Below are 69,628 nucleotides of genomic sequence, written 5' to 3'. Positions count from 1 at the left end.
ATTCAGTTCACATCTACTAGAGGAAAATGCAGACTTCGCCAAAACTGTACTCCTAAACTTCCACCACACAAATCATGTTTACTAGACTATATTAATCATGAAAGGCAGTTACATGAAACTTAGAATGAACCCTCTTGTTTTTCACTGCCAAATATTAAACTGAAAGGAGGTCTGCGTATAATGGGTGCGATCCTATTGTATTGAGATGAAACACGGAGATGCAGTGTGGAGTACAAAGATATGAATAATCACATACCTTCCCTATAATAAGAGGGATTAGAAGTCTGGTGACCAGACTTCTAAATAACTTCTCAGTAGGCAAAGACACACCAGCTCCAGTGCCAATGTATCTTGCAAGAGAAAGAGGTACCTAATCCATGATCACAAAGAAGAATGACCTGAGTGCACAGAATAGAAATGGTTTTTGCCTTTCAAAAAGTTAGTTTACATAGAAAACTAGGCAGGCTTATAATCCACACATCCTCCGTTTGAAATTACAAGGTGCATTTTGTTTCGTTAGGACAAGCCTTTGACCAGTAATTACTTTATTAGTAGTTTAATACATAACTTTCTGGCACCAAATTGATGTTACCAGATTCCTATTAAAAAATGCTTATGATTACGTTTTTGTATCACATAAATGACATATTAATGGAGTAATTATAGGTCAAAGCCTTGTCCTAATGAAACAAGATGCCCCTTATGTTTTTAAACAGTGGATGGTCTTGGGTTCAGGCCGCAGTTAACTTATATTACTACTATTTGACTCACGCAGAAATTAGCAGGGCTAATGTGAGTAACCAGTCTAAACTCAGATGAATACACTAAACATCTGGAACAGAACATGTCCATGCCAAGCTTAAGAGAAGAGATTCATCACAGTGCATTTTTTTTTATCTATAATCCAATTCATTTACATGTCTGCAGACTGATCGATTATATTTAAGAAACTATCATGTAAGTGGATATTCACTTGACATGTAAAACAAAAAAAAACACATGATTTCAATCAAACTCAGCTTTGGAAGACATAAAAAGTAAACCTTGCTATGGATCCATCAGCATTTTATGTTCAATGACTTCGGATCAAAGCTGTGTCCTGTGTCACTGAGTGGATTTTACAACCAAGCTAAGCCTATAATTTCGTATTGAGTGGATTTGCCTAGTCACTGATGCCATTTGCACATAAATAAAAAAAAATAGAGTAAAGCCTTGCTTACAATTATAATGCCAAGTAAATTGGATGAAACTGTCATTGCAAGAGCTAGTGCAGAATTACCACCAACAAGCTGCATAGTAGAAAAGATATATTAGATTGTAATGCTAGTCTAGCCATATAAGAAACTATGTGTAGTATTAAATGTTAGTAGATACTTGGGGATAAGTAGTACCTGTGTTAGTATGACTCCACTTGATAATGTTGTTGGCATGCAGCAAAATATAGCTAATCCTGTAAGATGCAAAATATGTCAAGCATACAAGCTACAAGCAGCACAGATGTATGAGGTAACCCATGGCAATAAGAAATGACAGAATGAGAACAGAAATCCATCAGAAAAGCATACATGTGCTTGACCCATTTACCAGTGATAAATTCACGAGGGAAGAACTGAACTTGCATGATAAATTGAGAAACAAAGGGTGTAAGCAGCAAAATAGATCCCTGAAATTATACACAGTAAAATAAGATGTTAGCAAACTTATTGAGGGTGCTTGAATGACCAATAGAAGTAGGGAATTGGCATCTCCAGAAACAACCAGAAAGGCAATTATACTCCTGGTAAACAAATAAATGCTATGGAATTTCCTGAAATTATATCTTGGTTCAAAACGGGATTGAGATATTTACAGTTATGACCAAAGAGCAGTATTAGAGCATGCAAGTCCGACAGCCACAAAATAAACATAAGGTCATACTAGTCCATATAATGCAGCAGGCCAAGCTTCTAATGCTGTACCAAGCTCCTTAGTTCGCAGGGTCAGTCCTATGAAGCCATAGGAAACTATTAGCTTACAGAAGTAACAGCACAAGGATTCACACGAATAGGTTAAGTAACCGAACCTGACATAACGAATATCCCAAAAGTGCTGAACTTCGACAGGGAGTATTCGTGAGCAAGGCATCCAAGAGTAGGATCTAGGAGACCGAGTATGACCCCACTAATGAGAGCTTAACAATGGGAAAGATGCAAATCAGTCCACGTAAATTCAAAACCGGAGACATTTGCATGCTTTTGTCAACTACATAGCAATAAACTGAAAATCAAGTATAGGCATAATAATCTCTATAGAGCAACTTCAGTCATTTAACATCAGATCATCCTTGATTTACACCAAAACTTTCTGCATTTCAGAAACAAACCCATCTGTCGCTGCTCCACTATATTTCTGCTGTCTACAGTAAAATTTCAGGATGAGATACAAAGGCTATTTGGGATTTGGAGCTAATAGATGCATTGAACCATTGTCAATTGTGCCCGAATTGGGTCATGGAGTACAGAAGCCCACCAGCTGCTGCACCATTAGGGAAACGGCACTCTTTTTAAGCAGGCAAGCATCGCATTACCTACGCAAACAGCAGTAAAAACTCGCCCATGGATACGCGATTAAGAATCAGCTGGGATCGCGTAGAAACTGAACTCACCAAGCGGGAGGAAGTTGCTACGCGCGAAGTTGATGAGCAGCGCGGAAGGCGGAACAGCGCGTTTGCCTCCATTACCACCGACCTGCGGAGCAGCCGAGCAAGCAGGCATTTACAACTCGACCGAAGCATACCCCTAGGAGTAGCGAGTAGCGTGTAACTTGAGGCGAGGGGTGGTCTCGGTTTGGACGTTACCGGCGAGGCTGCTCCACCGGCGGCGGCGCGCAGCAGAGGCCGCAGGCGAAGGGGCGCCGCAGAGACGACGGGGATGGACACGAAGGCGTTGGGTGTGGAGCACCGGCCGATGACGCTGGCCCGGGCGGTGAGGACGGATGGGCGGAGCAGAGACAGGGAAGGATGGTAGGATACCATCGCGGGGAATCGGAGACGAGACACGAGACGGAGGCCGGAAGCGGAAGGAGAAGCCGGCGCGCGTGGCGTGGCCACCAAAGAGTGGTGGGGATCGGGCGAGCAGCGAGCGGCCTGCGAGGGGCCGCCGGCCAACGGTTCGTTATGAGATCCAACGATCCTCGTCGCAGGTTTGTCAGATCGAACGGCTGACAAGACGAGTGCGTGCTGCGCCAGAGATTTGGGGATAGGGATGTGTCGTTTACCAGCCGCCGCCTCGCACGTGGTCGCCGCGCCGCCACCGTATCCCCGGGCCACTGGATGTCTTGATGCCACCGCTGCGTCCCGCACGTGGCTCGCCTCGCGCACAGCCGCACAGGCGGGTTGGAGCTGGAGCTGGAGACCTCCTCGCCGTCGCAGCCTCGCACGTGCTCGCCGTGCCGCTCTGCTCGACCGACTGTGGCAGTGTTTAGCAACGACGGGAAAGGCGCAATTCAGTCCAGCTAAGTTCAAAATTGGAGACATTTGCATGCTCAAAAAGGCAATTCTGAATTGAAAAAAAGAGAGACAATTTTAGGTCTAGACCAAATTAAATTATTTAAAATTTTATTAAGATGATTAGAAGTGGTTCTATACTTTTCTTTAAAAAATATTGCTAAACACCTAATAAAGTTTTTAATAAACCGCAAAAAATGTCTCTAAGGCTTATAAATTTTTTTGAGAAAGATTTAGTGGATAGATTGGGACACGATCAACTCAAATAAAATATTTATACCTTATAAAAATATTATTTGTAAACTATTATTTAAACTAGTATTATTTAGCTCTCGAAAAATGAAAAAATATCCAAAAAAAAAATATTAAAAATTAAAAAATTGATGTCTAATTTAATTCTGAAAACTTTTGTCAACAAAAAATAATAGATGCAACCATCAAGAATGCATTCAGCATAAACGCATATTGCGTTTCTTTTTTCTTGTTGTGTTTAGGCATTAATTTAGAATTTCTTTTAGATATTTTCATTTTCCTATAGTTAAATCTATTTTTTGAAAGCTTCTAGATATATTTTCAAAACTTTAAACATTTTATTTGGATCATCGTGGTCTAACTTGTCCCTGTACTTTTTTTCTTTAAATTTTAGGATCGTAAAGATACTTTTTATGGTTTAAAAAGCCTTACCAGTTGTTTACCAATTTTTTTAATTAACAAAATATGAAATTGTCTTGAAAACCACTTCTAACAGAGACAAAGAGATAATTGAAACGGCTTTCATCGTTGATCATTGAGGCAGATAAGCTTGTTTAATTGTGAGATTTGAGAAAGAGACCAGGACCCAAATAATAGTTCAACGCCAAATGACCTTTTACGCACAAGTAAAATCCTTGTCAAGAGTCTTTTTTTTCAAACTCACATTCTAAATCATTATCTAGAGAGTCATTTGAATAAAAATCACTCTCTATAAATTTCCACCCTCCGCCTTTCTAAAAAAAGAGAGTTTCTATATATCTTATGTGTATCCTTGGGAACATGACTATATTTGAACCTCTAATTACATTGGAGGATATTTTCTACCTCAATTTCTATTCTTGCCGATTAAGAAAAGTATAAAAATATTCTTCGAGTTGCTCTTAGAAAACAACAATACTTGGGCTAAGCAAACAGTTACTCTATTCGGGTTGACCACTGGTGTGTATTTCCGGGGCTCCTGTGGGTTCCAAACTCTCCGCAGCCCCGTGCGCACATATGACCACTGAACACAATCACTCTACTTCCACTTTGAATACTCAGCAGGCAAGTGCCCGGCCCGTGGCCATTGCTGCTTCCTGGACTCTTGGTTCTTTGCTGATCGCTTACTTGTTCTCAGTTCATTAGTACTTCTATTTCATCAGCTCATTTGCTCTGTTTGTTTAATTGGTTGATCGAATCTGTATTTCGGTTGGCTAATCTAGAAAGCACGGCGAAAATATGAAACAAAACGACAAGAACGCTATCAGAACGAGATAGTTGTACATGTATTGCAATTTGACACACAATTATTTGGGCGCATTTGGTGAATCAGTGGCGGTGCACGAACGAGAGGCTTACGACAGAACGTCCAGCCCCTAACACGGTATAGGCTCCACAGTGATACTCGTCAATCAGTGATTAAGTTAAGCCATTATCGATGCTCCTACTGTCCTACTACAATGCAAACCTTGAAGAGGCCTCGAGAAGCATCCACCAATTCCATGATGCATCATGGGACCATTGGGGACGGTTGGGGGAAGTTCCGTTCCGTTCCGTTTCGCGCCGGGCGCCGTCGCCACGACTCGACCCGAAGCAGCACGAAAGGAAAGGAAAGGAAACACGAGTCGCGAGCTGACAAGAAGAAGCGAGACGAGCCAGTAGGAAAGCGCCAAGCAAGCAGCACCAGAGGCAGCAACGCAGCGCATCCACTCGACCACTCATCATCGTCCAAACACCCGCGGCCGCGGGCGGCTGGGCTCGCTCCACTCCCCTTGCCCCGCAAGCACAAGCAACAGCAGCCCAATGGCCGCCGCCGCCGCCGCCGCGTCCTCCTCTGCCGCCGCCTGCTTCCTCTCCCCGCTCCCGCCGCCACGTCGCCCGCGTCATTTCCTCAGGCACCTCGCGCGCGCCGCGGCCACCAAGCCGGCGCCCGCGCCCGCGCCCGCCTCCGCCTCCTCGCCGTGGCCGTGGGCGCGGCGGCTCGGCTCGCTGGTCCCCGGAGAGACCGCGGGCCGGCTGCTGTCGTCGGCCGCGGGCTCCCTCATCGTCGCGCTCGCCTCCGCGTCGCTCGTCCTCGGCGACGCCGGCGCGGCATCCGCGTTCGTGGTCTCCACGCCCCGGAAGCTGCAGGCGGACGAGCTCGCCACCGTGCGCCTCTTCCAAGAGAACACGCCCTCCGTCGTCTACATCACCAACCTCGCCGTCAGGTGGGCCTCCCCGTCGTTCCGTGGCTGCCCCTCCCGACCAGTCCCCTGGCCTCTGCGTCGTGTGTCTGAACTCGGGAGCCCTCAGCTCCTCCGGATTGCAACCAGAGGCTCGAGGATGCTCTAATCTCTTCCGCGTACTTCGTGTGCAGGCAGGACGCGTTCACCCTCGACGTGCTAGAGGTGCCACAGGGGTCCGGGTCGGGCTTTGTCTGGGATAAGAGTGGCCACATCGTCACCAATTTCCATGTCATTCGTGGCGCGTCAGACCTCAGGTTGGTTCGGAGGCTGGATGCTTTCCTACTACGCTTCCTTTGCTCAGATCAAACATCAAAGCTTGTCAATTCTAGTATTAAAGGTTAGGGTCGCTGGTGTTTCATTAAAATATGCTCTAGTCTTCCAATAATTTCAAGTGGACAGAGTGGGGGGAAAGGAGTTGTGGTGTTGGTAAGCTGTGGCAGCGCAATTACTGATTGACAATACCCAGCAAACTACAAACAGGACCCATTAGTAATGGTTCATTATCAATTTGGCTCCCTAGAAGACCTGGTCGGAGTACTTGTCCAAAAGGCCGATATTTTAGTGTAGCAGAAGCAACATGACACTTGTTCAACAGCTTCACTATCTGGTTGTTAGAAGTTATGCAATGCCATCTGCATTACAATTTTAGAAAAGGTACTGCTTACTCTAGAAGTTCCTTGCATCCCAATTTCAAGAAGTGAAACTTAACACTACATTTTGAGTATTTTAATGCAAAAGAACTAATTCTTCAGGCTATCAATGACATAAACTTCTGACTTTTTCTAACCACGTTTTTGTGTTAGTTGGCAATGCTCTGCAGTTGTGTCATCTCACTGCTAATGTCAAATGATCTCCACATGGTCTGATACACGAATGCAAAACATCCATATTTGTTTATATATTTTTTTCCGGTGTCTTTTAGATGTCGATGATGCCTATAGATATGTAATGGTGAAGTGAGGTTACAACTGATAGTTTTATGCAGGGTCACACTTGCTGATCAGTCAGTGTATGAAGCGCAAGTTGTTGGATTTGACCAGGACAAGGATGTTGCTGTTTTGCGTATCAAAGCACCAAAGGATAAACTAAGACCTATACCTGTTGGTGTGTCAGCAGACCTACTGGTTGGTCAGAAAGTATATGCCATTGGAAACCCAGTGAGTGCTAATAACACCTTTCTTCTTGTTGTGTTGCTTATAATACAATGAGATTATGTGTACAACATGGTTGGTTTTCTACCTTAGAAGTTAGAGATAGATGTGGTATCTTAGCTTTTGGTTGGTGCTCTAACTTTTTATGTACTTGCTACTAGTATTCCTGATTTTTTTTTCTTATTTTAACCTTGAATTCTTGATCCATGATAACATTTGCATAGACTACTGCTGTTCTTGTTTCATGAATATGTTGTTAGGTAGTGTTTAAAGGTAATAAGTAATAACATACCAGAGTTGCAGCAAACAAGAATATGATCATATAGAAAAATGATGTGTATTGTTTATGTGTCCGCGCTCCACAGACCAGAGTTTGACACAATTCCTGTGTGGAACGATATGATCTTAGCTCGGCTAGGAAAATTATTGAACTTCAATAACAAGGGCGAGTTCTTTCGATAATGATTGCAGAGTTATTACCAATTTACCTATAGTCTAAAACATTTATTACTTTTTGTGTTTGCAGTTTGGCCTTGACCACACTCTTACAACAGGTGTTATCAGGTGGAACATTGTTTGTTAAGCTGATTCATATTTGTCTGATTCATATCGGAATGCACTGAGACTCTGTTTTTCTGTTTATGCTGATGCCCCTAGTGGATTGCGTCGAGAAATCAGTTCAGCTGCCACGGGACGTCCTATACAAGATGTGATACAGACTGATGCTGCTATCAACCCTGGTAACAGTGGTGGTCCACTCCTTGATAGTTCTGGAAACTTGATAGGTGTAAACACAGCTATATACTCACCCTCAGGAGCATCATCTGGCGTTGGGTTTTCCATTCCAGTTGATACAGTATGTACATTTTCAACTCTGTTTTCTAAAAATCTGTCGACAGTAGTAGTTCACTCAAGTCAGTGCCTAAATTCACTTTAGTTTTGTTTCATTCTTCCTTGCAGTTAACTCACATGTTTTGACAACGACACAAATAATACCCTATTTTCAGGTTGGGGGCATTGTGGACCAACTTATAAAATTTGGCAAGGTGACCAGACCTATTTTGGGAATAAAGTTTGCCCCTGATCAATCTGTAGAGCAGCTTGGATTAAGTGGAGTGCTTGTCTTGGATGCTCCTCCAAACGGACCAGCTGGCAAAGCGGTGAGATTCCTTTTGTATTTCCTGATTTGGTAATGACTTAACTTGAAAGCAGGGATTTCTCGGGGCATGCTATAATTATGCTTCAGTTTCACTTTTGAGTTCTGTACTATATTATTTTTCAGATTATACATTCTCTATGCCTAGTTACAACACATCCAACCATGGGAAAACCTTGAGCTATTATTTATTAATACACTAGATTGTAGCTTCTGTTAATTTTTCATGCGTGTTTGGAACTAAGGGCAGCTCAGAAAACAAACTGGACATGAAAAGCTATTTTTTCAAAGAAATTTTCCTTCTTCTGTACTTTTGTCTAACGTAATGCATTTATAAATCACGTCTTTGCATCATACAGCTACTGTGGCTAAAAGTTCTACTTCTCATGTCGTTTTGATCAGGGTCTGCAATCAACCAAACGAGATCCCTATGGCCGGCTTATCCTGGGTGATATAATTACCTCTGTGAATGGTACAAAGGTAACAAACGGAAGCGACTTGTATCGGATATTGGATCAGTGTAAAGTTGGGGAAACGGTAAGATTTTGCTTTCTTACCTATACATGTTTATTCCTACAAAAGAAGAAATTTGACGTGCTTGACCGTTGCTAAGACACTGAGTTACATGGTGTTTAAGGTGACCGTGGAAGTCTTGCGTGGCGATCATAAAGAGAAGATCCCTGTGGTCCTGGAACCGAAGGCTGACGAATCCTAGTAAACCCAGGTTCTTCTGTACCATAGCCTCAGTTTCTCACTTAGGTGCAGAGGCGCAAATACACAAGGCGTCTTAGCATTTTCGCCTGCCACGGGATTCGTTCGTTGTACATAATTCATGCCTGTAGATCTCACTCTCTCTTTGTCTGGTGGAAAATGGGTGTCCAGGTTGCCGTAATGCCGTCGTCCGCATTTCCTGTGTGCGCTATAGCATGTACGCATCCTATAGTGCTTTAGAGTTTATAGATGGCCTACCTTATTAATACGAGATGTTCATCAGATGACCATCCAGGGAAGGGAACTGCAGGTCGATGAATGAATGAACTTGCTGATATCACAGATCACCTAAACCTTTTTGACCAAAAAAAAAATACGTGCTGGCTTTTATGCTGGAGCAGTTGGCATCGTTGCAATTGCAATCCTAGGTGCGATCCCGGAACACAACAGGGATCAATGTGATAGCTATGCCGTGACCCGTGACGTGCCATAGATCGCTGGGGTTACTATCCTACCTACATTATCTAGAGCTTGTCGTGGAAATCGGGAAAAAAACAGTTGCAGAAAAGGAGAGGACTGAAGGAGATGTCCCGTTACGCGCGACAATATATCTATCTGGAGAAAAAAAAAAAGGGGGGGGGGGGGGGGGGGGGGCTGGGAAACTAGTTTGCTACTTTGCTTTATAGTCACTTGCTAAAGTTTTGCATCAGAAAATCTCGGAAAGGAGCGACCGAAAATGATGTCCGCGGAGAGGAAATGACTAAGCAGCAAGTACATAGAACATGTCACGCGGTTTTTCTCCGATTTTCTATGCCGTGTAGTGTAGTACTCCCTATAATAAGTAAAAAAATGCAATCATCATCGTTCGAGTACTCAAGCCATGGAACAGTGTTTAAGGTAGGCCATCTCCACGGAGAGAAGATCCCTATTCACTTTATCAACACTACTTTTCAGCTATCTCACAACAAATTAGCATTAGTATCATCACCGGCCGAAAAATTCAGCTAGTCGAATCGGCAAATTATTTAAGGATGATTGAATCTAAAAACTAGTACTCCATCTATAAATCATTTCAAGAATCTTGAAAAGTTAACTATCTCAAATTTGACTTAGTATCGTTACAATGTTCATTAATTATATTTTTATATTATACCTATTTAATGTTATAAATCTTTATAATTATCTTTATATAATTTTAGTCAAAGTTGAGATGTTTTAATTCTCCAACATTCTTGGAATGACTTACAATTTGGGATGAAGGGAGTAACATCTATGATATTGATTAAAACTTATTTGATTACTTCTGTCAAAAAAATATTTGCTTAAATGTGGAATATGTTTTCATATTAAATCTATCTGAAGACATGAATCTTGATACTTTTTTTTTATAAACTTGGTCGAGACTTTTCTTTTAAAAAAAATGACTTGTTTCTAAATCCAAAATTATATTGTTTTTGGAAAATGGATGGATGATATGATTTATTTATAAACTTCCATAGAAAGCGAGATTTTTATAGACTGTGCTCGAGAAGGATACCCTTTTTTTTCTTTTTATCCAAATCCTCTAGACTAGATGGCGCTAGAGAGTGATCTCCACAGACCGCAGCTGGTACGGTACGGCGCATGTAGCGTTGGCGAACGGCGATGATTCGCATTGGTCATCGCGTCGCGTCTGCCAGAGTTCCGCAGCTCTTTTTTCTTCTTGGCTACAGATCGACCCCGTCTATCTCTCTCGCTCGGCAGGCGGTTCCTCCCGATCCAGAGCGTACGTGACGCACATGATCTGATGAATTCCTAGGTGGCGTGCCGCGACGAACAAAGCAAAAGCAAACCGGGGGGCGACGCAACTGATCGAGGACACTGCACACAGCTAGGACTAGGAGGCTAGGACAGGCGCGCTCGCGCCATCGTTTTAGGGTCGCGTGACGGGTCCGCGTCTGGGCCCTGGCATTAACGGCACGCGCCCAGCCTTCGCACCACATAACCTGCAGGCTTCCTAATCACGCCGCCGGCCCCGGGGCCACCACTAGATTAATGGATCGGCATCGCATGGGAGAGCAGCCATGCAGTCGATCGGATCGCTCTCGTCGTCAGCGCTAATGGCCGGCCGTGTGGCCTGTGAAAGGTGAGTGCAAGCTCAAGTGGTACACAGTGCTACGTACTGCTGCTTGACCGCTTCAGTCGACCTCGACTTCGACGACGACGACACTCTGCCGGCCGCCTGCGTAGCTGTGAGGGACGACGGGGACGGTCGACATTGTGATGCAGGCAGCATCATGGCAAATGTGCTCGCTGCACGTACGCAGGACTAGGGAAAACGACTCCAACTTTATTTATTTCCTTGATTCCTTTGTATATATATTGTAAGCTATGGCTGAGAGTAATATTCAGTGATTTGTTGCGAAAGAAAAATATTGTTGAATAACTGATAAATTCCGTAGATAAACTCAAGCAAACATGTTGTGAGTTTTATGAGGGTACGTGACATTCCATTTGAAGGAACAATTAATTGATCTACTCTACTTCTTTTCTACTCCCACCGTCCAAAAACGAGAACAAAAAAAAAATTCTCACTGTTGAGTAGTCAAATAACTCTCGGTCGGATCAAATTTATATAAAAAATTAGATATCGAATTAATATTACCAAATTAATTATAATATTATATATCTAATAAATCTATTTGAACGTATGAGTATATATCACTGTAGTCAAGCTTAATTAAGAAAGTTTGATTTGGTTCAAACCTAAAATTACTTCATCTCGGAGAATGTGGTTGTGCGGAGGAAACTGGAAATGGATGGTGGTTAATTTATACATACGTTGGGTATGCACCATGCATCTCTTAGTTAAGCAGTCTGCTAATCACCTCTGAGCTTCGTATTGCAGTACGTCGTCAGGCAACTAACAGTAGGTCAATAAGGACCCGTACGTACAGTAGCTGCTAGTAGGCGCCTGCTTACGTACACAAAGCACAGGCACGACGAGTAGTCATGGATCAGATAGTATAGGTAGAGCATCGCTAGCAACTCGGATTAAAAAAAAACAAAAAAGTAAGTAAAGAGGATTCTCTAACTCCACTTTTTCCCTTTTGTCACCAAGAACAAGAACAGCTGTCTCGTAACCAAATACTGAGATACATAATCCAATATATATATACCACCTGCTCTACAAGCAGAACATCACACAAAAACCTAAGAATATATGCTGAATAAAATGCACTATTGGAGTGTGCACAGTACACACACTTCACGGCTGACCGGCCGGCTACACAAGTATAAGCTGTCATCGAGCCCTGTGTGTTACACTGCAGTAAACTGATGATTACCAGCAAATAATTAAACAAGCCAGCCAAAAAGTTACCAATCGCTCACATATACGTACCAGCTAGTATATGTGAGCTGGGTGAGTGTATACGTATATGCGGCTGGGTGTGTATATCAGAACGGGAGGTAGCTCCGGCGGAACACGGCGGCGTTGGCGAACAGCCCGACGAGGTCCTGCTTGTACGGCAGGAACGACCTCCGGCGTGCGCCACCGCCGTTATTGTTCTTGACGTAGTAGCTCCAGGCGTGGGCAGCACCAGCTCCGGCGGAGCCGGCGCTGGCAGCGCCGTTGGCACCCTCCACGGCACCTCGCCCCTTCTGGTTCCGGCGCCCGAACGACCCGCCGGAGGAGGCGGCGCTGAAGAAGACGAACTTCTCCTTGCCGTCGCTCTGGCTGCGCCCGACGACGAGCCGGGGCCGCCACCGGAGCACGGACCCCGTTGAGCCGCTCTTCTTGCACCGCGCCGGGGAGGACGCCGCCGCCGCGGCCGACGCCGACCACCCGGGAGACCAGGGGCAGAACATCTCCGCCGGCACCGAGTCGAGGCCTTCGTCGTCGACGACGTCGTCCGCGGGCGCGGGCGCTGGCGCTGGCGGCGGCGAGGGCGACGGATCCCTGTCCACCAGTAGAAGCCGTCCTAGCGGAACCCGCGCGGTGGCCGTCTCCAGCTCCGGGGCCGGAGAAGCCCGCGGCGGGGACCTCGGCCGGCCGAAGATTGGGTACAGCAGCGGCGGGCCCATGCACCCGCCGCCGCCGCCGACTGCAGATAGTAGACGAGGTGGTGGCTGGGCGGCGGCGAAGGTGAAGTCGTCACCGCCGTCCGTAGTCCTGCGCATGTTGCTAGCTACTGCTGGCGTTCGGTCTCCGTGCTCGGACGACGACGACGACGACGACTCAGCAGCAGGGCACTGCCGCGTCCCATGGTCGGGAGGGGTGCGGTGGCTGGACGCTCCTCGGCGCCGGGCGGCTCGTTTTTATACGCGCGCGCCGATCATATCGCATCGAGGCATTGGATGGTGCGATCAGCTGATGGGATAATCTTGACCGCTGAATCGCCGATCGCAGCATCATCGGGCGTACGTTAACTTTCCGTGGGATGGACATGGAGTGGTTACGCGCTTTGCCTTTGGCTAGTGCGATCGAGCGTGCATCAAGGGCCTCAACGGAACGGATTATCTGGAAAAAATCGGCACGAAGTCGCTACGAGTACATATCGCACATCGCGAATTCACTGCACATGCATGTCAATGCATAAACATTAAATGCATAGGATTGTTAGGTGAATTCAGAATAAGAAATGACAAAGAAACAAAATCTCGTTGTATGGACACGTAAATCTCTTTGTATGGACACGTACGTACTATGAATTCATGACACTTGACAGTGTCTCCATGGGATGGGATATACTACACATGCCCGCCCAATTTTTCTCTTCACGGAACCAGCGTCGGTTTAATTTGGATCAGGTTTCGAAGTGAGATACCGACGTGGCCGCGGGTTAGTGTGCAGACGTGCAGTGGGAGGGTGAAGAACAGCCCACACCTCGTGGGCGGCACACAATAATATGGGCGCCGCCAGCAGCCCACCTGCAGAACGCGCGGTGATGCCCACGCACTAGCACCAGACTGAAAACGTGGTAAATACGGCGAACACTTTGTAATAAAATAAAATTATATACACAAAGAGTAGGCAAGTGCGCGCGCCAGTTTGGCCACTCTTCCCAGTTTTATTTTCAAATCACAAATTGTTTTCCATATTTCTACTGTTTCACAAAAATTATCTTGGGGAGAGTAATAACGGTCGTTAGTGAAATGGGTTGGGGTGCTTGCAGCGAGAAACACTCTTTTATTCTACTTCACTTTCCCCATTGCGACACTCATTTCGATTTTTTTCTAAGACTATAAAGCTCGCATTGACCTTTACTTTACTTTTTTTTAGTGGATCGCATTGACCTATATTACCTTAAAAGAAGGAAGATCATGACCATTTACTTTTTTTTTAGTGGAAGATGATGACCATTTACTAGACTGGTATTTTATGGAGTACCCGGCCCAACCCATTATGACCCTGCATCTTGGGCTTCAGCAATCCCGCACCCAACCGTTTTTTTTTCTTGGTCATGACCTACGTGTGTGGAAAACAGTTTGTTGTCATCGACTTATCACTTATATATGTTAGTTTTCACCATATCTATAAAAATATATATTAGCTTAAACGGAAATAATTAGTATATATTACTTCAGACAGTAACTGGTTTTCATAATGAGGTCAGAAATAAAATTTCTAATCTTGTGTTGTCGACCTATATTTAAAACTTTATATATGTTAAAAACAAAGTTAACTTCAGACAGTTTCCTAGACTGACTTATATATATTTCGAAAGGAAGGAATTATTACTTGAAAACTCATCAAGTCAATTACTCCTACATGCGTCACGTCAAATCTTTACCGAGCAACAAGAATAAAATTAAACAACTTAAAGGTAAACTAGTACAGGAGTAACAACTAACAAGACTGTAAAAACAACATGGAAGTTGTGTTTCAGAACAGGTAGCAGCTCCGCCGGCACGTGACGACGCTTGCAACCAGCTCCACAAGATCCTGCTTGCACGGGAGGAACGACGACGACGACTTGCCGCCGCCCCTGGATCCGCTCTTCCGGCAGCGCGCGGGGGACGCCCGCCGAGTCGTCGATCCTGCTGGCGGCGGCGGCGAAGCCCCGGGGGACCACAGGCAGTAGGTCTCTGCCGGCGCACCGTCGAGCTCGGCGTCGGCGTTGTCGCACCACGGCTCCTCCAGGAGGAGCCGCCCTAGCGGCGCCCGCACGGTGGCCGTGCCAGCGGCGCCGGGGCCCTCCTCGTCGTCGTCCTGTTGCCGCTGCTGCTCCTTCGGCGTCGACCACCGTGGGCGGCCAAAGACGGGGTACACGGGACTGCCGATCCGGGCATCTGCTGGGAACGCGCCATCGGCGTCCTGCAGGTGCAGGATGATGGAGTCGTCGACGGCGGCGAAGGTGAATCCGTCCTCCTCGTCCTGGTCACTGGCGGTGGCAATGGCAGTGGCAGTGGCACAGCTGCTGCTGGCCGGTGCAGCGGGAGGTGCAACGAGAGCCAGGCGGGCGACGGCAGCGTCGCCGCGGCGATGGTCGCTTTCGGTGTCGGGCATGGCGGCCAGCTTGGCTGGGCCGTCGTGATCTGGTGGAGCAGAGCTCGTCGTGCGCCCGCGCGGAAATAAAGGTCGGGCGAGGAAGAGGGTAACGGCAGATGCGCGCGCGACGCGAGCGGGGGCCATTGGCGCTTTTGCGCGTCGGGCCGTTTCCGACCGGCACAGGTGGGTCCTGTTACGAACCCCGGTCCACTTGGCAGTGAGTGGAGGAAGCTGGAGTGGCCGGTGGGTGAGCGGGCCAGGCCTGGCGAGTGGCGATGACATGTGGCGGAGGCCGGCGATGGAGTAGGACAACTGGAATGCAGCCAAGCTGGAGAGCAGCAACGCAAGGGAATGCCGCCGATCCCAAGTGGAATGGAGTGCAGCAGGCCAGCAGTCGGATGGATGCGAATGCGATGCGACTCATCATGTGCCTTTTCTTATCCTTTTGCACTGCTCGTCTGTTCCTCGTAGGCTTTTTTGTACACCTATACACATCGTTCACTCAACTACCACTGGCACTACCCACTCGGAGTGTTCGGTGCTGGGGAAGTAGGAGGTGGTCGATCGGGTCAAGTCACTCCTGCTTTGCTCTTGTTACTTGGTGCTTGGTTGATGTGATAAAATTTAATTGAGACTATAGCATTTAATTCGTCTTAGTCGTGAAAGTTCCCCAGCTCTGCCCGGTGTTAGAGTTGTATCACATAACGGGTAAAAAGAATAATGTTGCACTTGCATAGTGGCATTGCATCCTCTTTATTTGCTTGCACTTGTGTTGCTGCATTAATCAACAACTTTGTAGCACTAGTACAATTTGCAAGCTATGCCGTATTGATCACGAAAACCCAACTCAACAATGCAAGGATTGTCCATTCACTAAGGAAGTTTGGAATCTCTTCAAACAGTGGCTTGGAATGTCCATTCCGGACAACATAGACGTCTTCGGATCTTTATACAAATTCTGGTGCAAATGTAGGATGAAGATTGAGAAAACACAGAGAAAAAAATTTGATGGGATCATGATATACTTCTAGTGGAATATGTGGAAAGAAAAGAAAAGAGAAGAACCTTCCATCAACAAAACACACAACCAAGATAAATGACGTATCTTTGCAAATATGACATTTGACAACATTATTTGGCGTATGTTAATTAGTCCAGAGAGGGTTTAGTAGGCTTAGGGTGTCTGTTTTCCTGGCTTCTCAGTTAAGCTTTGGTTTGGTGTTCAGGTGTTTTCTTTTGGTTGTTGTTTTCTTTTCCTGTTCCTAATGGTTGTGTTTTTTTCGTTGGTTGGGGCTCTAGTAGTGTGTAGTGATAGTTCTATGTTTCTTGTTCTTGGCCAAATCATAGGCCTGTAAATTGTTTTTTTTCTTCGTCTAATAAAATTAATGCCAAAGCTTTTGCAGCCCTTTTAGAAAAAAGGGCATAGGGCTGCTTGCTCCGTAAGGTTTTTGCGTAGTGGAACAGAAGGGCTATTTGCTTGACCTATACGGCTAGGTATTTTTTTAGCAAAACCTAATATGGCTAGGGTCTTGTTTACTTCCAAAAAAAATTGCAAAATAGGAATAATAACACTTTCGTCTGTATTTGACAAATATTATCTAATTATGGACTAATTAGGCTCAAAAGATTTGTCTCGTCAATTCCGACTAAACTGTGCAATTAGTTTTCATTTTTATCTATATTTAATACTCAATGCATACGTCTAAAGATTCGATGTGACGAGAAATCTGAAATTTTTTGTAAATTTTTTTAAGAACTAAACAAGGCCTAGATGGCCGGCCTCCCTCATCTTCAAGTTAATGGGCCAAAATTCTGGACCATCTCTCTCGCTTCGACTTGGGCCGATATTATTTCTTTCCAACTTCCTCTATTACCTTTTGGGGAAAAAAAAATCCAGTGTTTGATTTCATTTCGAAATTATTGGACGGATCGGAGTAGTACTTTTATAGTTTTATGCTTCTCAACTGCACAGTGTACTAGTTAGTCATATTGTAGTAGTAGAACCAGTAGATAGAAAATTAGAGATTATCAAAAGCAAACAGAACGCAACAGAAGAAGCCAAATGAGTCGACAGAAACAATTTGTTCCCCAGCCGCACGAACACAAAGGCCACTTTTCACACCGTGGTCCGTGCAACGGGTGCATGCTAGAAAGGCCTTCCCGTCCAGTTCCGAACCACCATTTTACACTACACTTCCCCTACGCTACGCTACGTTACTCTCCCACCCACACGGCCACGCCCACGGGCCAAGAGGCCGCGGCCGCGCACCAAGAGGGCCGGGCCCAAACTAGCTAGGCGCCAAACGTTGCCGTGCACCCGACAAGGTCCGGCAAGAGATCTTTACATGTACCCCGCTCCTAGAGAGACGACGACGAGGCCATCAAAACCAATCAGCCACGTCGGCACGTCGCGTCGCGTCCCGTCGCCCGGGACCGGCGCACCAATCAATCCTACAGCAGCGCGTAGCGTCGGACGAGACGAGGACGTGCACCTGCTCTGCTCTCCCCCCCCCGCAACCGCCGCCGGCACGGCACGGCACTCCACTCGTGCGGCTGGCGGGTAGCGGCTGGCTCCCCTCGCGCCGGTGGTCACGGGGTTTTCCCCGCCGACCCGGAGAAGGAGACGCGGCCGAAGCCCCAGTGGCCGACCCGGTACAACTCCTCCAGCCACGCCAGCTCCTCCGCCTCGGCCTGCTGCTGCTGATGATGATGATGCACCGGCGCCGTCGCCGCGCCGACGGTGGCGTGTTCGTCGGCCGTGTCCAGGAGCGTCCCGCTTCCCGCGCCGGGCGCGGCCCCCGCCGCCTTGGCGCCCTTGGCGGACGCCGCGACGTCGCGCACCCGCTTCCTGCGCAGCAGCGACAGCCTGCGCCTGCGGAGGCGGCGGCCCACGGCGAGCGGCGCCCTGACGAGCGCTATCCCCAGCAGCGCGACGACCGCGCACGGGCAGCACCCCAGCGCGACGCAGTCCGCGATCGCCGCCGCCGCGCACGACCGCAGCCTCCATCCCGCCCGCCCCGCCACCGCCGACGACGACGCCGCGGGCGGCTGATGCTCCCCGTCGAACCAGCGCCCGCGCCTCGGCACCGCCGCCGACGCGACAACCGCCGCCTGCTGCTGCTGCTGCTTCTCCTCCTCCCTACTCCTCCCCCTGCACTTCATCGCGCAGCAGCGCAGAGGCATGCGCGGCCGGCACACGCAGTAGAGCGAGCGAGGTTGGCTCGGGAATTGAACCGAAACGCCTGCCTCGGTCGAAATGATCGCGACACGACGCGGCGAGCGTTTTGTAGGTGGGTTTTGTAGTGTTTCGGGGCCACGTACGACGACCGCGAGCCCCCCCACGGCCCGCAGCCGGGTGAAAAAAAAAACAGACACCTCTCGCCTGTGTTACCGGCTGACAGTAAAAGTAAGAGACTGGACACGCACAGGCTGGCCAGCATCGCACGCCGGCCACGGACCGGATACGGCAGGCGGTGTCGCGGTGAGACGCCCCCCCGCATTCCGGCCGCGGTCACCATTTCGCGGCAAGAAAACAAGCGAGAGGAGACACCACCACCCACACCAACAACAACAACAAGATCGAGCGGGCGGGCGGGCGATGGATGGTGAGAGTGAGGTAACTTTATTACAGCTGGACGATGGGATGGGTGACTCACTCGTGGCGACCATACACGGAACGGTGATCGCCGGCGGCAGGCGGAGGACAGGTAGCCACAGTGCTCGGAAACTGCAAAGCCCTCTCTGGTGGCTGGTGCTTTCGCTCTCACGCTAGCTCTTTTTTTTTTTTTTTTTTGGCGGGTACCCATACCATACCCACTCGCACCCGTGAGGAGTGAAGAGCGAGACGGCGGGGTAAAAGTGGGCGGCGTTTTCATCCATCCAGTCTACTGTCACACTGTGCGGCTGCGGCAGGGGCATGCATGCATGCACGGCAGTGGGGGGTGGTACAAATGGAAACTGTAGCAGCCAACGCATCGCGATCTCGTGTCTGATTCTGTGCAGTCACAGCAGGCCGGGGGGGGGGGGGGGGGGGGGGGGGGAAGAGTGGGCAAAGAGATGGATCGAAGAGTTCATCATCGGGTCTCAGAGACAGTTCGGTACTTCAATGTGTGACTGTGAATGTGAGGACCCGACTAAATACAGTACTACTGTGGGGGTGTACCTGCAACTTCAGCGGCAGTTTTTGGGAACAAGGCTTCGGGATGTGAGTACTTGCATTATTATGGTCAGAAGAAGGCGACAGGTGCAAGTCATGACGCGAACGCTCGGTTTTTTGCGGTAGGACTTGTGTATCGAGCTTATAAGTTTTCAAAATGACGTAGATGTTCATATCGACCGCGAGGCATTTGCTGACTCTAGTCTTTTTTTTTTTAGAAAATCGGAGGGGTTTGCACCCCTAGAGAAGCTGGCTCTAGTCTTGTAGAGATATTCGTAGAGGTTTGTCGATTAATTTGTTGTGCCGTTGTGTGTATGTTCACATGTAGGAGTAATACAAATTAGCGTGTATATAAGTGTCTAAACCTATATTATAGATAATGAATATATAATAATAAAAAGAGTAAGTGTTCCATCCTATATATATAATAATTAAAAAAAGAGAGTTAGCAATGACCATCAGTAACGTCTAGCGCGTCGTCATGCGTTACTGGAGCTAGCATATATGCTGACAAAGGAAGGCTGATGGCAAGAGAAATATGGTTGCATGCAGGGGCAGGCAGACGGGAACGCATCAGTGCACGTGGAGAACGTGTCGGAATCTCGTGGCAATGGTCTGACTGGTCGTAGGAGAACATGGTACTGTTCTTCCCTCCTGTTCCTACAACACATGTATTGGCCTTGCCCACACACTAGGGTCTTGTTTACTTCCACCCAAAAACGCAAAATTTTTCAAGATTTCCCGTCACATCGAATCTTTAGATACATGCATGGAGTATTAAATATAAATAAAAATAAAAACTAATTGCATAGTTTGGTCAAAATTGACGAGACGAATCTTTTGAGCCTAGTTAGTCTATGGTTGGACAATAATTACCACAAACAAACGAAGGTGCTACAGTGTCACGAAAATTTTCATTTCGGGAAGTAAACAAGGCCTAGCTTCAGTTCTGGCTAAGCTACCCTACCAGCATCTGCATCTAGGCAGCTTGCATTATATTCGGAGAAGAACTACCAATCTATCACAAAACGCCATCTAGTGTATGCATGTTTGGCTCTACCAGCATTTTGCATCAGTTCCCGGGGTGAAAAGTTTTGTAATATTGTAGCAATATCGTTTGTATTTGAAAATTATTATTCAATCATAGATTAACTAGGTTTAAAAGATTTGTCTCGTAAATTACAGATAAACTATGCAATTAGTTATTTTTTATTTATATTTAATGCTCTATACATATGCCACATGATTTAATGTGATGGAAAATCTTAAAATTTTTTGGAATTTCCTGTGTAACTAAACAAAGCCTAAAAGAACAAAGCAGCAGTAGAGTACTCCTGGGAACATAGGAGTATGAAGCTGGACTGACACAAAATGCACGCTTGCTTGAGTTATCAGCAGACGTTCCTACTGCTGCTAGTACCTCATCAAGACCACCTATCTATATTTTTTCACCAGCAAACTGATGAACTCTAGCACACAACTGCACGCACTTCCTCTGTCCTCAAATAAACACAACCAGATTTTTCAATTTCACCTAGTGATGTGGGGTTCTCCTAGTGTTTTAGCATTCAAAATTTAGTATAAACTTTCCCTAGTAAATGTCTCCTAGTGAGGATTTCCTAGTGTTTTGACTAGTGGTAGTGTTTTATTATTAACTAAAAATACTAGGAGAACTCCACCATTTTGGTAGTCAAAAGTCATTCTAACTCTCGGAGAAATCAATTTTTTTTTAACTTTGACCAACTATATATGAAAACATATTAGTATTTATAATACATAATTAATACCATTAGATAGACAATTAAATATATTATTATAATAAAATTATTTAAAGATATAAATTTTATATAAATTTTTTTACAAATCTAATTGAAATTAAGAAAGTTAGACCTGTACGGATCTATAGTGCCATTTTTTAATGAGAGGAAGTACAGGTCATTAGTACAGTACGCCTCCGAAAAGGCACGGGCCGGGCCGAGCCCGATGGACATGCTCACCACGCGACCCTCCTGATCGATGGAAAAAGGCGCGCAACAGAAGCAGGGCCCTTAGCATGAACAGCTTAGCTATGCTACATACTCCCTCCGTCCCCGAAAGAATCAATTCTTAGGATCCGTGCCAGTCAAACTTTTTAAAGTTTGACTAACTTTATAGAAAAGAGCAACAACATCTATAATATAAAATGCACATTATATAAAAATATATTCTATGATGAATCTAATAATACTAATTTGATACTATAAATCTTAGTATTTTTTCTAGAAATTTGATCAAAGTTTAAAAAGTTTGACTTAGGACAACTCTAGAAATTGACTCTTTCAGAGACGGAGGGAGTACATACGTACACGATCCAGTTGACGTGAGGAGATATCTACTACTGTAGCCTACATCAGCAGCAGTACGCAGTAGGCAGTACATCTACAGCACCAGTCCTCTCCATATACCCATCCCCACGTGTTCTCAGTTCATCAGTTGCACTCCATGCATGCTATGCTACATGATCACCGGAAAAGTAAGACCTTGTCACCCAAAAATCAAAAACTTTTCAAAATTCTCTGTCATATCAAATTTTACAGCATTTGCATGGAACATTAAATATACATGGAAACAAAAAATAATTGCATAGTTTGCCTATAAGTCACGAGGTAAATCTTTTAAGCCTAGTTATTTTATAATTAGATAATGTTTGTCAAATAAAAACGAAAATGCTATAGTATTAAAATAAAAAATAATCTAAACAAGACCTAATAATAAAGGTGGAAGAAGTGGAAACTATGGGATCATATTATGCATGGCCAATGTATATAATATAGAGATTGTTTGGATGCACCGGCTAAACTTTAGCTGTTAGAGCATCTCTAGCAGTGCTACCTAAATATCTATTTGGGTAGTCACCCATTTTAATACTACCTAGATTTTGCTCTCAACTCCAGCAGTACTATCTAAAACTAGCTACCCATTTTTGTTTTAACCGAGGATGACTTCTAGGTCCCACAATTAGAGCATGCATGGGGGAGAGAGAGAGAGAGGCGCGTGGGTGGGAGATAAGATTTAGGCAGTGTCTTTGACCAAACAGGAATGGGTAGTGGAGAGGGGGATTTGAGTAGCCAATAAATGTGTTGGGTGGAATAGGTAGTCTGCTGGAGTGGATTTTTAGACCTTCACTACTCAGATTGGAGATAGGTGGTCCATTTAGGTAGTCCGCTGGAGATCCTCTTAGGTATCTAATATAAATAGCCTAATTAAAAGATCATTTAAAGTTTAGCTGAGTTTAGCTATTTCATCCTAGCTAAAATAACTGTGTCGATCTATTAGCTAGAGCATTCAAACTCCCTAGAGTTTAGCTGGAAAACTTTTAGCTAGCTAAGATTTTACTTTGAAATTTTAGCTAGTTAAATTTTAGTTGATGTTTCAGCTAGTTAAATTTTAGTTGATGTATCTAAACAGGCCCTAGTCGTGCAAATTTATTGGGTCCTCGGCGATGCATACATACATAATACTACATCGTCAGTACTTAGTACATAATTTATGTGAGTAGCTAGGTAGGCATTTGGAGAAGGATCAAGATTCAAGCAGGGGCTTGTGCCGTGCATGCACCCTGCCTGCTGCCAAGTCATCAGATCCAGATCCAGGCCGTGTGGTGTTGTTAAAGTGTTACCTGTCTTGCATTGCCTGGGATTCATGTGCATTTATGCCTAAAATATGTGCATACGACAAGTAAATGTTATTGTTGTGGTGTGTTTCCTCTGCCTTACCTATCAGTCAAACTAACAGGGCCGTCTCTAGAGGGTGGGCAGCCGGTGCGACAGCCGGAGGCCCACAACGCTAAAGGGCCTATAAGTATATATGTAATATATATAATATTTAGTATATAGATTTGTCTATTTTTTTGGAGGCTTATACATACACTATAAAAATCCATCAATTAATCTAAAAAAATCCATTAATCAACACGTCATCCACATCCAGCTATTGCTGGTGTTGCTTCATATTCTCGCTTGATCGATTAGTTGAACAGATCAATGTTCCTCTTTATCGTCTTCTTGTCCTATTGCCCAATCGTCCAATGCAACGAGGTGGCTCCATGACGTGCTAACACCACACGTCCCCACACGATGTCACTACTAGACACTGGAGCAGGAAGAACAAGGGCAAAGCTGATCGAGACTTTACCAATTTTGTTATTAGTATTCAACGATAGGGTTCTAAATTTCTAATTATATTCTACTTATTTATTTGTTGTACTATAATTACCTTTTATAAACTAAAACATATGGTGCAAATTAATTCTTTTTAGTTGTACTATATATTTTATATATTTGACATATAAAAAATATTTGATGGACCTTTATCTTTTTATTTGCACATGGGCCCTTAAAATTATAGAGACGACCTAGGCCTAAAAGGAGAGAAAATTTCGCAGTCTTAGTAGTCACGGTACTCTGAATTTAAGCTTGACCGGCAAAGGTGGCGTAGGTGCGCATCCATCTGACGATCTCCCACTGGCTAGACTAGCGTGCTGTGTGCTCTGCTCGTCGATCACCGTCCTTGTGGTATCTGAATGCCGAGAAGAAATCTGTTTCAGCGGGCCTTGTTTACTTCCAAAAAATTTTGTAAAATAACAATAGTAGCGTTTTCGTTTGTATTTGATAAATATCATCTAATTATAGATTAACTAAATTTAAAAGATTTATCTCGTAAATTACAGATAAATTATATAATTGGTTATTTCTTTTATTTATATTTAGTGCTTTATACATATGTCGTAAGATTTAATGTGATAAGAAATATAAAAAATTTACAAAATATGTTGGGAACTAAACAAGGCCCCGGTCCCGGTGTGCAGCAGAGGCCCGTACGTGCCCCTGGGACGCCTTCTATGTTGGCAACGCCGTGGCCAGTTGGTCACAGCCGATCAGAGGATCAGAGCCCCGCGGAGGTTAGCTGTGTCAGGCCTTGTTTAGTTCACCCAAAAATCAAAAAGTTTTCAAGATTCTCTATCACATCGAATCTTGCGACACATGCATGAAGTATTAAATATAGACGAAAGCAAAAACTAATTACACAGTTTAGCTGGAAATCGCGAGACGAATCTTTTGATCCTAGGTAGTCCATAATTAGATAATATTTGTCACAAACAAACGAAAGTGCTACAGTACCGAAATCTGAAATTTTTTCGGAACTAAACAAGGCCTCAGTGTAAGGTACTTCTCGGGGATTATAACTTTCCCACTACCCAGTACCCACACCTCCAAACGGGGTCATTTTAGGTAAGCATATGCTCATTTTTTTATTTCATTTATCTTGTACACTTTTCTCTTTTTTCCCCATTGATTTCCTTGTGATCGTTTGGTTAATTTAAAAGTAGAAATATTTATTTTAGATTGAATTGTATTCACTATGCAACAATTATCTAGGTGGATGCATATCGCTCCAGCATCATCTAATTTACTTGCAATTAGCTGTTTTGTGGTGTATTTGGCCACGTTACACGTTGAGGACAGTCCGCTCGTGCCGCGCTACATATTCTCCTTAGCACGCGCGACATCACGATGTAACTTAATTTTGATCAGCTCAAGTCCAATGCAAATCTTAGGTTTCACGGGTCTAACAACCCAGTGAACAGTGATAGTGAACGCCCCTTGACAATATCCAGTGTAGAAAAATACACACGCATGCATTGTATTTGCATGTTGTTGGATTAATACACCTACCTACCTAGTTGTTTACGGAGATTCGCAAAGAAATGTTGTCGTACAAAGGATATATAATTTACTATTTATTTTTATTCATTTTTTTTGTGTTTTTAGTTTTTTAAATGACAGCTTCTTTATTTTCTGGTAGTTCCAATGATAGAGTTGTAATTACTCCTTCGTCTATTTTTTTATTTGTCCCTGCATAATACAACATTGTCCCGATGAATCCATTTAATTGCCTCTCTAAAATGTTTTTAATGTTTTATAACATATTAGTTTCTTTGTCGTTATTAAAAATTTACATTCATTCACGTTTTATTTATTCTATTTTTTCTAAAAAAAGAATTAGATTTAATAGTCATAGAGTCTCTTATACAAAATATTATCCTCTGCCTCCAACTAACCAAGGCTTTGCCTCTAATTTGAACAAGTACATTGGTGTTAGCCTCATGTATTGACATATAATTTTGATACTGCTTTTAAGCTATTATCTCGTAGTGCATTCATAATCCAGAAAAAGGATTGTTATAGTGTCAAGATTTAGCTTACAAGATGATTGATTTGTGAATCATCTCTCTAATCCCAAACCTTCTCGTCCGTATATAATAAAGTTTCCTACATATGTCAATCCATGAGTTGGCCTACCTGTATATCTACGGTTATGGGAGAATTGTTATTTTTGTCCCTCCGGTCCCTCTACTCGTTATCGATCCACGCCCCTTGTCTTCACACATGCGCTTAGTATGCTTGGATCGTTGTCTTTTGGATATTCACTTGTTTTATAAGTTATATTTTTCTGCTAGTTAATATTTTCATAATAAATTAGCAAACTATATTTTTAATTATAATTTTTCAGACCAGCGAACACACTCAAAGTGTTCAAAATCGAACGCGTGGAAATATTACATGGCCCAAACGACTTTACCACACCTCCATCCCCTAGCTATGCTGCGGGCCACTCCTAGGCTTATGATGCGGATGCTGGAACGATATTCCCATTATTAAAAGAAAAATAATGCGGAATAATTTTGCACTAGTGTATATGATCTGGCATACTAGAAACTCGAATAACTTGTGTATGCAAAAACTCATAAAAATACAAATATTGTTAGAAAAATATATTTCTGATGGTACAGTCATAGAAAAATACACACATAAATAAAATGACAGAAAAATTCGCCGTTAGAAACAATTTTTCTATGGGCCTACATGAGTGCTTTGATTTGTATTCCATTCACAAGGTATTTTCACAACGACAGTTCCATCTTTACAGTCGTGGAGACCAATTCTTTTCATACAAGGATTTCAAGACTATATATGCACAGGGCACATCAGCGAAGTTAGAAAACAACCTGAGATGAAGAAGCAGCCATAGCTACAACTATCGTACGTGCAGAGGCATCAATTTCATATCACGCTGCAGTCCGTTGCACGGCGGCAGCGGCGCCACTGTCTGCCCGCGTCTCCACCGACGACGATGCCGGCGCCGGCGCCTCCATCTTAGCCATGCCGCCGTGGTGAGGCGGCCCGAACCCGCCCTCCATGCCGTCGTCGTCGTAGTAGGCGACGCGGTCCCTGCGCGGGCGGGGCCGCAGGTGCTTCTTGGTGCAGACCTGCCCCACGAGGCAGGAGATCACCAGCAGCGCCGCGATCACTCCCAGCACCACGAACACCGGCGTGTACGACCCGCCGCCTCCGGCGGCCAGCGACGGCGCCTGCTGCTGCAGAGGGCGCGTGCCGCCGGCGGGGAAGAGAGGCGCCGCCGTCGACGACGACATCGGCGTTGCTAGTTGCTACTACCTGCTAGCTAGCTTGCTTGCTTCGGATTCAATTCCTTTCCTCGATCTCGATCAGCCTGCAGCACAGCACAGCCTGTGATCGTGCACGGCTCTTATTTGTTTGAGGCGCCCCAGCTGCATGGATATGCTTGGAGTGAGCTTAAAGGCTGCGGTTAGATAGTGTGGACGGGGAGGTTTGGAACTTGCAGACTTGCAGTCCAGGGGTCTGCATCTTGCAAGCGTGTCCCTTTTGGCCATGGCAAAGTTAAGGATCCGCTCTGCCGCTACGTGTCAGTATATTAGTTCAGTTTGCCCGGAGAATCTTTATCTGAAGAAAAAGGGAATCTTTATCTGAAGAAAAAGGTTTGCCCAGAGAATGGATGACAACTCGGTGTGAGTTCATAGCAGTAGAACAAACACAAAGTTCTCTCAGGAGTCAGAATGCTGGGGATTCGTTTTAGCGTGAATCTTGAGTAGTGGAGAGAGGCACATGCCTTACTCCGTAGCCATTTCAAGGAAGGAGGGAGGGGCTAATCGTGACAGGCTCGTGCCGCGTAATATGCAATGTCAGCATAGCCAGATGTCAACCTGTGCTTTGGATGAAGGGAAGCTCAAGTGACGCCACGTCACCCGTCAGTTACAAGGTTGAGTTGCAAGTCAAAGTCAACGGCAAGAGATGTGTGTGTGTGTGTGTGAGAGAGAGAGAGAGAGAGAGAGAGAGGAGAGACACATGAGTCAAAGAAAGGGATGGATAAGATCATGGTTGGCTTAGATTTTTCTTATATACATATGGTTCTTTATTTTTCAATGGAAATAGTGACACTGTTTTCTGGAGATCAGGTCATAGTTATTTTTCTAATTAACTTACGTACTGTTTATTATATTTTTCTATATGGTTCATCCAAACACATTCCTATATTTTTCCTATGTGGTTCCAAACAACCATTTGTATAAAATTTCTCTGTCTATATCCTCCAATTATTTTTCCTATGTGGTTCATCCAAACAACCATTTGTGCAAAATTTCTATGTTTATGAATACTCTATTTTCTGCATTCATGTTGTATTCCTATATTGTTCCTAGGCCTAGCAAAAATGACTTGACTCTCTTCAATGTGGAGCAGCTTTCTCTGGTAAAGATAGAGTTGTTTTAGAAAACATTTAGTGAAAATAGCTCCGGTGACATTTTTAAATAATCCATGTTAAGTTTGTAACGAAAAGACAGAAAAAGACACTTTTTTTCTGGCTCTAACTTATCTATAAAAAACAGTCTGAAGCACAAGAAGTCGGAGTCAGAGCTCTACCATACATGATCCTAATCTCAACAACATTGTTCAATCAATCTAAGCATACATACTCCGACTAAGCAGATATAAGGGCAACGGGCAGACCTTATTTATGTGCATAACCACGGTGCAGCAAGTTCGCTTATTCGATGAAACCCAAACATCGTAGCCACCTAGCTATATATACACGCTCTTTGCACACGAGTTCCTCGCTCGTTACATACACTACTCTGCTCGCTTCAGGTAGCTGCGCTCTTATGGAGATGGGATGTCCTGCTCCTCTGCCTTGGCCAGCTTCCCTTTCTTTGCCTCGTAATCCTTCACGGCGGCTTTGATTGCATCCTCAGCGAGCATGCTGCAGTGGAGCTTTACCGGTGGAAGAGACAGGTGCTTCGCAATCTCGCTGCAAAAATAGGAAGACGGAAGACAGATGTTACGATGTATCAATACAACTCCAAGAGAAATATGGAATGGGACGGACGATTTCCAAGCCGATTCATAACTTACGTGTTCTTGATCGCTACTACTTCCTCCATTTGTTTGCCCTTAATCCATTCGGAAGCTGTAGTAGCACAAATGAATAAGGAACCAGCTAGTATATATTCAGATGGGTATAAAATTATAAAGGAAAAAATGGTAGGAGGAAAAAAAACTCTAATGATGAAAACATGTCAGTAAAAACAAAATATATAGCTTCCCTAGCTGCCTACGCAAAATCTAAGCATAGATTTTCCGTCTATGCATATGACCTTTTTTATTAATCTAAAAAAGGTCATATCCAAGTGCATAATACACCTTTTGATAACGTTGAAATTATGATAACACCATCGTTAGTTGTAAACCAAGTCCTCCATAGGAAAATCAGAACTTGATTAGCTGAATATAAGATTGACAGTAATTGCAAACTGGTCAACAAGTAGTAAGTACGACTATTAAAAGAACAAGCACATGCCTAGTGCACATAGCTGGAATAGCTCAGTTGGTTAGAGCGTGTGGCTGTTAACCACAAGGTCGGAGGTTCAAGCCCTCCTTCTAGCGTCAATTTTTTTTATTACAATTCAGGTTGCAAGATATTTCCTTTACTGTATTTTACCTGAAAATGGATCTAAAGTTCTATTACAATTCAGGTTGCAAGATATTTCCTTTACTGTATTTTACCTGAAAATGGATCTAAAGTTCTAACTAAAAAGCTAGCACCAATAAACTGATCAACCATACGAACTATTATAATTTAGGGGGCAAGATATTTCCTTACTGTATTTTACCTCAAAATGGATCTAAAGTTCTAACTAAACAGCTAGCACCAATAAACTGATCAACCACATACGAACAAGTTCATGTTCACAATGGATCAGAAGTTCTGAAGACCCGGCAGACCAGCACCAGTGCAGCGAACTAATCAACCATATGAACAAGTTTTTTGTACTAATCAACCATATGATCGTTTTTAAGTTCAAAATCCTCCTATTATTATTGTTTCAGTTTATGAACAGGGCACTCACTCAATGCCATAACTACCAATACTAGGTGATTACCTCCAGAAACACACGTGAGTCAATTGTCAATAAACCCGACGACACAGTACTTTTTTTAACACGGAAAATCTACTTTTAAATACTAGGAAAATCTGCGCGTCCAGGGGAAATTGACACTGACCCATCTTAATTTTCCAGTTTAATTACCATGATTAGCGACGGCTTCTCCTCTTTCCTATCACCCCAACGATGTACTCAATAATCATCAAATTTGCATGAACAATCTACTCCTGCGCGACGGAATATGGGGCTGGCTCTGCTCACCGACGGAGGAGGACGCGATGGCGGAGCCGCAACCGAAAGTCTTGAAGCGCGCGTCGACGATCCTGCCGGAGCCCTCGTCGACGCGGATCTGCAGCTTCATGACGTCCCCGCACGCCGGCGCGCCGACGATCCCCGTGCCGACGTCCGCGTCGTCCTTGTCGAAGGACCCCACGTTGCGCGGGTTGTTGTAGTGGTCCACCACCCGCTCGTGGTACCCTCTGCCCCTGATCGCCACCGCCGCCACCGTAGCGACCGGGGGCACCGGCGGCGCAGCCTCGCCGCCTCCTAGGCCGAGGAGCCGCCTGCCCGCCGCGCGCAGCATCATAGCCGCCGGTAAGGCTCGGAGCTCAGAATCGTATGAGGCGTCTCTGGATTCCCCTCGCGTTCCGTTCGGCTTCGGCTTCCTTCGTGTGATCGTGTCGAGCCGAGCGATGGGGACGAAAAGGAATGGAGAGAGGAGGCATGTCATGGTTAGTGCGCGGGGGATCGAAACGTGGCGCGTGGGGCCCGCAGCGGCTAACGATAATGGGCTGTGAAGGCAACGCGCGTACGAGGTGTGTACGTGGCGGACCGCAACGGGCGGCCATGAGGCGGTTCGCCCTGGTTGGATGGGCTTTTACTGGGCTCGATTTGGAACTGGTTGCTATTTTATTATAGGCTGGCCCTTGAAGGGCTAAGTTCGTTTTTGGGCCATATAGAACCTTGGGCCACATAACTCAAGCACCCCTTGCTCAAAAAAAAAAACATAACTCAAGCACCCCGAATTTAGGGTCATCCGTGTCTCGAATTTAGGGTCTGTTTAGATTTGAAATTTTTCTGGCCAAAGAGAAAATTTTTGTGGAATTGGAGCCTAGGAACTAAACGGGGCTAAAATTTTGGGCTGTAACTGTGCACGCACTCTCATGGAAGCCTACCAATAACAACTGCAACTGCATGCAGCCCAAGTAGTATCAGAAAAAAATTGCGAAACTAAACACCTAAAATTTTTCGCGTACGTCAGACTTCTGAGCTAAAGTTCTGACCACAAAAAGTTTTACCACTTTGGCCAAAAAAATTCAAATCTAAACCGGGCTTATCTCACCATCAAATATCATCGAGTAAAGCTCTCACTATAGCACTCCCTTTGTCGTTAACATATGCATATTCAACTATTTTAAATTTCATATTTATACAGAAGATCATCAACATTTTTGACACATAAAATAGGTATACTATAAAAAATACAAGGTCAGTGTCAATATGGGTTTTATTATGTAAACTTAATTAAGAATAGATAATTTAACTCAGAAGAAAGCTGAGATGATATTCTTTTGACTAATTTGTCATTTGTGGACGGCTGTATGTTCCTGGTCGACAGGGCATTTTTGATGTTGTCTAATCAAGTAGTGTTATATTGTCCCACTTGCAGTCTAATTATTGATTATCTTTTTGGCTTCTATAATAACTAGAAAAATACCTATACGTTGCAAACGGAGAAAAAAAAACTATCAAATCTATATCTATATCTCTATTACCTAATTATATATATCTATATCTATACCTAATAATGAAGAGGTAAAATTTCAGGCTTTTTTTTTCATCCATTTTTTTTGTCTATCTTCCTCTAACTACCGAACGATAAATAGTTTCTTTTATCTGGACACACACACACACACACACACACACACACACACACACACACATATATATATATATATATATATATAACCCGTGCTCATACGAGTTAGAATAACTTGCGTCTAAACCAATATTGAGTAGAAGTTCTAACATAAATATATTTCTCACATCCTAAGTATTCTAAATAGAACTCTTAATAGTCAAACAGAAAAGGATAAGAATTACGTTTTTTATTTTGCTCCGCTTTTTTTTATTTAGTTAGATGTCAATTGGAGATAAAAGAAAAATTCCTCCTCCTCCTCCTCCTTCTTCTCTAATAATAAAAAGGCAAAATTTCTGGTCGTTTTGAATTTTGGTCGAGCCTAACTATTCGCTTGTTTCGGTCTAAAATTGGTTTAAACTCGTATTAGGCTTCCGAGCTAGATTTAACCCATAATTTTTTTTTCTAACTCAATTGGACCGGGAGTCCTCGTGTCATGAACAGAAAATAAGCTAAAAATAATAAGAAACCAGATCCGAATAAGAGGAGCATCGTTTAATTAATCTTTAGATCGGTGGATATATAAAGATATGGTGGACTGAAATTTTTACAATTATATATTAGAAAAAATAATAATCTATAATGTATATGTTTGTCCGTATGACACGCAGTTTCGAAAGCGAACTCCTCATTTCTTAGATCGAACACGTTGCTATAAGGTTGGCCGCCAGAAAGCACACTGGCCAACACACGAAGACCGCTACCTCACTACTCTGAAAACGATTTTTCTTGATTGACCCGTAAGCTTCCGGGTAACTGATCACTTGCTGGAATAGGTGTCCCACCAGGCTATAAATTTCCACATGTTGGGTCAGGTGATCTCACTGCAGCTAGCAGAACACAAATCAACTAAAGCCGCCATGACCAGCTGACCATTGCCAGCATCAACATGAAGCTCGTTTTGCCTATCCTCCTCTCCCTGATATCAGAATTCAGCACTGTCATCAGTGGCAGCAACCCTCCACAGTTCGTCTACAACGGCTTCACCGGCAGCAACCTCACCGTAGACGGCTCGGCGAGGATCACGTCGGCCGGCCTCATCGAGCTGACCAACGACACGTCCAGGATCAAAGGCCATGCCTTGTATCCGTCTCCGCTTCGCTTCCGCCATTCTCCGGACAGCATGGTGCAGTCTTTCTCCCTCTCGTTCGTGTTCGGACTCCTCTCTTCCTTCTCTGACATCAGAGGCCATGGCCTTGCCTTCTTCATCGCCCCAACCGCCGATTTCACCGGCGCTTTCCCTATCCAGTTCATGGGACTTCTCAACTCAACTGACAACGGGAACTCAAGCAACCACATCTTTGCAGTTGAGCTTGACACTGTCCAGAACACTGAGTTTGGGGACATCGACAACAACCATGTCGGCGTCGACATCAACAGCCTCAGCTCTCTCAAGTCCAGCACGGCTGGGTTCCATGATGACAGCAATGGGAGGTTCACAAACCTGCAGCTCCGGGGAAGTGGTCCAATCCAAGCTTGGGTGGAGTACGATGGGAACACGACACGGATCCATGTGACAATAGCACCCCTTGGCATGCAAAAACCTGTGACGCCACTGCTCTCCTTAACCTATAACCTCTCAACAGTTGTAACAGAGGAAGCATACATTGGTTTCTCATCTGCAACAGGCTTAAGCACAGGGCATCATCACTGCGTGCTTGGCTGGAGTTTTGGCATGAATAGTCCAGCTCCAAGCATTGACTCTGCAAAGCTACCCAAACTGCCTTATCTTGGTCCAAGACCTCCATCTAGAATCATGGAGATCACTCTACCAATTGCATCTGCACTTTTTGTATTACTTACTGGAACTATAGTTGTTCTACTTGTGAGGAGACATTTTAGATATAAGGAGGTACATGAAGATTGGGAGGTCGAGTATGGCCCACACCGGTTCGCTTACAAGGATTTATATAACGCCACCAAAGGATTTAGTGCAAAGAACTTGATAGGGGTGGGTGGATTTGGTAGGGTGTACAAGGGAGTGCTTCCTACATCAAAATCAGAGGTTGCGGTAAAGCGGGTACCATATAACTCAATGCAGGGTACAAAGCAGTTCGTTGCTGAAGTTGTAAGCATGGGGCACCTCCAACACAACAATGTTGTGACATTATTTGGGTATTGTAGGCGAAAAGGTGAACTCCTTCTGGTGTATGACTATATGGTAAATGGAAGTCTTGACAAATACTTGTATGGTAAAGAGGGCAGGGCCATCCTTGATTGGGGACAGAGGTTTAGGATCATCAAAGGAATTGCAGCCGGGTTGCTCTACCTCCATGAGGAATGGGACAAGGTTATAATACATCGCGATGTCAAGCCAAGCAATGTTCTTCTTGACCAAGAGATGAAAGCACAACTGGGAGATTTTGGCCTCGCGAGGTTATATGATCATGGCACTGATCCACAGACCACACATGTTGTTGGCACAATAGGATACCTAGCTCCAGAGCTAGTGCATAGAGGCAAGGCAACCACTCTTACTGATGTATTTGCCTTTGGAGTTTTTATTCTTGAGGTTACTTGTGGGAAAAAGCCAGTGACTGAAGACACCCAAGGCCACCAGCTCATGTTGGTCGATTGGGTGATTCAGAATTGGCATGAAGATAAACTCCTTGATTCAGTGGATATCAGACTCCAAGGTAACTATGATGTCGCTGAGGTGTGCCTTGCATTGAAGTTAGGATTGTTGTGCTCTCACCCATTTCCGGATGCAAGGCCTTACATGCGGCAAGTCTTGCAGTATCTTGATGGTGACGTGCCACTACCAGAGCTACTGCCAACACACTTTAGCTTCCATATGTTGACCTTAGTGCAGGAAGGACAAGTCGACTCGTCCACAATGTCATCATACCCGTCACCGAGGATGATGGACTTTGGTTCAATATCCATCTCTCTAGATGGAAGATAATGAAGTGCCTTGCTTATTACTCCCTCCATTTCAAATTGTAAGTCGTTTGACTTTTTTTACTCCAAGTTTGACCACTCGTCTTATTCAAAAAATTTGTGCAAATATAGTCAAATTTTAAGTCATTCTTGAAGAACTTTTATTAATAAACCAATACACAACAAAAAAAAAGTGATATTTTATACAAAACTTTGAATAAGACGAGTGATCAAACTTGATATTAAAAAAGTCAAACAACTTACAATTTGGGATGAATTGAGTAGTTCACTATATCTCATTTAAGGCTTTACAAGAAGTGAGCCTAACTCAACTGGTTGGATGGGAGGTCTAGTCATGCACCCAACCACTCAGGTTTAAGACTTAAGTCCTCTCTTGGACTGAATTGGGTGCCTATTTCTCTTTTTAATTAATGAAAAAACCACCTAGTTCCTCCTAGGTTGGATCTCGATTTTCTTTTTATTTAAGACTTTACCATGCAACTGTACCTGGACAAATATATTCAGTGACCTAAGGATGTACAACCAACATACTCCCGGTAAAGCATATTAGTAGAAGAGGGTTGTACTGAAAAATATGTTGTTCTACATAGAGTTGCAAGGACAATCCTATTGCTATTCAAATTCAATGCTTCATATTAAATCTCTTTGAGATAGATATGCTTATTGGCTATGGATGTACATGAATAAATTATTACCTACATGTGTAGGACAAGTCACGAAAGATCAATGACATGAAAGAATACGGGCTCAATTAAATTATGATGGAAATATTTTAAAATGTTTATTTAGGACGCTAATACTTACAACCCTCACTACTACAAACCAGCAATCAAGGACTTCCAACCCTCACTACTACAAACGATGGGCCGGGTTATGTGGTTGCTCAAATAAATACATTATAAAAAACATGTTTCATGATGAATCTGAAGATGACGACACGTTCCAACATGGGCCTTGTTTAGTTCCTTGCCGAAATATTTTCACGACACTATAGCATTTTTGTTTGTTTGTGATAATTATTGTTCAATCATGGACTAACTAGGCTCAAAAGATTCGTCTTGTAAATTTCGACCAAACTGTGTAATTAGTTTTTATTTTCGTTTATATTTAATACTCCATGCATGTGTCTAAAGATTCGATGTGACCGAGAATCTTGAAAAGTTTTTGGATTTTGGGTGGAAGTAAACAAGGCCATGGTCAATCTGAAGATGACGAACTCGACCATTGCATGGTATTAGACCTATTATTGGACCACGTTGGCCTAACAAAAATATTTATACAATAGTTGGAGAAGCGATGAGAAACGATTAGTGTGTCTATGGTCGGTGGACCCAGAACACGAAAAGCGATGAGAGACAATGGGTGTGTCTATGGTCGTTGGGCCATATACGTCACATCGCCTCCAAAATTATAGGAATTAGGACCCTAAATAGAGGAGTGGTAATTCTTTTTTTAGTTCTTTTTTAAATAAAGGATAAAAGGGTAAATTTATAATTGTAAAAATAATATTTTGAGTTACGTAGTTAGGATACATATGATTACAAGATGCATGTTATTTAACTAGTTATCTGTAGACCGGCATATAGGAACATGCTTTTGCTCTTTGCATGCATAAGCTGAAATTACATATTCATGGCCGATGGCAAACAAGTGAACCATTATAGGCGAGAGCTTCAACCTTGATTTCAGGTGGCAACCCCCCCTCCCCCCCCCCCACACACAAACAAGCACCACTCGACGAGAGGGGGGCGCGGGGGGGGGGGGGGGAGCTACAGGCCCATATATTGACTGCAATATATTGCACCTTGGTTTTTGCTAGCATTTTTATCATAGCCATTAGCTAAATGTGTAATAATGAATGGCTTACTACATGCATGCCTCATGGAATAAATCTCTTCAGAACTAAATATTCAGAAACATGAACTTGAACAAGTAAATGTTGAGCTATGCACGATTTGCTGCTTTTTGTGATTTCATTGAAGCTTTGTTGTCACCCTTACAACTGATGGTTTGCGAGGGATAGGGCAGGGCGCTTGCTGTGACGCCATGAGGGCATAGCGCCGGGAGGAGGGAGGAGTGATGAGGTCCCCACGATGAGCGTGGGTGATGGCAGACCGACAACGGCTATGGCGCACGATGGCGAAGCTGAGGGGGCCGGCGGCTAGTGGAAGGGAGTGAACAGGGCGGAGACGGCCGATTTGCTGAGGGCGATGACGAGTCACTTCCATGTCGGGCTGTCGAGGGTAGGGGAGAGGGCAGCGGCAGGATAGGGTTGGGGTTTGAAAGAACCTACAATGATGTTATTATCCTTCCACGAACTAAATCAAGAAAAAAATGATATTTAGCGAAGGCGATGGAAAGCGATTGAAAGTGATTCCAACTGGAAGTGAACGCTGTAGTGCTGTGGTGTGCTAGAAAGTGACAAGCGGAGAAATAGACGATTGGCTACGATTCGACTAGAATGCACACAAGAAAATATAAAATAAAACTTAGTTTCTATATGTGGCGTATTCCTTGTACAAACTACTCTTAAAAATTATGGGTTCCTAAGAAACTAGAAATGATATATGGTCAAGGCTTTCTTGATTCCTAGATGCATCCTAGTACTCCCTCTGTCCTAAAACAAGCGTCCTTCTAATACTAAAATTTTGTCACATAATAAGTGCACCTTTATGTCATGGACCACCTAGCACTAGTAGGTTTTCTAATTTTTCTATTTTTGAAGTATAATTATTATATGCTACTACCAATTCCAATATGTGTATGTATGTAATTTTGTACGCAAAGTCTAACACGTGACAGTCACGTTGGAGCCCGACAGCATGACCCCGTGCCTGCTCCTGACGATCCTACACCCATGGCGACCTCCTCCCTCCCTCCCTCCCCTCTGGCAGCGACGGCACGACGAGGTAGGCCTCCTCTTCCTCCTGGATCTGTCCGCGTCGAAGATGAAGAAGATGGTGGTGTCAGGGTACTCTGATAGGCTATAGAAGGGGCCAACTTGGGGGAGGCAGGTTGACCAAGCAGTGGGGAAGGAGGTCGGGGCCAAGTCGGGGCAGGGGCACCAGGCTGGAGCTTGGAACTTGGTGTCGCCGATGAGCATGCCATGGCGGAGCTCCAATGAGAGAGAGGAAGGGAAGAAGGTGGCCACCATGGGTACTAGGGTTCACCGAAGCGCCAGAGAACCCTAGAGCCCACGGCGGGGTGGTGGCCGGCGACGGGTGTAGGGTCCAGGACGACAGCGAGGAAGGGGCGGAGAAGGAGAGACACGGGGAGGGAGAAGGGGGCGTGGGAGGAGGTCGAGGTAGACAACATGGTCACGTGTTAACCTTCTTCAATTTTATATTAGCGTTGATCCCTCCAACATATGTTGGAAATATACTTGTTTTGACACAGAGCTACTCGTATGATGACTCAATGGAATATCCCATTCTTATCAAGTTCAGTAGGACTGAATTTCGTCACTCACCATTTGTTTCAGTAGTCTCCTGGTATGTTTAACTAGCAAAATTAAGAGCAAAGCCGAAAAAATATAAAGTCGAGCAGTCCCGGAGAAAGATTAGTCAAGCCGATAGGCAAGACCGAGCAGTCCCGAAGAAAGATTAGTCAAGCCGATAGGCAAGACCGCAACAGCAAGAGAGACAGATGTAGCACGGTAAAATGACGTTCATCGACATATATAAATTAAAAAAAATACAACTACGTAATCAAACATGGATGTCACCCTAACCCACGAGAGAGGATCACTCCTTGACTTTGAGGGCCTGCTCGGCTGCTCCCCCCTACTTTCTTTATTTTTATTTACATATCATATTGGCTTTGTTTTAACTTTTAAGTTATACTCCCTCCATCCCAAATTATATAACATTTGACTTTTTTAACCTCAAGTTTGACCACTCGTCCTATTCAAAAAATTTATACAAACATAATCAAATTTAAGTTACTCTTGAAGAAATTTTATTATTAAACCAAGTCGTGACAAAAGAAGTGATATTTTGCATAAATTATTAAATAAGATGAGTGGTTAAACTTGGTATTAGAAAAGTCAAACATCTTATAATTTGGGATGAATTGAGTACAATTATATCTTTGATCATCAATTTTTTAGAAAAAAATAAGTTTGTGATATAAGATTTATAGTTTTAGATTTATTATTATGAGAAATACTTTTATAATCTATAATCCATATACTGTAAAACTATAAACATTTTAAAAGTGGATGATCAAAAATAGTATTTTTTTAATAAATCAGACAGAAAAGTTACCAAGATACAATAAAACAACAACAACCAAACGATGAAACTAAGGAACCACCACAACAACTAAAAAACTAATTAATGTGATGTGTAAAAAACGAGGGAGTATATATATCACGAAGCTTGCTTTAATTACTTGCCACATTTCCCACGGCTCATGCGCCCATACCGTTCAAGACGATTGATTACTGAGCACGAGATAGTTGCCACATTCCCTACGTCTTCTTTTCCTTGTGGAGTTCATGTGGACACCTTTCTCCACCTGGTGATAATTTTCGTTGACTAAACCATGACTTAGGCATAGGGAAAGGGCAATGCCTATATTAATCTATACTCCCTACCTTAGAGGAAAGAGAAACTCAGAAAAGGAGAAGGTAGAAAAGAGTGTTTACTAATGATAGTTCTAGATGACATGACGAAAATATTAGTAGTAGTTATCAGCTAGCTAGTCATGCTCTTACGCCAAACAAAGCACTGCAATTAATTAAATATACTACACATCAGGACAACTATCAGTACGAAAAGCTACACAACCACACTGACGTTTCAAAGTCGGTCTTGATTAAATCCTGCCCTCTCGCTGCAAACAAATTACAGGCCACAGAGCAGAGTGACTACACAAACACAACACAACCACCACCTCCGAGCGTCCATGAAAGCCACCATTTCTTGCATCTCTTGGACTTGGAGATCATCATACAGTTGCAGCAGGCATGCCTAGCATGGTACATATATCCTTCCTTCTGTTCTCCCTGGCACTGATCCTTGTATCTTCCATCACTGTCGTCACTGGTCAGGATCAGTTCGTCTTCTCGGGCTTCTCCAGGAGCAACCTCAACCTCGACGGAGCGGCCACTGTTACACCAGACGGCGTCCTTGAGCTCACAAATCGCACGGTCACCATTAAAGGCCATGCATTCTATCCAACTCCATGGCGGTTCCGCAGGTCCCCCGGTGAGGTTGTGCAGTCTTTCTCAGTTGCTTTTGTCTTTGGCATGGTTCCTATCTACCCTGGTATATGCACCGATGGCATGGCTTTCTTGATCTCTCCGACCAAGGATCTGTCAGGTGCACAGACCTCACAATACTTGGGTCTCCTCAACAAAACAAGTGATCGCAATTCAAGTAACCACATATTTGCAGTCGAGCTTGATACTAGCCAAAACACCGAGTTCAACGATATCGATGACAACCACATCGGCATCGACATCAATAGCCTCACCTCATTTCAGTCCCACTCAGCTGGCTTCTTCGATGACAGCAAGGATGGTATGTTCAGTAACTTGTCCCTTATTAGTAGTAGAGAGATGCAAGTGTGGGTGGACTACAGTGCAGAGGCCACACAGATCAATGTGACCATGGCTCCCCTCAAGGTAACCAAACCATCCAGACCTCTACTTTCAGCTACCTACAACCTTTCCACAGTGTTGGAAGACCCATCCTACATTGGTTTCTCTGCATCAACTGGTCCAATTTATTCACTGTATTGTGTGCTCGGCTGGAGCTTCAGCTTGGGCATCAATAGTTCAGCTCCCCAGATCGATATCGCCAAGTTGCCAAAGCTACCTCAGGTTGGCCCGAAACCTCAGTCCAAGGTGCTCAAGATCACCCTACCAATAGCCACAGCCATATTCATCCTCATTATCGGAACAACGATAATTCTATTTGTGCGTAGGCAAATGAAGTTTGCTGAGATAAAAGAAGACTGGGAAGATGAGTTTGGACCACATCGGTTTTCGTACAAGGATTTGTTCCATGCTACAGATGGCTTCAAGAACAATAATCTACTTGGCCTAGGAGGATTTGGGAAGGTGTATAAAGGTGTGCTTCCTGTCTCCAAATTAGAGATTGCTGTTAAGAGGGTGTCACATGACTCAAAGCAAGGAATGAAGGAGTTTATTGCTGAGATTGTCAGTATTGGCCGTCTCCGTCATCGCAACCTTGTCCAGCTACTTGGTTATTGCAGAAGAAAAGGTGAACTCCTATTGGTATATGACTATATGGCAAATGGAAGTCTTGATAAGTATTTACATTGTGAGGAGGATAAGCCCACTCTGAATTGGTCCCAAAGGTTTCAAATCATCAAAGATGTTGCATTTGGCCTATTCTATCTCCATGAGAGGTGTGAGAAAGTTGTAATCCACCGAGACATCAAAGCAAGCAATGTGCTACTTGATTGTGAGATGAATGGACGTCTAGGTGACTTTGGTCTTGCAAGGTTGTATGATCATGGTAGCGACCCACAAACAACACATGTAGTTGGTACCATGGGATATCTAGCCCCAGAACTGGCACGCACTGGTAAGGCGACACCTATGACAGATGTGTATGCATTTGGTATTTTCATCCTTGAGGTAACCTGTGGGCAAAGACCTATCAGTAGTCATGCAGAGGATAGTTCGCAGATCCTTATTGATTGGGTAGTCGAGCATTGGCACAAAGGTTCACTTACATACACACTTGACCATAGGTTACAAGGCAACTGCAACGCAGATGAGGTAGATCTGGCGTTAACTCTAGGATTGTTGTGTGCACATCCAGTTTGCAATGCAAGGCCGAGTATGAGGCAAGTCACACAATACCTTAACGGAGAGATGCCACTCCCAGAAATAATGCCCAGAAACTTGAGTTATAGCGTGTTGGGCCTGATGCAAAATGAAGGTTTTGACCAGTATATATCCACAGTTGGCAGCAGTGGCATCACCTCCAGCTTCTTGAGTGGAAGGTGATGATAGATGGATAGCAGCCCCAGGGGATAGATCATCTGGTAATTAGTATGCCTAAACTACTAGTGTATCAACATGTGGTCTTACACAGTTTGACATTTTTTAAGTCTTACTCCGTATGTATTAAAAGTTGAAGAGGTGATTTCTTTGTAAAATTTGAATTTCACAATGGTGAAAAAAACTTTAAATGGATTTTGTTGTCTGTTTATGGGGCAGGTAAACCACAATTTAAGGAGGCTTTTCTCAACACAAACAGAGATATATGTAGTGTATCAATAAATATTCCACCTCAAAATCTAATGGGTTAATTACTTCTTTATACGTATCACAACAGAAGCAAAACTTCAAATGATTTTCATTGATTTTCTCATCAGAACACAAAAGACGGCTTACACAGCCATTATGGCCAGAAAAAAAAAGGAAAACAAACTTTTTTTCGCCACTAGGATTGGTCCATTGCTTATTCACATCTTTCTGTGAACGTGAATCTATTCTGCGGTCCTGCTTTCCGCCGCCGGCGGCCGCTCTGCTTCAGCGCCTCCTCTTCTCCTACCACAGACTCTCTTCTGGCATTTGTTTGGTAAACACTAAGGCTTGTTTGGATGTAGTAGGATTCGCATCAATCCACATGTGTTGGAGTGGAACTTGAACTAAATTCCACCCCAATCCACTCCAACACATGTGGATTGAGGTGAATCCGACAACATCCAAACAAAGCCTAAACATAATTAATGTCTGACTCAGCCACGAGAGTCATGTTCCCGTCCTCTCTTACCCTCATTTATTTGACCTCTTTCTTTCCTGAACAAGAATCCTGATACACACCGGCTCTCTATGCTGCCACCGGCAGGCGTTGGCGGCATGAGAAAAATCCCACGCGTGCTAAGGCGTTTAGTTCAATTCAAAAACTAAGATTTTTCATCACATCGAATCTTACGATACATACATAGAACATTAAATATAAATAAAAATAAAAACTAATTACACAGTTTACCTATAAATTACGAGATAAATCTTTTAAACCTAGTTACATTACATAATGTTTGTCAAATAAAAATGAAAGTGTTATAGTATCAAATTTTTTTAAAAAAATTAAATCTAAACAAGACGTTATGAACTCAAGAGACTATTTGGCAAGGGCACCATCGCCAAGGTGCACCATGCGTGCAATATTACCACCGAAGAGGAGGTGGCCATCAAGATCATGGACAAGTATTATCCAAGCTGAGTGTTGTGCAACGACAGATAATGCGCGAGATTGATATCATACGCCAAGTGCGCCATCCCCACGTCGTGCGCATCCATGAGGTCATGGGCACCAGGAAGAGCATCTTCGTCGTCGTGGAGTTTGTCGGCAGCAGCTCCCTCGATGCCCACCTTGTCCACCGCACCGGCCGTGGCATCTGCAAGGCCTTGGCCCGCCGCGTCTTTCAGCAACTTGTGTCCATGCTCGACTACTGCCACTCGCTCGGGTGTATCACCGCGACATCAAGCCCAACAACATCCGTCTATTCAATGAGGGCAACATAAAGGTCGCCAATTTTGGGCTCTTGGCCCACGACGACACGACATAGCGGGTGGCTCTACTCCACATCATTTGTAGGACGCCCATGGTCATCGCGGCCGAGGTGTTCGTGAGCTGTGGCTACGATGGCGCCAAGGCCGACGTCTAGGTCTGCAGCATCACCCTCCTCGCACTCGTGGCGCTACCCATTCAATCACAAGGACATCAACTTGTACCACATGATCCATGTGACTACCACTACTCGCCATGGTTCAGTACCGGCTTGGTCGTCCTCATCTGCCGCATCCTCTGCCCCACGTCGTATCGCCATACCATAGATAAAGGAGAATCATTGGTTGAAAAAGGACTTCAAGGAGATCCCACAGAGCCTCAGCGAGCCTGAACTGCATGACTTTGACTCCGATTTTGATGACGATTCGATGGTGTCATCTACGTCATTAGGAGGATCCAATTTCTCCAATGGCGTGCCCCATGCATACCTCGGATCAGCACCGTCGCTGACCACGCTCGAGAGTACCGGTAGCACCGTCTAAACCCAGCTGCACTTGCACATACGCTGCCCCAAGAGTCTGAACACGTTCGACGTCATCGCTTCCTCGTCGAGCCTAGACTTATCTAGGTTGTTCTAGGAGCCAAGCGAGGAGATGTGGTTCGTGTCCGCCGCGCCCGTGTCCAAGATCATCTCCAAGATGGAGGAAATTGATAGATTTAAAGGACCTCTAGCAGTAGACAACAGTCGGGTAGAACTAACCTATACAGAATGAATATTGATCCTAGATCATAATTAAGCACAACTGAGATAGGGATAGAGCAAGAGAGAGAGGTTGTTAGGATTAGTGTTACCGTCGGCCATGGCGACGTCGGGGAGGCTAGACAACAGTCGGCTAGAACTAACATATACAGAATGAATATTGATCCTAGATTATGATTAAACACAACAGAGATAGGGATAGAGCGAGAGAGAGGTTGTTAGGGTTAGTGTTACCGTCAGCCATGGCGTCGTCGGGGAGGCAGTGGCAGCGGTGCAGAGCTTCCCATCACTTGTTGTGTCTCTCTGAGATCAGATTAGGGTAGAGATAGGTGGGTGGCGGCTGCAATAGTGAACCTTGTGAAGAGTGCATGTGGCCCCCACCTCTTCCTTATATACTCACAGCGTGACAGGCCCCTCCAACCCTTTAATTGGGTTGGGCTCCCCCAATCAAGAAGCTGATCAAGGTTCCTAACGGGCCGTTGGGTCCAATAGAAGGAGAGATCAATTCTAACATAAATCGCTAGGCATGTCAGCTTCACGGCGTGCACCAAGGAGTACCAGGTGAGCATCGAAGAAACCAGGAACGCGAACCAGTGCGTGCTCTAGATCTTCAAACTCACGCCTGAGCTCGTCATGAGGAAGGTTTGCAAGAAGGCTGGCGACACCTGCAGTTCTGCAACAATGAGCTCAAGCCCGTGGCTATGTCAACGGACTGCGGAGGACAAGGCCGAGTGCATGGCCTCCATCTCTAGATTTGACGGTAGTATCTTTAATTTTATTTTAACAGTTCTATATTAGGAGCCTCCACCTTTTGTGTGCTTTACAAACAGGCCAGACACGGAATGCAGTAAAGAAAATTTGTACTCTGATTATTGTACAAAATTTTTAGCTGCTTAGAAATACTACCTGCAAGTTTCATGTATATTGAACATCCTGTAATAATATGAAAAATGCCTATTTGTACCTGCTAGCTAGCCATACATTTTTTGTTTTTTTTTTCCTTGGTTCATTGGTGAAGAATGTTTCAAAGACACGGAATGCGTAGCTTTTCATTAGAACTTGAGGTTCTTACTGCCTTCTCTAATTGAATGTTTGTTGGGCAAGAACTATTTTTATCTATTTATTGACTTATTGATGTACTAGTAAACATAAACGTGCGGCACACACGTGTCTAAAAAATTCTTTGAAATAAAAAAGTGTTATATAAATACTTTTCTATTAGTAAATTTCTATATGATACTTTTTCTTGAATTTATATCCAAACTTACAAATTATGTTCAAAGGAAACCTTATTTATTTTAATAGAGGATGACATCAACACAATACGAGGACCGCCCGAAAATTACATTGATAAATGGCCGTTCCCCTTCAATGCAATCATTGACGTGTTTTAATTAATACGGTTTCTATATTCCTCCCGGTGATTTGAGGGGGTATGTTTTAACTAATACGGTTTGTCAATCGATTACTGACAGAGTGAAATCCCAAACAGGGTTTGAGACTTTGAGTAACATGGTCACATCCTGTAGGGTGTAGCTGTGGACCGCCTGCTTCAGTGAGTTTTTGCTGGCCTGGTTGATATTCTGTCATGGACCATCTTCCTTTTTGGGCCGATCACAAACATGGTTTGGGCCACATGACATGATCACACCTTTTCTGTAACTGAAGAATCTGCTGATAGCTTCTGATTGATGAGGAGAAAAGAAACAGTCTGTCCAGGCCATGTCACCCTTTTCGGCTTTTCCCCTGGCCTCCTGGCCTCCTCCACATCGCGTCGGAGAATCCGTCGTGAGACTTCGTTTGCTCCCACGAACGACGAATCCAAGAAAGGAACCAGATCGCTTGCTTGGCACCAGCTGCAAGGAGTAATGACCAGTTGCATAGTGGCGTCAGGAATCGTTTGCCTTCGCCAAGTGCTCTCCAGACCGCTGCCGGGCGCCATGGCCGCCTAGCTAAATTCCAAGCGTAGCCACTAGTACACGCACTGACGGACGACACGGGGTAGAATTCGGGTTACTGTACTGCTGTCCTTGAAGCTCCGCTCCGCACTTATTTCCTGCTGTTTGCTCGTCTTCCTCCATCTCCATGGGCAGAAACAGCACATCAAGGATCCCATCCCAGGTTAATGGCTGCTTGCAACTTGAAAGCATGGGTGAGAGTGAGACCCGGCATCTCCTCGCCTAGCACTAGCAGCTGTCCCTGTAATGCTATTTTGTAGTAATAATCCAGTGAGATTATCTAAAAGAATAATATTCTGCTGAGATGTTAACGTCAATCCATCAACTAACTGGTACAGGCCTGCAGCTACGGGCTGGTTAGTTGGTGATCCGTTTGGGAGGAAACAACTGAGAGTGAAAACCATCAGATAATCTAGTCGGCGCATAAAGCTAAACACGGTTAAGAACAAAATACCTGACGTGATGCCGACGGTGACACAAGGTCGATCAAATTGGCCTTTCAGAAACACAACAGACAAAACATAAGGGTACGGTGTCGACATTTCTCCTAAGAGAAGTAAGTACGTAATAGGAAAATAAGCAGTGCATTTTGTCAAAGTGAATAGTCAGCAAGCCAGTGACACGTACTAGGTCGCAATTGCATATTTGACCTTCATGCATGCTCCCTGAATACTCTGTCAAAACATGCATTTGATTTTTTTTTTTGTTTGTTTAATTGATTGTTCATGTCTTCGAGTTGCGTGATTTGAAGAAGATGAGCTTGTTTAACGATCTGTCTAATCAGACAAGATAAAACTTCCGATCCTCATCCTCTCCCATTAGGGAAAAAACAGGAGAAGATATCGTAGAAACCGGAGTAGGTGAGCCTTTTTTTATCCGGATCACCTGAATCGTTGGTCCATCTTGTTGAAGATTCAACGAATTCACGAACCAGCATGCTTAACGGATCGCTTTCTACCTCACACGAACGCTGATTTGCCGTGTGCTTATAGAAGGTTTCGGTGAGACGTCCGTTTCGGCATCGATTCCCAAGCAACTTCCGCAATTCGCCAATTGGATCCCGTCATCCCAAGGGGAAAAAAACAGATTTGCAAATTAAGCGTGAGAGCCCAATTCTCTAATGATTTGACAGCACAGTGCGTTTGCAGAGTATGGTACAGTATCACAAATTCTAGCTTCTGACGTGTGCAGGCTTCTCAGATGTTTGAAACTTGAATCTGAAGCTTGTGCGGGGTACAGCGACTTTACTACTAGTATATCACTAGAGATACTTCTCAGTTTTTATATATAAAAAAAATAGTAGAGCTAGGATTGACATAGAGAAGCTACTGATCGTTTGTTTAAGCAATCCTCTATTGCTGTTGTTAAAGTCTCCATTTGGAGGTTAAGTGAATACATGTGAACAAACTGAAGGAGATCGATCTCCTCTTTCCAATCATGCCATTTGTAAGAAAAATATTTGAGAGGATGATGAGGAACAGCTCATGTTACAAGGCACAAGTAGTTGCATCTCAGGGAAGGTTGTTTACTTTATCTCACAAGATGAGGTGCCATTATATTGCAAGATCGATGAGGCATGGCATTGTCTCCGATAAGAAAGCCTCGACGACCTTTTGAGCACATGCGTGGATGCCTGATGCCGGTGGCTAGCCGGGCAATTCCAGGATCACCATAGTATAACCAACAAACTTTCCAACACCAAACTTGCAAATAATGCAGCGCAGATCCGGAGACCTTTTCCTAGTTTATTATAAGACGCAACATTAAACATAGCTTCTTTTAGAAAAAGGTTCTCCGGATTAAAAAATTAAGGAAAATATTAATGAATCATATAACTCCAAAACCGAAATTACTGATCGACTTACAGTATTGGCCGTTACATGAAGATACAATAACATCACAAATCTAGTTAGCTTATAATTAGTCATTAAAAAGGATTTAATTGTGTAGATTTACTAAAACTGTTTTTTTTTATTGGAAATGGATTAAGATAATATTCTTTGTCCCTAAGAAAATGCATGTTATTGTACTTTTGTCTTAAGTTAAATTATCTTAAGTTTGATCAAATTAATAGAAAATAAATATAAATATTTATGATACCAAATATGAAAAATGTATTCCATATAATTACAATTATGTTTACTTAATATAGTAAGTACTGTGTTTTATAAACTTGATCGAACTTAAAATTATTTGACTGAGGACAACATTACATTCCTTATTGAGAAGGAGGTAGATCACGGGCATGACAGTATATCTAAGGAATTACGGTACTATCTGTATTTCATATATTTTCTCTACTAGTCATACTATGTATCTAAACATAGTGTATATCTAGAAAATCCAAAATATTTTATAATTTGAAATGGAGAGAGTACAAATAATACAATCCAAATGTGCATTTTTCATTTTATTTTTTCCGAAAGTCTTCGCGGTATAAATTTCATCTATGTCACAATTCGCTCTTTTTTAAAGAAAAAAGAAGAAGGCACCGAGTATATCACACTGCAGCGTAACCACCACTGGTCCCAAACTGACGTGACAGATCATTTGAAATGCAAGATCGACCAACGTTTTTAAGGATGAGCTTGCATGATTAAGACTACTGGATGGCGATCTGACGAACATGCTCCAAAACGCTTCACTAGCGGTGTCTTCCTGTTACGATTAATATGGGCCTGTTTAGATTGGAGATGAAAATTTTTTGATGTCACATCGGATATGTCGGAAGGATGTCGGGAGAGATTTTTAGAAACTAATAAAAAAACAAATTACATAGCTCGTCAGGAAACTGCAAGACAAATCTATTAAGCATAATTAATCTGTCATTAGCACATGTGGATTACTGTAGCACTTAAGGCTAATCATGGAGTAACTAGGCTTAAAAGATTCGTCTCGTGATTTTCAACCAAACTGTGTAATTAGTTTATTTTTTTTTATCTACATTTAATGTTCTATGCATGTGTCGAAAGATTCGATGTGATGGATGAAAAATTTTTGGGTGGGGAACTAAACAGGGCCTAAGGTAGCTGATGTGCCACCGGCCGTATGATTAACCTCTCACATTCACAGATCAGTTTCCAGCTAGCAGAAGACTGAAGAGCAGTGCAGCGGACACAGACCGTACGTCCCATACAACCGGCCGGTAGTCGTGCTGTGCTATCACTAATCCTGCCACTACAGCTATCTTTATTGTTATCTTATCTGACCTTTGCATTAATACGTATTACCGTACTCACAACTATAAACTATTCCAAGTTCTTCCTACTCCTCCTCTCTGATCCAGCCTAGCTTACCTGACAATCAAACGAAAGCGATGGTGCATCCAAGTTGTTCGATCATGGCCTTGTTTACTTTCAAAAAATTTTGCAAAATAGAAATAGTAGCACTTTCGTTTGTATTTGACAAATTTTGTCTAATTATGGACTAACTAGGCTTAAAAGATTTGTCTCGTCAATTCCAGCCAAACTGTGCAATTAGTTTTTATTTTCATTTATATTTAATACTCCATGCATACGTCTAAAGATTCGATATGACGGTAAATCTGAAAAATTTTACAAAATTTTTAGGAAGACCTATATTTGGCTGTCATGGCTTGAACCGAAGAAAGTAAACACAGCTGTGACCGTGCATGGACATGACCGAGGACGACGAAGCAAGCAAGCAAGCAAAGAGAAGAGAAGACGCAACCGATTATTTCACTTCAGTTTCTCGTGCAGCCGCCGATGGTGTCGTCATCTGTGACGGAATCGTCCTGCGTGACCGAACGCTGCCTGCGGCTGCTGTCCAGTTTCAAGGTGGAAGCAGTAGCTTGGCTAGAGAATTCCGCCACGTTCGATCGGCGCCACAACTCTGGTCACCGCCGGCCTGTGAACTATCACGTGCTACTACTACGTACTCCACTCTCGTACCCCGGCCTGCGTCTTGTGCCTGTGCCGCAGTGGTAGTAGCAGTAGAAAACCTGCAAACTTTTCCTTGCACGCGCAGCTCGTGAGTACTCGCGCGAGCAGCTCCATATTCCAGTAAAGTTGAGCAACGGGCTCGCTCGATATGGGCTCGTGCTAGGCACAGCCCGATAGGACACGGGTCCGTATGACCCGCATGCCATCGGGCTGGGCCTTCACAAGCCATCGTGTCTGTCTAACGCCTTAGGCATGGCACATGAGCCGATTTTCGGGCCAAGCCGGCCCGAAAAGCACGAGGCCCAATAGTTCTTCGGATTGGTCCATGTCCTGCTATATAAAAAACATCAAATTTAATAGAGAATTCAACAACGCATAAGTAAATCACATTTAAGTCACAAACATTGATACTTCACAAATCACATAACAATATACTTAGATCATATTTCATATGCTAAAAGTCACGAGTTTCACAAGTCATAAAACTTGATACTTTAAGTTTCACAAGTTTTCTAATACTGGACTGACACCGTGCCTGTTGTTAAAAGCGAGTCGGGTTGTGCCGCCCGGCGGGCCGAGGAGTCGGCCCAGGCACGACCCGCTACGTGTGCTTCGGGCTGATACGGATACAATTAAGATCAAGCCGTGTTTTGGACCGTGCTTTTAACCCGCGACGAGATTGTTTACAACAATAGTACAAGATAGTCAACGGCTGGCTGCTCCACATGAGCGGGTGGCCTGGCCGTCTCTTGTCTCTACAGTATTCATACTTAACACTAGCAGAATTTACATTTATCTATCAAATTTAACAATTATGCAATAGTGTATTTTTTTTAAAAAAAAATCAGCTAATAATATTTTCGGCCAAGCAAACAGGTTTAGTCAGGTCGGTCACTGAGAGGCGGCGGAGTCAGATTTGCCTTTTGCATTCTTCTAGATTTTAGAGGCCTTATTTCAAAAAAGAAAAAAAAAAGAAAGAGATTCAGGAGGCAGACGTGGCCGGTTTAGACCGGACGGACGCCGGGCGCCGGACGGGACGGCAGAGCGCGCGCGTAATTCTCCGGTACGTGCGGGAGCGGTGGGCGCCCGGCCGTGCAGTGCCGTGGTTTCCTGCTGCCGGTGCCAGGTCTCCCGGCCCCTACCAAATCCACATAGCCTGTCCATGAACCGGGCCAAACTTTTTCAGCTCCGAGTGCGAAACCTCCAAACCGCAGACGCCGGCCGTCCGCGGGCGGCCTGGCCGGAACAGAACGGGACGGAACGATCCTCCCAGTCCCAGTCCTGTCCACTTCGAACCGGACGTGCCGGGCTAGCTGGCCGCGACGACGACTGTTGTGTTCTGGTATGTGCATGAGAACCAGCAGTTTCTCTCGCGCCCTCGATCATCATGGTCCCTGCTGTTATCTGAAAATGATCGGATCCTCCATCAGCCACGAGAGATGGAGAGAATGATAGAACGCGACTGACTGACAGCAACCCGGGATGGAAACCGACAGAATAAATCCCCTTTTTTTTTCTCTCTCTCTCGAAATCATAAAAGATGTATGCATCATTTATGTCCGGGCACGTCCGTTCTTGTATTCTAGAGATGGCTTTTCTATTTGTTTTTCTGGTATCCCGTTTCCATATTGTTTTCAACCTATATGCGGGATAATAATGCCTAACGGAAACATGTCCTTGTATTAATCATCAATTATACGCCGTGTTAACACACATGTGAATGTACATTCAAAGGAACACACACACACACATGTGAATGTTATTCCCGATCACTTAATACGTGTATTACGCGACTTCATACATGCATATACTTAGTTGAGATAGAAATGGTTAGGGAGTGGCTAAACTCTAGTGCTCTTTTTATTTTTCCTTCTTGTGGTTGTGTTTTTTTTTCCTCTGCTGTGTTTGTGTTTGGTTTCGGTGGGCTCTTGGTTAGCTTTGGCTGACCACAGCTGGCGTTGTTCGCCTTGTTGCCTCTCTTGCTTTTTGTTTAATGAAATACGTGCCTTGCACGATCTCAAAATAAAAAGTTGAGATAGAGTGGGGAAAAAAAATCTCCCCAACCATTTCTTTTCATTTCTCATTCCTGACAGTGCATGTTCCCCATCATTATTGTTTTTGTTTTTGATATACAAACAGCCGACGTAAAAAAAAGGCGTACCTAATTGCCGGCGCAAACAGGCAGTCCAACCAACGGCGAGACACGTGGCGCACGTGGGGGCGCGCGGGGCGGCCGGGCGGCGGCCTGAACGAACCGGTGGGAGGAGAGAAGGAACCAAACGGATGTTCGCGGAAAGCCATGGCACACGGGACGCGACGCGACGGCGACGCACCTTCGCCGCCCCCGGTCGACCAAGCAAAACAATTCGGGCCTCGTTTCTCCTCCGCCCGGCGCCCGGCGGGGCGGCGGTCCGGTTGTCGCCACTCGCCGTGATCCCCGTGGCGCTCCCGGCAGCGTCCAGCGGCCAGGGACCCGACCAACAGCCCAGGGGGACGCCGGACCCGGCGGGGGGTCCCGTCCGCGGTCCATTCGTCCTCGCTCGCCCTCGTTGTCGTCGCGCGCCGTCACCGTCACTTTGGCGGCACCCGCTCCCACGTTTCGCTGGCTGGACCGGGACCGCCCCCCCGCCAGCCCCCCGATCCCACACCCACCCACGCACGCCTCGCGGTCGCCGCGACAGAACAACACCAGCACAGACAGGTGGGCAGAAAGCCAGAAACCCTCCTGGTCCGGGGCCCGCGTGCCAGCGTCACTCACCGAGACGTGGACCCCGGCGGCTCTGCCTCTGCGGTCCGTACGGAGCCCAGCGGAGGCGGCGGCGGCGGACCGGCCGTGAACTGGTGACTGGTGGCCTGGACGCCGGGTGGGTGTGCGGCTGTGCCTCGTGCTGACCGGCGGGCGGGCGGGCACGCACGCACGAGCACGAGGGCCAGGCTGGGCGCGGAACCGGATGCCGGACTCCCTGTCTCTGACCCTGAGTCGAGAATCTTTTTCGCTTTCCTTGCAGGGCCGGCCCAGGCTTTCTTTTCCGGTCGCGTCCCGATGAAACAACGGATTTCTGTTTGGCAACCCGTCCCTGTCTCCCGCTTTTCCGAGCATGCACAGGTAAGGTAAAAAGCTTTTGCGAGTGCTCCTTGTACCTTTTCTTCGTTTTCGGAAGTGAGAATGAGAATTGGCTACAAACGGATTGGTGTTGGTGGTGTAAAAAAAGTTTTACCTAGTGGGCTCCGACAAAAGTAGTTAGTGAACAAATTCGTTTTCCCGTGGGAGATTCACTCTCCCATTTAATAAGCTAGCATAACATCATCAGTGAAAATGATGAGCGTGGCATAGGAGACGAAGCACGTATGGCTGCCAATGCATTGAAAACAAAGTGAAACTAAGAGCCCCTTTGTACCTAAAGTTAAGTTCTTGGATTGGGTAGAAAAAAAACCGAGTGATGAAAAGGCTCAAATTACATGACAGCTTTCACCTAAATTAAGTCATGCAGCTACTTTTTTTATCTTTCTTATGCTATCTTTGGCCTCGCAAACGGCCTCTTCATTCGTACAGTACGCTCCTCACAAGATTCTTGTACAAATTGCCAGTTAAACTAGAGTTGCTTTTGCAAAATTCTACGACGGTCTGCGAAGCTACCAAATACGGAGTATGTAACATGACACATGAGCGCATGTGTGGAATCTGGGGCAAATCAACATGCGGGTGCGTTAGAGATAGCCTAACATGACATAATGAATTGGTTATGCCAGGTTGGCGTGAACTATCCAGTCAATACCCTACTAGAACCCTTCCTTTACATTTTCTTGTTTTTCTCACATCTCGTGCAGTAACAACTAAGTCCTCCGCGCACTATCTAATAGGAAACTGAGATTACAATGACGAAGTTGAGGTTGTCTAGGTCCCGCTCCCCCCCTCTCTCCCTTGTAACTTCCAAAATGGGTTGGCAAGGTAAGGCACGAAGTAACAACCTAGTGAGCTTAGCAGAAGAGCTATGTGTGAAGACAAGCAAGATAACCTACCAATAGAGATTTTGAGCAACCAATGATCCATTAGGCTGGAACCATACACTTTGTGATTTGATAATTCAATAGTATTGTTTTTTTTAGAAAATGTCATCATTCTAATGACTATATGTAGTTTATGTTTTTTAAAAAAATCAAATCGTCATTCGAATAGGATAGAACACATCAGTTGAGGATGCAAAATCTTTCTCACCACTCCAAGCTGAAATAAATATTTTTTGGAAGATTGTAAGTTGAAATATTTTACGGCCTTACTTTGTCACAAAATTTGTAAAGATGTCCATAGAAGTTCACTCACCTTGGAGTGAAAAATCCAGGATTATCGGAGGGTGCCTCTGCAAAATCCCAAGAAGAAACGGAGCACAAGAGCCAAAACCCCCTCCTCGTCGCGCACCCCTTGGCATTATTTATCCCCTCTCCCTCTCCCTCTCCGCAACAACCCGTCCCCGCTTCCGTCCTACGCCGCCGCCGCCGGATTCGCTCCCGTCTCCGGCGGCCACGCCCATTCCCCGCACCCCCACCTTGCGTCCTCCGCCAGCTCCTCCCGGCCGCCGCGCAACTATCTCCACCCCACGATTACAGCGACCACGAGACCAGCAACGCCTCCTTCCACCAACGGGAAGGATCCATTCAGCCAGTCCACGCACACCGCGTCTTTGACTCGCACTCCGCTTCCAGATCTAGGCGGACGGGCCGAGGAACGATGAACGGAGGCGCCGCCCCACCGTCGGCGGCGAGCGCGGCCGCGGCCGCCGCGACGCCGCCTCACCGGCGGCTGCCGGACTTCCTCCAGAGCGTGAACCTCAAGTACGTCAAGCTGGGGTACCACTACCTCATCACCCACCTGCTGACGCTGATGCTGCTTCCGCTGATGGCCGTGATCCTCCTCGAGGCCGGGCGCACCGACCCCGACGACTTGCGGCAGCTGTGGCTCCACCTCCAGTACAACCTCGTGTCCGTGCTCGTCCTCTCCGCCGTGCTCGTGTTCGGCGCCACCGTGTACGTGCTCACCCGCCCCCGCCCCGTCTACCTGGTCGACTTCGCCTGCTACAAGCCGCCCGCACACCTCCAGGTGCGGTTCGAGGAGTTCATGCGCCACTCCAAGCTGTGCGGCTTCTCCGAGGACGCGCTGGAGTTCCAGCGCAAGATCCTGGAGCGTTCCGGGCTCAGCGAGGAGACGTACGTCCCCGAGGCCATGCACGCGATCCCGCCGCAGCCCACGATGGCCAACGCCCGCGCCGAGGCCGAGACCGTCATGTTCGGCGCGCTCGACAACCTCTTCAAGTCCACCGGCGTCAAGCCCAAGGACGTCGGGGTGCTGGTGGTGAACTGCAGCCTCTTCAACCCCACGCCGTCGCTGTCGGCCATGATCGTGAACAAGTACAAGCTCCGCGGGAACATCCGCAGCTTCAACCTCGGCGGCATGGGTTGCAGCGCCGGCGTGATCGCCGTGGACCTGGCCCGCGACATGCTGCAGGTGCACCGCGGCACCTACGCCGTGGTGGTGAGCACGGAGAACATCACCCAGAACTGGTACTTCGGGAACCGCAAGTCGATGCTGATCCCGAACTGCCTGTTCCGCGTGGGCGGCTCGGCGGTGCTGCTGTCGAACCGCGGCGCGGACCGGCGGCGCGCCAAGTACTCGCTGAGGCACGTGGTGCGCACGCACAAGGGCGCGGACGACAAGGCTTTCAACTGCGTGTACCAGGAGCAGGACGGCGAGGGCAAGACCGGCGTGTCGCTGTCCAAGGACCTGATGGCCATCGCGGGCGGCGCGCTCAAGACTAACATCACGACGCTGGGCCCGCTGGTGCTGCCCTTCAGCGAGCAGCTGCTCTTCTTCGCGACGCTGGTGGCGAAGAAGCTGCTGAGCGCCAAGATGAAGCCCTACATCCCGGACTTCAAGCTGGCGTTCGAGCACTTCTGCATCCACGCGGGCGGGCGCGCGGTGATCGACGAGCTGGAGAAGAACCTGCAGCTGAGCCCCGCCCACGTGGAGGCGTCCCGGATGACGCTCCACCGGTTCGGCAACACCTCCAGCAGCTCCATCTGGTACGAGCTCGCCTACATGGAGGCCAAAGGCCGCGTCCGCCGCGGCCACCGCATCTGGCAGATCGCCTTCGGCAGCGGGTTCAAGTGCAACAGCGCCGTGTGGCACGCCCTGCGCAACGTCAAGCCGTCGCCCGACAACCCCTGGGAGGACTGCATTGACCGCTACCCGGTGGAGCTCGTCGACGGCTTCCCCACGCACAAGCCGCAGCAATAGTCCCTAGAAGTATCAGCTCTCTCCTGTATCCCAACCCGCCTCCCCTCCTCTCCTCTCCACACATCCATCCATCCATGGACACAGAAATCTTAGCCTCAAATCCTCATCTGGCTCATCTAGCTGGCTACTAGTGACATATACACCGGGCGAGGGCGGGTCTGCTTTCCCTGGACATGAATGATTGCATTGGAAGAATCTCTAGGCTTTCCCTGCACAGGTCTGCTCTGCTCTGTTCAGTTCTGTAACCAAGTGTTCGGCAGCATTCGGTCTTTGGTGTGTACTTCATGGATCATTCGGTCCGAGAGTCCGAGCGAGAGCATGGTCCCCCTCCCCCAGCTTGTGGCTGCACCTGAACCTGAACCTGAGGGTAAGTTTTGAGTAGTGCTGATGATTGTTATATGAACATTTGTCTGTTCAACCATTGCTGCCAGCAGCCGATTGTCATTTACCGGCACTCTGTAGTGGTCCAGGCTCTAGATTACAGGGGAAGGGCCGCTCCTTCCTTTCATTTCTACCAAAAAGGTCATGTTGATGACGAGGAAGGAGTGTCTTGTGTGTGCCGATTGACGGATCGATCGAGTCTCTGTTTGTCGTGTTCAATTGGAAATCTTGCCCTTGCTCTTATTTACTATGCCCTATGTATATCACTGGCAGGCTTTGATTGATGAGCTGATTTATGATTTATGCATTATACTCCCTCCATCCCAAATTGTAAGTCATTCTAAGAATCTTGGAGAGTCAAACTTTTCTAAGTTTGACCAAATTTATATTATAAAATAATAATAATTATGGTACTAACTAAGTATCATTAGATTCTTTCTTAATTATATTTTCATAGTATATTCACTTTACGTTACAAATCTTAGTATTTTTTTCTATAATTTTGGTTAAACGTGAAAATGCTTTAACTCTCTAAAATTTTTGGAATGACTTACAATTTGGGATGGAGGGAGTAGCTGTTTTTTTTCCTTCATCAGATTATCCTGTTAAATTCCTAATCTCTGAGAGGTGATCTTGTTCACACAAGCTGTTTTACTTCTCTCTGTCAGTTTGTTCAGTTATATTCCTTGTTAAACTGAAGTCTAAAATTTTCATCGGCCCTTTTGCAACGTGGGAATTTTTTTTATTAAATCATGCATACTTTTTTTCCCTAAAAAACTGATTACTGTAAAACTTTCTGTATGATTTTCTGGGTTTCAAAGGGGCCTTTGTCTCCTGTGTGTTTTGACTGAAGGAAGGTTCTGATTTAGGCATTCTCATTACCATTACCCATGGTCTTTGGATTTTCTTTAGAAGAAAACTGGTGCCATACTAGATACAGTACAATCGTGGAAAATATAATTCAAAACTAGTGCTCTTCACTATACGTTGATAAGTTTGATGATTTATCTTTTTTCGCATTAACATTTTCCATAATTGAAAGGCATTGTCATCCATTACGATTACGAAAGTCTTCGACCACACTTCTCATCAATATTTAATGGAAGAGTAAGCATCTTGTGCTCCACATTACTGTAAGATCCATGTCACTTGAGCTATCGCTCTTTTCGTGCTAAGAAGGGATACGATTTAAGAAGCACATTATTTTTCAAAAAACTATATATATATATATATATATATATATATATATATATATATATATATATATATATATATATATATATATATATATATATATATATATATATATATATATATTCATATGCTGTGTAGTATCGTACCATTATCCCCATCAGTTTTGGACCTCGTTGAATCAGCAGCTTTTACCATTTTATCAAGAGACGCTACCCTAGTTCCTTTCGTTGGCTCACTTGTTTTGGACGCTCAGTTTGCTACGCAGAATGCCTGCTTGGTGCTTTACTTGTTCTTTGTCGCTGACGAGAAACATGGAGTATACTCGCATGAAACGCTCCCTGTTTTTGCTGGTTCAGAGGCGTTCCAGTTGTCGGTCTCTCTCTTGGAAAAACAAAACCGACGACAGCCTTTGCATACAGCCATGGCTCATGCCCTGTTTTTGCTGGTTCAGAGGCGCTCCTGTTGTCGGTCTCTCTCTTGGAAAAACAAAACCGACAACAGACCTGCATACAGCCATGGCCCATGTGCAACAAGGCAAGATCTGCATCTACAGTGTTATTTTTGCCCTCTAATCTGCGAAACCAAGGCCCTTGGTCAAAGATGAAACTGAGCATCATGTTCCTTGTGCTGGCTGCTGGGCCACGTTATAGTACGGGCCCTTTCTCTAACTCCGACGTGTCATCTTGTCTGGCTAAATGTGCAGGCTGCATGCTAATCAAGTACTAGTACCCTATTTTCTTCAGATCGAAGTACTCACAAACCAGCCAGCCAGTGGTAAGTGAAGCGAACACCGTGCCAAGCAAAACAATGATGCAGGACAACTGGTAATGCTGCCAAGCGACATCCGTTGGTTACTACGACTTGTAGGATTTAATTTGGCAGGGTGAGTAATTTGATGAAGCTGGCAGGAGTAATTAAATCAGTACTACGCATAAAAAAGGACACCAGGCACCATCTCGCCATCTACTCTAACAAAGCTGGCTCGACTAGGTGCCTTGTGTGTCTAATAACTACACGATATACGTGCCCATAGAAAAAACTGCCCATATATGAACCTCACTCAACATGATGGCAGTATAGCATCGATTTGCATATAAAAGCTGCTATATATATATGAATATGGAGGTTCATTTTTTTGTAGCCCATATATGAATATAATAAAAGCTGCCATATATGAACAATTGAACATCAACATGATGAATATTGAATATACGTTTTTTTTAGCAACACATGATGAATATACGTGCCTCCCTAGCGCTTCAGAGTTCAGTCTCCCTTTCCGGTTTAGCAAAGGCCCAGCCCTTGTGCACTTGCCAAGGATTCTAAGGCTGGGCCAAGGTGAGGTTCGAAAATAGAGCCCAAGCCCTTAAAGTGATGGGGGAGCCCAATACCGCCAGGAGGGGCCGTGTGTTATGTGTATGAGCTAGCTCGCTTTCCACCCAGATCTGTGTGATGAAGGGTTAAGGAGGACGGAAAACCAGCTGTTCGACTTCAACTGGTCTGTGGTGTGGCCATGAATATAACCAGATACCAAAGGTTAATTGTTAGTTAGCTAAAAATTAATCAAAATTGGCTCTAGTCTATTTAAAACATAAGGCTAATAATAGATGGATTAATTTTTTAGTCAGGATTTAAACTAGTTCTTAGCCAACTAACAGTCTAATCCTAGCTAATTTGAGCTAACTTTTAGTTCTAGCTAATAATTAGTCCTAACTAATACAAACGGGAGAATTAAATTTTTACTATTATAACGGATGACAACTCCTGAGATAGCTTATTTTTTCTAGTAAATTTGTTTGAAAATTCAAATGTTATTATTTTATATAAATTTTGTTAATTTCAAAATTAGATGAGCTTAAACCGCGAGAAGCACTTGAAGATCCACGATGGCAAGACAGCCTTCGGGTTTCCAGCTTAAGAAGATCTTTTCACATAGATTGAGAAAATCCTCAAACTCCTATCTTACTTTTACATAGCGACATTGTATCTCTGTGAGATGAACAAACCTCGCATGTGTGCTTAGGAGTTTTTTTCTACCGGTGGTCGCTGTGATGATCAGAGGTGTTTTACGAAATTGGGCCTTGTTTACTTACCAAAAAATTTGTAAAATTTTTCAAGATTCTCTGTCATTTCAAATCTTACGGCACATACATGGAGCATTAAATATAAATAAAAAATAACTAATTATATAGTTTTTGAATTTTTTTAAGTCTAGTTAGTTTATGATTGAATAATATTTGTTAAATACAAACAAAAATACTATAGTATTTATTTTGTAAAAAAATTTGCAACTAAAAGAGGCCTTGATGACAGTGCGGTTCGGGGGCCGCTGTACGGCGACTGGTAGTACGCGTGGTCACGCTGCCGCACGCACACGAGGCGATCATTAGCCTGTCGCCTGGTGACTCCGGTGACTGCCTGACTGGTGTGCCACTGCGCCGTGTGCAGCAGTCAAGCATTTGCAGAACGATACTGCATGCAGCTGTACGTAGTACTCGTACGTCAGTACCCCGTGGGACCGTACGGTACGTGCACATGTAGCGGGTCGATGGAGCTGGCCGGCGGCGGTCGGTGTCGGCACTCGGCACTTTAATTTGGCTGTGGCCAGCGCGCGCGGCAAATGAAAACATACACGGAATCATCATCAGGCTAATGTTGTTCCATCGGCTTTGGCTTTCTCTGCAACCGATCGCCTTTTTTGGAAGTTAAAGATGGAGGACTCCTAGCTTTGAGACCTAAGGCTATCTCCAACAGGAGAGCCATTTGAAAACCCAAACCCAAAATGAGTCTCCAACACAATACCTATAGCCTCCAACAGAGGACCCATACAGAAGACCCACTTTGGGTATCAGGAGAGGCATAACTCAAATTTGGGTATCCTATCTCCTCGAGACCCATTTGCAGAGAGTGTTGTCTTTTAGGTCTTGTTGTTGGAGAAGACTAAAAATAGGTATGAAACCTTTTACCTATAGCGCTACCCAAAGGACAAATGGGTCTTGTATTTTGGGTGAGGATTGTTGGAGACAGTCTAACCAGTCGTTCCGACAAACTGAGGCTCTCTTTTCTTCGTTTATAGTATTTGATAATTATTATCTAATTATGGATATTATTTGTACCATAATGGATATTGTTTTTTCATCACAAATTAAGTAGCTCATAAATGATATTATTTCTACCATTCTAAAAAAAACTTGAAAGGCAAAGTTCCTGTCGGATTTTCAAAAGATAAAATCTGATCAAACAAGTTGTGATGATCAAGAAGAGCTAGCCAATCACGAGCCAACAAATCGCGTCGCTCGAGATGATCATTCATCAGTTTCTCGGTTTGACCCGGGGCCTTTTCCCCGTCGTTTCTGAACGGCCGATTCAGAAACGCGCAGCATGCATGCATGCAAGGGCGCGCAACGCAATAATCATGCACATCCACCACGTCTTTTCTCGAGTTCATCATCCTAGCTTCCTGCTCCGACCTGCTGCATGGTCTGGACCGGTCGATCGATGATGGGATTCTTCTGCTGCTTCCTCCCCTTTTGCTTCTTTCCATTCGTTTCGATCCCTTCTTCTCTTTATTTAGGCCCTGTTTAGTTTCCCACCTAAAATTTTTTCATCCATCCCATCGAATCTTTGGACACATGCATGGAACATTAAATGTAGATAAAAAATAAACTAATTACACAGTTTAGTTGAGAATCGCGAGACGAATCTTTTAAGCCTAGTTACTCCATGATTAGCCTTAAGTGCTACAGTAACCCACATATGCTAATGACAGATTAATTATATTTAATAAATTTGTCTTGAAGTTTCCTGACGAGTTATGTAATTTGTTTTTTTATTAGTTTTTAAAAAACCCTCCCGACATCCTTCCGACATATTCGATGTGACACCCAACAAATTTTCATTGCCAATCTAAACAGGCCATTCTCTTTTCCGTTTATAGCCCCAGCCAGGAGGGCTCCGAGGTGTGCAGCAGCAGCACCTCCCTGCGTGTAGCCAATCGCGGGGGCATGTGCGGTGCCCTTCGTTTTTTTTTTTTTTTTTGCAAAGGAAAGCAAGGACACAAACGTCCGTTTGGGCCTTTGGAGACTGGGGCATATATATCCGCTGTGCATGCATGCCCTCGCACACCAGGAAAGACGTGCGGTATCCGTGAATCCGTTCTACGTTGTGTGTTATTATCGATAAAAAAAATGGTCAAGACTGGCTAGTCTCTAGGTAGTTTTATGCTATTGACTATCATGTTACATATAATGAAATAAAACTTAGATGAAACTCTCACTCTTAAAGTCCGTTCGCTTGAGCTTATTTGCCGAATATGTCAGTCATTCAGTAATATTTTTATCTTACAACAAATCAGTCCATAGTTTCATATATAATTCCATGATTATACTCGTGCCAATTGAGTTTTATCTGTAGATGAAACCTTTTCTTCTCTTTATTCTTAAATATACTGTCATATCATCATAAATGCCCATGTGATAACTCATTTAATGCAAATGAAACTCACTTAAAACTCCCATTGAGACTGTCGTAAGTAACGGTTCCTTTGTCCCCTCTCCTAGTACGGTGCATTTTAAAATTTTGGAACGGTATTAAGAGAACACTAAAGACGTATGTGCGCTTACTTTATTTCTTAATTAAATCAAATGCTATCATCAACATGATTCATAGTGGTTAGCGAAAAATAACAAATACAAATATAATATCTACCAAACTAAAAATAAATATCTACCAAATTCATTCAACTAGTTAATGCAAAAGTGTTTTGTCCACCTAGAATCCCTTATATTTAATTAAAATGATATTTCCATGGATTATCTATCCAGCTAAAAAAAAAGGAGAAAACTCTGAGATCTAGAAGGGATTGGAGTTTTCAAATTAGGCCTCATGGATTATTCACAGGCATTTCATTTCGCTATTGCTCGTCCCTCATTGTCATTGAGCATGCTCTCGGGCTCTCTGCTATTTCATTTCGAGATAGTATGGTACTGTCGAAAGCAGCCACGAATATACGCTCGGTGTTCGTCAGTGGTCACACGGATCCACATGTAGTTGATGCAGAGGAGGAGGAGGAGGGGGAGGAACAGATCGGACTGTGCGCCTCGTGATCGGCGACGGGCGATTCTACTGCTCCGACCACCTCCAGTCCAGTCCAGTCCAGTCCAAGCACAGCTCCCGCCGCGCGCCCGCGTCCCCAGGCTTTTATTTGCCGGCCGTCGAGAGCGCGAACGCCTGGGAGACTGCTCCCCGTTTCACGTGGCCGCCCTTTTGACCCTTGACCGCCCGCACTGCCGCCTGCCTGCAACCTGCAGTCTGCAGAGCCCAGTGGAGTGGAGGCCGGCAGACACGCGGGCAGACATGCGCGCGGGCACACGCGCCACTGAACACCGCATCGCATCGCTTCGCTTCCCGTGCCGGTGTCGCGCCACCAAATCCAGCGCCCCCGCCTCCTCCCTCACGCGCCGTCGTCCGTATAAAAACCACCGGAGCCAGCCAACCGCTGCAGCTGCTTCGTTGCCACCGCCCGCTCGGCTCGAGATCGCCGCCGTACTGCTGGCACCGTGCTGTGCACTGTGTGCGTGCGCACACGGAGCTGTTGGCCGCCGCGAGCTCCCAGCCGGCTGCTGCCAAGAACCGACAGCCCCTCGATCACCTCCCTGCTGCTGCACACTGCCCGGGCGCTACGATCCAATTCATATCCCGATATATATATATATATATATACACCACGCCACGCCGAGTCGCCGACCAACCACTGCGACTAGCCCAGCCCCGGCCGTGCGTGTTGGTCCGTCGTCGACTCGTCGTCGTTCAAGCCTGTGTCTGTGAGCAGGGGATCGATGCTGCAGCAGGAGGTTCCGCCGTGCGCGTGCGGGCCGCGCTACGCCGGAGGCTGCGGCGGCAGGTGCGCGGCGTCGGCGCCGGCCTTCTCGCTGCTGTTCCCCATGCCCATGGCGTTGCCGCCGGAGCAGTGCTACTACTACCACGCGGAGGACGGCGGCCCGGTCGACTGCACGCTGTCGCTCGCCACGCCGTCCACGCGCCGGGCCGAGGCCGCCGGCGTTGTCCACGCGCGTGCGGGCGGTGGCGGTGGCGGTGCCGCCGTCTTGGTCGAGGAGCCACTCCAACAACAACAAGAAGGCTCGCCGCCCCGGCGGTGCGCCAACTGCGACACCGCGTCGACGCCGCTCTGGCGGAACGGCCCGCGGGGACCCAAGGTGTGTGTGTTGACACGACCCCACATTTTTCTTTCTTTTCGCGTGGGCGTGGCGCACAGTTCGTCCTGTTGGCCTGTCATGCCAATATGCCATCCATTGCCATGCATGCATGCCTGTCATGCGGGCTGGTCTGGTCTCACGTTCCCCTGCTCGTTTCTGTTGCAGTCGCTGTGCAACGCCTGCGGGATACGGTACAAGAAAGAGGAGCGGCGCGCCGCGGCGGCGGTGGCGCCAGCGCCGGCGACACAGGACAGCGGGGGCTGGCTGTACGCGTGCGGCGGCTACGCTCGACCGCCGCAGCAGCAGCAACAGCAGCAGTGGGGATGCTACGGGAAGTCAGTGGCGTCCTACGGGATGTACGGTGGTGACGGCGTCGTCGACGCGGACGGGCCCTGCCTGTCGTGGATGCTCAACGTCGTGCCCTCCTCGCCGGCGTTCGCCGTCCCGGAGAGGCACACTTTGTTCCAGTATTACTAGCAGCACTAGGCTAGGCTACTGAGAAGAGAGAGTAGTAGTACGTTACGTAGTAGTGATTTTGTTACCAGCAATGAGATCAGAATCAGATCCCCACAAAAGTTGCATTGTACTGCTAGACCGACCATCAACGTGCAAGTTTGGAAGAAGCTCGCGTGCCAAATTGTGTCCTCCCTACATTCCAAAATAGTACTGGTATGAATATGAATCTGGACAGCACTTGTCTAGCTAGATTCATACAATGACAGTCTTTTTGGATGGAGTAGTACGGAGTACTCCGTATTATATTCTTTATTGGAGTACTAGTAGATTTGACAGGTGATTTAGCTAACACTACTTTTCACTCGTTCAGTAATCATCACCATCTCATCCAAAAGGCGAGTGGATAACTGGATATAGAAGGCCGTTGTCCACAGATGATGTTTGCCCACTTTTGCTAGTGTGAGGTCACTCACTCCACCAACGATCAATCATCACCTCCTCTGCTTGACTGCATGCATTTGGCCATTTGGGGACCCCTAAGAGCAAGGTCAATAATATAGCCAAATGCTTAAATGATTAGAGCTAAGTTATACCGTTGGAGCCCATTTGGTTCCATTTTATGGATCAGTTCAGTGAACCGCTCCACTGATCCGAACCATGCCCATTTTGAGTTTGACCACGAGTAGTCCAGCACTATAGTAGGAGAATAGTTTTCTGTTTATCCCTGTCGAACTCCCAATTTTTCTCTAATATAGTATCTCCATAACCTCATCCAAATCCAGAAGCAGCCAACATAGCCGCATTGCATTTGAGAAATAAGTTGTCCATATCTTCATCAAATCTGTGGCACATAGGAGTATAGGACAGAGGGTGTCAAACCTAACTCCTCGCCTTGCAATGTTTTCCTTTAGGGATACCAACGGATTTGTCTTGCAATGTTTTGCACTTTTGCTTGACCGGCAAATTGGCATATGAAGATCTTCACATTATTTTCAACATTCATTTTTCAAATCTTGTTCCAGTCAAAAGTGCAGGTAACAGCACAGGAGGTCGATGCATTGGTGCCTGTAAGCATTTGGTGACCTCCTTTTGGAATTAGTTCAGTGTACGGTTTTCTAACTAGAGTTGCTTCCTGTTTAAACTGACCGAACCTTGTCATAACAAGGTCGTTAGCAGCAGTACTAATGGGACTATTAACTGGAAAAATTTCAAAAGCAGGCAGACTTCAAGAAATGTGCTAGAGAATTTGATTGCTCAAGAACAATACACAGACATGCCCGTATTTCAATTGAATACTGGAATCAAGGTTTAGATTTTATTTTGGCAACTGTCGTTTATCTTACAATGTTGAAGGGAAGAGAAGTAATATAAGTTACTGCACAAGCATTTACAGGCCTATTGGGGTAAAGTTAAAACAACAATGTATACAATTTCATGTACAAGACCTTTTACGAACAGAAAGAATGTGTGGCCTTCATCGAGTGATTTGAGCTGCGAAAGAATAGCCAAGAACACTGATTACGTGAATCAATGTTCTCCATCTAAAGCGACAAAAAACTTGAAGAACCATTGCAGATGAATAACCATATTAAAACTATCTAAAGCAACAAAACGTGAAGAACCATTTCGTATCTTGAAGACGCTGGAGCTCAGCGGAATGACCATTGTATCTCCTCGAGGGTTCTTCCCTTCGTCTCTGGCACCCAAATGATTACAAACACGAGAGTGAAGGCACTCACAATCATGTAGGAGGCAAACGTACCTGTACAATTTGGAAACAAAGGTAACCTGTGTAAGGTCTGATAGTTCACATATGATCCTACTCTACACGAGATAAGCACAAACCCATACGGACCTCCAGCACTCCAGCTGATCAGCAAGTTGGCTGTCATTGTTATTCCAAAGGATGTCAACCAGTTGGCAAGGGTCGCAAAGCTTCCTGCAAGACTCTTGATGCTAACTGGGAGGATCTACAAAAAGCAAAGTTTTGAAATCAGCCTTCAGATTGCTTACAGACTGTGCCTAAGAGCACTTGCTCTAAAATTATGGAATTATGGATATGAACAGTGCTCTTCAGTGAAAACCGAAAGAGAGAGAGACATCTAATGAGATGTATTCGCTATGCTTTAAGGTACTTTACCTCGGACATTATGATCCAAGGAATGGCACCCATACCGAAGGAGAAGGCAATGACATAGGCCTGAACGAAGTATTTGAGCACAAAATCACGGCACACATTCCACAACTAAAACAAATGTTCAGATGAAATGTAATTGACTGACTTACCACGACACCAACCAAGGACACCATACTTAAGATGTTATACAAGTCAGAGTCATGTGAAAGATTATCCTGAAACAAATAAACCATGACAAGAAAGAAAAATACATCAGTGAAATCAGACGGGAGACCCTGCAACAACTGCATATCAAAGTGTCCATAAACCATGTACTGCAGTAATGCAAAGTGTTCAGAAGAACTACTATCTTCTCATCAGAATCTTATTGCAAAGGAACCTGAATCATACCTTGATGTAAAATACAATAGCAACTACAAGAAGGCTTATAGTCATCCCAGCAGAAGAAATCTGCAATTTGAAGTAGAAATTAAACTAAGCTACAGAAAACCTACCAGATAATAGCACTAGAGGGAAGCAGAAGTTAGTTACAATAAGGAGGATTCGTCGACCAGCTCTGTCCAAGAACATGGTTGTAACAACAGTGGCAAGAACCTGATGGAATCATGGAAGGGTAAGAAGATTAAAATAAAATACAGAGAGACTAGATGAAGTCAGTCTTAGTTATTATTCACATGCCTGAATAGCTCCAAGTGCAAATGTGTCCAAGTCACTGTCCTTGAGACCTGAAGAACTTGATTGTTAAATTAAAAGCTAAAACTAGCAATGTTGTAGGCAAAGATAGAGACACGGTGCTTTGGCAATGATATAAACAATGAAAAGTCATCATTCACCAAGGCAGGAAAATGTTAAACCATGTTACCACTTATAAGGGTATACACTTGTTAGCTTTTCTGAACATGTTATAATGCATTAGGAACAATAAGGCCACTATATTCCATATTGCCAATAAGATACTTATGTTGGTTATCTAGCAAACACTTCCCTCTAATGCCCCAATTAAATTTGCAAGATATTCAAAATTTCTTGCCTAAAACTTATATGCGCAACTTGTAATAAAAATCACAATCCAGTGGACAAGTGCACAGGTTACCTGCAGCTTTGAAGATGCTACTTGCATAAAACAGTATACCATTTATTCCACTTAGCTGTTGCAGCACAAGTAGACCAATTCCTATCTGCAAAAAGTTGTGGCATTGTCACAAACTGCCAATTACAAAATGTGAATACTGACTAGGTATAAGATAAGCAGATAATGTTAAGTTACAATTAGGGGTGTTCGGTATTTCTTTTGGTTCAACTCCTGAAAATGGATTGTAGTCCTTCTGTTTGCTGATGTTACTGCTCTCTGCATAATGGGGAGAAAAGCTAAAAGTTAATCCCACTGATTTCTTAATAATGAAGTACATAGAGCCACGTGCTCAATGTTAAAGAAATAATGATACTCAAAGGGTAGATTGTTCACATACATCATATTCAGTCAGTCTAAGAATAAAAGGAAGTGCTTACCTTTATATCATTCACTTCTGCAGTGATGTCAGCATCGAATCCCCTCAGAACTTGTAGAGAAGTCTCACAATCATCCATCATATTCATCTTTGCCTAGAAATATAAGTGGAAGAAACGTCCATTGGAAATTTGATTGACACGATGATTCAGAGTTCATTATCCCACTTGTGCATGTATTTACCAGCCATCTTGGAGATTCCGGAATGAAGAATAGGCCAGGTATCAACACTATGCAGGGCAAGGTTCCTACAAGTATGGCATTACACGTTTTAGGAAAAAGGTTATCTCAGATAGGGTCAAAACAAAAATATTTGCCTAATATATAGAATTCAATATATTTTTTTCAAATCATTTGCTGCTGCTGATCATGCGAGCTGAAATATCAGAATTGAAGTGCAAACTAACAGCAATAAAAACAGCAGACCCATTAGTGTATCAGTGTATAGCCACATTACCTATTACTGCAAGAAGCCTCCAAGGAACAAATAAGCCGAGCAAATAGGCAAACATGATACCAAGGGTTACAGACAACTGTAGAATGAACAAGTGCACAATAAGTTCCGCATAAACAAGCCAAGTGTTTACCTCAACCTCACAAATAGATAAGATGCTTGTGAGTATAAGCAAACCTGGTTCACAGAACCTAGAGCCCCTCTCATGTTCTGAGGAGATATCTCTGCTATGTATACTGGTACCTGGTGCCACGAAATTCGCAGATCAAAATTAATTGTTACAACCGGTCCATGCTTCCATTGTGGTTGTTTTGCCAATAAAAATAACTCCATAGGGATAGATCACTTCATCTCAAAAATGTTGATATCTCAGTTGATTTTGTTCTTTTTTTCTCATTTGTACAGCCTAAACACCACAAGTACCCTAACTCTCAAGCCATAAATCTCCTATGCAGAAAATAATCAGGGATGGAGTTTTATTATACTAACCACATAGGAAATGATACCGACACCAAATCCTTCAAGTAAGCGTCCCATATACAGAAATGAAGAGTCCTGTAAAGCAGACACCAACAGTCATCAAGCTCAAGCCTAATGTTGTCATATGTCAAGCAAAATGTTGAAATAAACAAAGGAAACACAATAGTGTGCCATACTTTTGCAAAGGAGATTGCAAGCCAACCAATGACGTTCGGAATCGCTGCAATCATCAACGACTGCAAAACAGTTAGCAAGCCAGTTACTGTTAGTGAAAAAGAGTACAACTTCAGCGCAGAACATCTCTTCAATTGATGAAAACACCTTCAGTCAAAGTAACTGTAAATAAACACAGGACTTTGGTACAATATATATCAGTCACGTCTTTTCTGCCCAACTGTATGATTGATGATGACCATGTCAATGGCAAAGATATCTAACGAATTTATTTGAGCACAAAAACTAAGGTCATAATCCGATTTAGCGAAGCTGCACAACAAATTCGGAACAGGCGTCAACCGACAGAAAACTAGCGCGCTTTAATTTTCAATCAGCAGGTAGCGCATACTACTCCCAACTCGCCGAGCAGAATGCAAACAAAGAAGAAAAAGGAATAAATAAAAGGAGCAGAGTTGTTTCTCACCCCTTTGCGGCCCATGTACTCGGCCATCTGCCCGCTGGCGATCGCCCCGACCATG

The 69,628-nt window shown here is 44.8% G+C and overlaps 9 protein-coding genes and 1 non-coding gene across 11 annotated transcripts in view; 5 read left to right on the top strand and 5 right to left on the bottom strand.

The window, feature by feature from the left end:
• Positions 1–3,075, bottom strand: part of LOC8074616 (probable sodium/metabolite cotransporter BASS4, chloroplastic) — a 6,789-nt gene extending 3,714 nt beyond the window's left edge. Inside the window, exons 1-8 of one of the 2 annotated variants that reach the window (XM_002440233.2) lie at positions 2,837–3,075; positions 2,645–2,726; positions 2,063–2,170; positions 1,918–1,985; positions 1,585–1,663; positions 1,392–1,450; positions 1,221–1,289; positions 257–370 (exon numbers count right to left, since the gene is read on the bottom strand). In XM_002440233.2, coding sequence (XP_002440278.1) covers positions 257–370; positions 1,221–1,289; positions 1,392–1,450; positions 1,585–1,663; positions 1,918–1,985; positions 2,063–2,170; positions 2,645–2,726; positions 2,837–3,013 — 756 coding nt within the window. In that variant the 5' untranslated portion in view covers positions 3,014–3,075. Of the gene's footprint in view, positions 1–256; positions 371–1,220; positions 1,290–1,391; positions 1,451–1,584; positions 1,664–1,917; positions 1,986–2,062; positions 2,567–2,644; positions 2,727–2,836 lie in introns of those variants that run through there. The other variant, XM_021446776.1, reaches the window with a different exon arrangement.
• Positions 5,382–9,295, top strand: LOC8064691 (protease Do-like 1, chloroplastic). Its single transcript, XM_021448292.1, has 8 exons — positions 5,382–5,922; positions 6,072–6,194; positions 6,926–7,097; positions 7,618–7,655; positions 7,749–7,947; positions 8,099–8,251; positions 8,650–8,784; positions 8,885–9,295. Exons 1-8 carry the CDS (start codon positions 5,519–5,521, stop codon positions 8,960–8,962), a joined length of 1,302 nt encoding a protein of 433 aa, XP_021303967.1. The 5' UTR covers positions 5,382–5,518; the 3' UTR covers positions 8,963–9,295.
• LOC8064690 lies at positions 12,024–13,256 on the bottom strand. The gene has a single exon (XM_002440232.2). The coding sequence runs from the start codon at positions 13,117–13,119 to the stop codon at positions 12,397–12,399; it is 723 nt and encodes a 240-aa protein (XP_002440277.1). The 5' UTR covers positions 13,120–13,256; the 3' UTR covers positions 12,024–12,396.
• LOC8064296 lies at positions 17,442–18,675 on the bottom strand. The gene has a single exon (XM_002440230.2). It carries the CDS (start codon positions 18,611–18,613, stop codon positions 18,020–18,022), a length of 594 nt encoding a protein of 197 aa, XP_002440275.2. The 5' UTR covers positions 18,614–18,675; the 3' UTR covers positions 17,442–18,019.
• Positions 28,267–30,601, bottom strand: LOC8074615 (iron-sulfur cluster assembly scaffold protein IscU). Its single transcript, XM_002440228.2, has 3 exons — positions 30,145–30,601; positions 28,853–28,907; positions 28,267–28,748 (listed from the first exon to the last, which is right to left on the bottom strand). Exons 1-3 carry the CDS (start codon positions 30,467–30,469, stop codon positions 28,601–28,603), a joined length of 528 nt encoding a protein of 175 aa, XP_002440273.1. The 5' UTR covers positions 30,470–30,601; the 3' UTR covers positions 28,267–28,600.
• TRNAN-GUU lies at positions 29,310–29,383 on the top strand. The gene has a single exon. It is a non-coding gene; the product is annotated as a tRNA-Asn (tRNA).
• Positions 32,631–41,876, top strand: LOC8074614 (L-type lectin-domain containing receptor kinase IV.2). The gene is made up of 4 exons (XM_002441492.2): positions 32,631–34,612; positions 35,559–35,572; positions 36,117–36,142; positions 40,035–41,876. Exons 1-4 carry the CDS (start codon positions 32,691–32,693, stop codon positions 41,685–41,687), a joined length of 3,615 nt encoding a protein of 1,204 aa, XP_002441537.2. The 5' UTR covers positions 32,631–32,690; the 3' UTR covers positions 41,688–41,876.
• On the top strand, positions 54,240–56,791 carry LOC8074611 (3-ketoacyl-CoA synthase 4). Its single transcript, XM_002441489.2, has one exon. The coding sequence runs from the start codon at positions 54,547–54,549 to the stop codon at positions 56,107–56,109; it is 1,563 nt and encodes a 520-aa protein (XP_002441534.1). The 5' UTR covers positions 54,240–54,546; the 3' UTR covers positions 56,110–56,791.
• Positions 63,205–64,522, top strand: LOC8063620 (GATA transcription factor 15). The gene is made up of 2 exons (XM_002441488.2): positions 63,205–63,899; positions 64,065–64,522. Exons 1-2 carry the CDS (start codon positions 63,522–63,524, stop codon positions 64,374–64,376), a joined length of 690 nt encoding a protein of 229 aa, XP_002441533.1. The 5' UTR covers positions 63,205–63,521; the 3' UTR covers positions 64,377–64,522.
• The window catches only part of LOC8063619 (sugar transporter ERD6-like 4), a 4,537-nt gene continuing 546 nt past the window's right edge, over positions 65,638–69,628 (bottom strand). Inside the window, exons 2-17 of the mRNA XM_002440227.2 lie at positions 69,574–69,628; positions 69,110–69,169; positions 68,943–69,008; positions 68,631–68,696; positions 68,457–68,532; positions 68,183–68,247; positions 68,002–68,094; positions 67,760–67,840; positions 67,586–67,670; positions 67,171–67,217; positions 67,024–67,086; positions 66,883–66,942; positions 66,642–66,707; positions 66,496–66,555; positions 66,211–66,325; positions 65,638–66,117 (exon numbers count right to left, since the gene is read on the bottom strand). The exon at positions 69,574–69,628 is cut by the window's right edge and continues 35 nt beyond it. Coding sequence (XP_002440272.1) covers positions 66,005–66,117; positions 66,211–66,325; positions 66,496–66,555; positions 66,642–66,707; positions 66,883–66,942; positions 67,024–67,086; positions 67,171–67,217; positions 67,586–67,670; positions 67,760–67,840; positions 68,002–68,094; positions 68,183–68,247; positions 68,457–68,532; positions 68,631–68,696; positions 68,943–69,008; positions 69,110–69,169; positions 69,574–69,628 — 1,171 coding nt within the window. The 3' untranslated portion in view covers positions 65,638–66,004. The remainder of the gene's footprint in view (positions 66,118–66,210; positions 66,326–66,495; positions 66,556–66,641; positions 66,708–66,882; positions 66,943–67,023; positions 67,087–67,170; positions 67,218–67,585; positions 67,671–67,759; positions 67,841–68,001; positions 68,095–68,182; positions 68,248–68,456; positions 68,533–68,630; positions 68,697–68,942; positions 69,009–69,109; positions 69,170–69,573) is intronic.

This window comes from Sorghum bicolor, chromosome 9, assembly GCF_000003195.3.
Source record: "Sorghum bicolor cultivar BTx623 chromosome 9, Sorghum_bicolor_NCBIv3, whole genome shotgun sequence".
Lineage (NCBI taxonomy): Eukaryota > Viridiplantae > Streptophyta > Magnoliopsida > Poales > Poaceae > Sorghum > Sorghum bicolor.
Note: the sequence above shows the minus strand (reverse complement) of the source record. Positions and strands in the feature narration are given on the sequence as shown.

Coding starts and splice junctions, on each gene's coding strand:
- LOC8064690 (XM_002440232.2), bottom strand. CDS start 13,119: ATGCGCAGGACTACGGACGGCGGTGACGACTTCACCTTCGCCGCCGCC.
- LOC8064296 (XM_002440230.2), bottom strand. CDS start 18,613: ATGCCTCTGCGCTGCTGCGCGATGAAGTGCAGGGGGAGGAGTAGGGAG.
- LOC8063620 (XM_002441488.2), top strand. CDS start 63,522: ATGCTGCAGCAGGAGGTTCCGCCGTGCGCGTGCGGGCCGCGCTACGCC. Junction 63,900..64,064: donor ACGGCCCGCGGGGACCCAAG/GTGTGTGTGTTG, acceptor TTTCTGTTGCAG/TCGCTGTGCAACGCCTGCGG.
- LOC8074615 (XM_002440228.2), bottom strand. CDS start 30,469: ATGATGCTGCGCGCGGCGGGCAGGCGGCTCCTCGGCCTAGGAGGCGGC. Junction 28,908..30,144: donor CATCGCGTCCTCCTCCGTCG/GTGAGCAGAGCC, acceptor GTGCTACTACAG/CTTCCGAATGGATTAAGGGC. Junction 28,749..28,852: donor GTAGTAGCGATCAAGAACAC/GTAAGTTATGAA, acceptor CTATTTTTGCAG/CGAGATTGCGAAGCACCTGT.
- LOC8064691 (XM_021448292.1), top strand. CDS start 5,519: ATGGCCGCCGCCGCCGCCGCCGCGTCCTCCTCTGCCGCCGCCTGCTTC. Junction 7,098..7,617: donor TATATGCCATTGGAAACCCA/GTGAGTGCTAAT, acceptor TTGTGTTTGCAG/TTTGGCCTTGACCACACTCT. Junction 7,656..7,748: donor CTTACAACAGGTGTTATCAG/GTGGAACATTGT, acceptor TGATGCCCCTAG/TGGATTGCGTCGAGAAATCA.
- LOC8074611 (XM_002441489.2), top strand. CDS start 54,547: ATGAACGGAGGCGCCGCCCCACCGTCGGCGGCGAGCGCGGCCGCGGCC.
- LOC8074614 (XM_002441492.2), top strand. CDS start 32,691: ATGAAGCTCGTTTTGCCTATCCTCCTCTCCCTGATATCAGAATTCAGC. Junction 36,143..40,034: donor GGACCCTAAATAGAGGAGTG/GTAATTCTTTTT, acceptor TCAGGTGCACAG/ACCTCACAATACTTGGGTCT.